Source organism: Manis pentadactyla, chromosome X, assembly GCF_030020395.1.
Source record: "Manis pentadactyla isolate mManPen7 chromosome X, mManPen7.hap1, whole genome shotgun sequence".
Lineage (NCBI taxonomy): Eukaryota > Metazoa > Chordata > Mammalia > Pholidota > Manidae > Manis > Manis pentadactyla.
The window spans coordinates 34,187,283-34,258,375 of record NC_080038.1 but is presented as its reverse complement, the minus strand read 5'-3'; the positions used below and the strand labels follow the sequence as shown (position 1 = coordinate 34,258,375).

The 71,093-nt window shown below is 50.6% G+C and overlaps 1 long non-coding RNA gene across 1 annotated transcript; it reads left to right on the top strand.

Annotated features, from left to right (window-relative positions):
• Nucleotides 1–27,794: 27,794 nt before the first annotated feature.
• Nucleotides 27,795–35,333, top strand: LOC130681965 (uncharacterized). Its single transcript, XR_008995256.1, has 5 exons — nt 27,795–27,928; nt 28,065–28,109; nt 29,566–29,674; nt 30,031–30,245; nt 34,550–35,333. It is a non-coding gene; the product is annotated as an uncharacterized LOC130681965 (long non-coding RNA).
• The last annotated feature ends 35,760 nt before the right edge of the window (nt 35,334–71,093 follow it).

The following is a 71,093-nucleotide window of genomic DNA, read 5'->3' as shown; positions in this document are numbered from 1 at the left end:
AGGATCAGCCAGACTCCTGTCCCAGGCTGAAAGCTACTTAGGAGTGTTGCTCAAGCTATCAGATGCCCCCTTTGGGCTCCTTAAGCACAGAACTGAACTGAGTCACAGAGCCCATGCTCCACCCTCCCCCTCTGTCTGCTCACAGGGTACAGGAAGGGATGTGGGAGCTGCCAGATTGGCAACCCCTGGAGAAATGAAATGACCAGTCTAACCTGTGCCTGTTGTACAGCAATGAGCAGCCTCCACATCCACTGCCACTACCATTGCCCACATGTGTGTGTGCCAAACTCCTACCACATGCCAAGAACTGAGCTCGGTGCCCCCATTCCACAGGGAAGAAGACTGGGACAGGAGCTTGCAGCCTTGAGGAGGGCCAGCTAAACAAGCCCTTACAATGGAGTCTGACCTTTGCTCAATAATTCTCTCTTTTTCTAAGGAACAAAACTCAATTCATCCTAGCTTAAAAGTAAGGGAGTTTAAGTTCCACCATCATTTATAGGGAAATGGGCATCTCATAGAACTCATGGCAACAAGTGTCTGGTTTCAGGATGCGATGAACCATGGAATCTCTATCTCCTCTCCACTTCTTAGTATCTCCCTTCTTTCCAGTGCAGACTAGTTTTCTTTATGTGCATAAGAATATAATGCCTGATGCTTTGGGGCATTGTATCTCATGACTTTGGCCACCCAGTCAGAGATCACTCAGCTTCCTCCATTCTGGATCCAAAAATTCTGGGAAAGGGTCTCACTGGCTCTGCTTGTTTAGGTGTCCAGCTCCAGACCAGTCAACTTCAGTGGAGGGACAGGATTATGAATTGCTAATATGGTGCTGCCCTTGGAAACCATATGGGTGGGGAGAGGGGCCACGTGTGGAAGAGGGGCAGATAAAATCCAAACTGTTCATTTCAGAGTGGAAGGGTGAATGAGACAGGGCAGCTAGCCTGGTCTAGAGAGAGACAGAGGGGATGGTTTCCAGAGCCGGGGGCATTTAGACAGAGAGCTGAAGGAGAGTGAGCTCAGAGCTGGCTGCAGGGGAGAGAGGACAGCTGTTGGAGGCAGAGAGAAGAGTGTGTGAAGACCTGGAGATGGCAAGTTTGGAGGGGTTGGGGAGGCAGTGGGTGGTGGGAGACAGGCTGATGGATATGAGGGCCAAGGGCAGGAGACACACTGCATGCACGCGTAAGACTGGATTTTCGCTTGAGGACAACAGGGAGCTCTCCAAGGCCTGCTACAGTGGGACCGCTTGTGCTGTCCTCGAGGATGGGCTAGAGGGGTCAAGACAGGAAGGGATGAAGGCTGTTAGGAGCTGTTTCAGTAGTCCATGCAGATCGTGACTGTGTGAAAGAGAGAAGATTCCAGAGCCACTGAGGGGCTAGAGCCAAGGGAATTTGGTGGATTGGATGTGGACATGAGGGAGAACATGGGGTCCAGGTTGCTTCCAAGGTTTTTGACTTGGGCAGCAGGAGCGATGGCTGTGTTGTTCACTGAGAGGGGTTGCCTTGTGTCTTAGTTTGGATACTCCAGAAGCAAAACCCTGAGTCAAAGATGTATGCAAAAGTGATTTGTGAGGACCTGCTTTCAGAGAAAACAAACAGGGGAGTGGGGAACTGGGAGCTGGAGGGGGAGGGGAAGGGGGCCAAGCCAGGTGCTTTTACCACTCACTGCCTTTTTACCAGCTCCTCACCTAGCAGGCTGGTGTTGCCTGATCAGAGCCCATGACCCTGGCACTGGTGACTCAGGCTGTTGCCAGAGATTTCTGCCATGGAGGGGCAGGAAAGGATAGTCCCAAAGCCTTGGTGGATGCAAGAGCCAATTTTCAAAAGTTTCCCTCTTACCCATTCTTTCATTTCTGCTCTGGCCACCCACCATCCCTATATATGCCACCACTTCAAGGCTACCTCTAGTGTCCCCTGGAGTTTCTCATGGGTTTCGGTTGTCTTCTGGAACATATGCAACCCTCTCATTGGGCATTTCCAGGCTTGGCAGAGGGAGTCGGTAATACAGATAAGTCTGCTTCTTCCCCGGCTGGCCTTGACCTCTCTCGTGCCCTAGAACCTGGTCTCTTGTGGGCGTGCAGCTTAGGTGTGGCTCCAGCTAAATCCAGCCCAGCCCCATCCTGGCTTTTAGTGGCTTCACGGACTGGGCTTTGGCCTCCTGTCTCAAATTTGTGCATCTGGTCCCCTCCTATTCCTGGTAAGTGACTTCACTCCCCTCTTAGAGTGGGCAGCTTACAGTACCCATCCCTTGTCTGTGGTCAGGACAGGACCCACACATCTCCTGAGGCTGCTGTCACTGGACACTCATGCCTGAGGTGGGGGACAGAATGCTGGCCCTACTGTTCTTCAGCTTGGGGAAGAGTCGGCCGAAAGTGCCATGGCTGGGTGAAATTCAAATGTGGGCACCGGCCGTTCAAAACTATCCTTGAGATGTGGGCTACTGGAGGCCCTGTATGCTCTGGGGGTCCCAGGGGAGTCACCAGAGTGGTCAGGGTGGCAGGTGGGGGTGCTCAGGGGCACTGGGGCAGTGGCTATTTACTACTCGGTACAGAATTATTTGGGTATTTTAACAACCAGTACGGCTGTTGGAGAGGTGCATTTCGGCTGAATGTCAGCCCAGGTTGTAGGTGGCAGTGAGCAGCTGCACTGTCACGCTGACGTTAAGAGCAGATGGAGTGGTTATAAACTGCGACAGGAGAAATTTAGGCTAGTCATTGGAAAACCTGTATCACTACCTTTTACTAAGGAGGGCTGGTGCAAGTTCTCTCGGAAACTTTGGAGGTTACAAGAGGCAGGTTTTTGAAATGGACTAGATGCAGCTTTGTGAGGCTGGCCTGGAATTAGGGGATGGGCACAAATGATTTCTTTTGATCTCCTCCTTTGTTTGCAAGCAAAGATCCCAAAATTATATGCAGTAATGATTAATCAGAAATCTTTTTTGAGCATTTGCTGTGTGCCAGGTGTGATGCTACATAATGAGGTTACAAAGTGAGGAAGTCAGGGTCCTTGCTCTTCTGGAGTTCATAATGGGGCCATGGGAGGAATGGGGGGAGAAAGGACACCTACCCAAAAGATGACCACAGAACAAGGCAGCCGGTGGGATGTGCCAGATGAATCATAAGGGGAAATGATGCAGAAGCTTGTATGGGGCGTAGGGCTGGTGTGGCTGAGGACAGCACTTCATTTCAAACCAAGGATGGAACCAGACTCTAAAAGCTTTTCCTTTGCCTCTAGAAATAGTGAGGTGGTGCTTCTGGGTTCTGATTTTCACCTCCTGATAGCAGGATACATTTTGTCCTTGAAAGCACTCAAATCGGCTTGCCACGCCAATGTGAAGTCATTGCTTATTAGCTATGCACAACTGAGATCAGAATCTGTCCTGCTGCCAGCCAGCCAGCCAGCTCTGAGACCGAATGTCTCACAAGCTGCTCTGAAGGGCCACTCGGGCACCTTCCTTCTAAGATTTCTCTAGCCTGAGGAGGAGGCGGAGGGCAACGTGAACCTCCCTCCCCCTTCTTACAGAATGGTGCCTAGAAGGACTGGGGCCAGCCCTCCATGAGACTGCTGCTTGCAGACAGAGAGGGCTGGTCGGTGTGGGTGAATCTCAGAGACCACTCTGGTGGGTGGTCCAAGCCAGTTGTCCCTTCCTTGCAGAATGTGTCTGGGTAGATGGGCTTGGGCTGTAGTCCAGAGCTGGAATGACTGCTCTGCTCCATGAAATCCTCAAGGATCTTGGATCTTCCAAGTTCAATGCTCTGCCCTTTGAAGAATGGGGCCTTTAGCCCCATGGTCCATGATGGCAGCCATGACACCTGTGTTTAAGACAACAGAATAGAGCAAGTGACTAAAAGGAAAAGGCCGAGAAGGCATTGACCAGCTGTCTTTCAAGGAAGATTCATGGAAGCTGACACGTCATGCTTCCGTTTATGTCCCATTGGCTAGAACTTAGGCACGTGACCACACCTGCCTGGGAAATGGAGTCTTTCTCCTGGGTGGCTGGGAGAGAGGAGATATTGGGGGACATCTTGCAAGGACTCTATGAAAAATGGATCATCCAAATATTGGGGCTCCTCAATGTGAATGTTCTGTAAAGATCTGTTAGGAAAAGAAGAAGCTATAAGTGAAATAGAGCCACATTTTAAATTCTAGCTATTGTTTTTTTTTGTCCTCTATGGCTGATCCTTTCAATTCTGTGACTGCAAAGCATTTTTGCAAATATTTTTCCTTTCTTCTTCTCCATGGACTTCTTTTCTTACATTTTTGATTTAAAAAATCCTGTTACTTGTAGCCAAACACATTTCTGATGGATACAGTTCCCTTTATCCTCCCTCCCACTGCCAAACTACTTTTAAGGGAGGGATGCATCAGCTGGGACCACTCTTAGATGCCTAGTCCCTCTTAATCCCTTGTTACCAACTTGCCCCTTTACCAGATCATAGTCATTTGTAAACTCTAATGGCCATTGTTCATATCTTCCATGTCCACTTTGAGCTTATGCCTTCTTACTAAAACTGTTTTTCCCTTATTGCTCCTAGGATCATGGATTTCATAGCTCACTTTCTATCTTCTGACTATGACTTCTACATTTTATATAGTGGGAGCCTCTTCTTTGTCTTTCCCCCTAATTATAAATATTCTATTCTCCAAAACTTTAATCTAAGTCCTTTTATGATTCACCAGCTCCATTCCCACTTCCACTGTCTCCACCACCATCACCAACACCATCTCCACTACCACCACAACTACCACCATCAAAACTATCACCACCACCACCATCTCCATCATCATTACCACTTCCACCTTCAATTTACAAACATAATCACTAGTCTTCTAATCCTCACCATAGCTGTATAAAGTAAATAATATTATCTCATTTTGCAGATAATAACACTGAGGTTCTGAGAGGTTATCTCTTTTGCTCAAGACCAAAAAACTAGTAGGTGTCAGAGGTGGGATTTGAGTTTTGCTCTGTCTGATGTCAAAGCCTGGGCTCCCAAGTATCTATAATTTCTCTTTCCTTAAGATGTCACAGTATTCACTCTGCATTTCTCTTCCTCTGACAACAGTGGGTCCCAAACTGTCATCACCACAGGCCTAGATTAATACAACAGCTTCTCAACAAACCTCCTTGAATACAGGCATACAGTCCTCAGCCCACCTCCACCAGCCCCCTGCATACCTATCTGTCCAGCATTAGACTGCTGGTCCAGTGATACTGAAGTCAACCTTTCTCATGTCCCTGCCCTGCCCATAGACTTACAGTGGCTCCCTGATACCTCATGTATCATGTTCTGGCTCTCAAAAGCCTTCCTCATCTTGGCCCATGCTCTCCAACTGCCCTCTACTTGCCAGTATTCCAGAGCCAGGTGTGGTGGGCATTATTAATGCTCACCAATAGTCAGCTCTTCTCTCCTTCCTGGGCATGGGGGAGATCACACATCCTAGTCCCTTTGCAGTTAGGCAGAGCTGGTGAACAATCCTGGCCAATGAAATATAGCTGGATGTGTGATACTTTTACGGTGAGGCTGTGGGACGGCCCTATAGGATCCTCTGCCTTCTTTTAACTGGGCGAGCAGTCACAATGTTCCAGATGGTTGAGCCTTCATTAGCCTGAGTCCCTGAGTGACTATATGGATCAGAACACATTTCCCTTTCATCCATTGCCTTGCAGTAAACCCTGCAAGGACATGAAATTCATTTGTTGACATGCTGAGATCTGGGGGTTATTTGTTATGGCAGCATAAACCTGGTATGTTGGTCAGGATAGGCTAGATTATATGTAGTGATAACTCCAAAATTTCAGGGGCTTGTAACCCAGCAACACAGGTTTATTTCTTGCTCATGCTACATGTTTTGTGTAGGTCAGCAGGGGGAGAGGCTCTTCTTGTCATAGTCACTCAGATATGCAGGTAGATGGAAAGTTCATCTTAATTTGTGCCCAGTGATCACCTCTAAGGGGGAACAGAACATGGTGAATCATGTCTTGGCTCTTAAGGCTTCCACTCAGAAGGGACACAAGTAATTTCTGCTAACATTATCATTTGCCAAATCAAGTTAATGGTCACATCTAACTTCAAATGAGAGCAAGATGATATAATTCTACCATATGCTAGGAAAGCAGAGAGCTGGAAATATGTGAACAGCACTACTGACATCTTAACTAATATGCCAGATGAACTGGCTCTTCCATGCCCTACTCTGTCCTCCCCCACAGGATTATTTCATGCTGCTTCCTCACCTTTCAACCACAGCTCCATCTTTTCCATAAAGCCATCTGTAGTATTTCCAGCACATGCTTTTCCTGCTTCTAAACTCCTAGGGCCTTAAGGGTGGTCAAAATGTAATTGGTTAATTGGTTTTTCATTGGTTCATGTATAAATAATGAGACTACTTTTGCTTCTAACAGACATACATACCAAAACACATTTGCTTTTACATATATTTATATATACATGTATCTACCTTATCTCCTTAAAACTCTCACCTGGATGACTGTTTATTCCCATGATGGGTTCACTGGTCAAAGATGTCTGGAGGATTGCCTTGGAGTTTGTGTCACATCCATTTCCTTATCTGTCAAAAGGATATAACGGTGCCTACAGGTGTGTGGGAACTTAAAGGGTTAGTGCATATAAAATGCTTAGAACAGCAGCTGGCACCCAATAAGCACTCAATAAACTCCAGCTATTATTATTATTCCCCTAAAGATCTCTGTGGATAACAGTCTTTACCTTTGGAAGGTGGATTTGATTTCTTGCTTAGGGTTCAAAAGTCATCCCAATCTGTAGCAGCTGCTGTCATTGCCCATGTGCCCTCTGCTCTCGGCAGAGGCCCCTGCTGACAGTTCTTGTACCTGCAGATGGCTTCCTGCATGTCTCTGCCAGAAGGGGTTGTCTGGCCTTGGAAGGTATGAAGGCCCTTCTGAGTGGCTTGCAGGTGGGATAAAGGCATTGCGAGTGCCAGGGAATGAGCACCCTTGGAGCGACTCTCAAACACCGAGGCGGGGGAGCTACTGAATCAATGTCTCTGTTTATCACTACTCTGTGGGACAATTCTGAGGTGTGTTCTGCACATTCTCCCATAGGGTCCCAAATGGATCAGTTGCCCAAGGTGGAAATCTTAACATACTCTCTGTCTTTTCCCTTTTTCTTATCTCACTCAGTTGTATTTCCTGGGGTCACCTCCCAAATAGATGACCTGTACTCTGAGACTAGTAGCTGAGGGTGTGGGACTAAGCTTAATGCAATGAAACAAAGTTTTTCATGGGGTCTGTCAACCTCTGGCAGTGGTTCTAAAAGTGGAGTGTCTCAAGGTTTTGAGTGATGACTGTATCATTGAAATAAGTTTGGGGCCTTGTAAGTCGTCAGCAGTAAGGGAGACACGTGCTCTGGGCTAATAGTCAGGGAACAGATCAGTCTCCTAGCTGTCACCCTGCCCCATTAGTGACTTCTCCTGGGAAGGCTCTGCTCTGCTCAGTGAGGGCAGCACACTGCTGCCTGCTTGGGGGTGGGTTTTGTGAACTCTGGGAAGCCCAGTGCAGAGGTGGCCCATAAAAGCCTCTTTTAATTGCCGTTTTGCCCCCTGTGGTGGGCAGGAGACATCTGGCTGCTCTGGGTCTGGGACAACCTCCGTCCCACTTTCTGAAAACCTGCAGGAGAAGAGCATCAGGAAATATTCAGGACAGTTAGGCTGCAGACAGTGTTTTCCAACCAAGAAGAAAGATACTAGCCAAGTCATGCATGTGGGCAGTGGTGTCAGAAAGAAACTTCCAATCAGGGGCAGAATAGACAAAAACAGGAAGAGAGAGTGCTCGAGAGAGTGCTTCCCTGAACAGAGAGAAGGTTGCGGGCTGACGGCTGCGAAGAGCCCTTCGAGGGGTACTCCTTGCCCAAGCTCACCTGCATCTTAGGCAGAGGACGCCCTTTCTTCTCATCCACACCTTCCCACCAATTACAGCATCCGGAAAGATGGATCTCTTCCTGCACTGTTTCCTAAAGGTCATATCTTTCAAGGTTTATTTAGGATTGCCTGTGTTTAAGAAACACATAGGCTCAGAGAAGGGAACATTTGCAATTGCAGAAAAAAATGACTTCACAGAAGGGTTTTCCAGATTTCTGAAATGAAAATGGTGACCGTAATATCTGCATTCCTATTGTGGGGATTAAGTGAGATAATGCGTGCGCGAACACCTGGCACTGCTCCCACTCAGAGCAGCACGCCGAACTTGAGAGTTATGATTTCCATAAGTGTAGTTCAATGTAATATGTTGGTTAACCTTCTCCGATGCCTTCCTAAATAGGAGTTTTATTTTAACCTTGGATATCCCGGGAGGCACCTTGCATTAAGCACAGTCCAGTGAACTGGCACACAGTGGAGAGGGCTATTCTTTGCTCTCTCTCTCTGTTCTTATAGAGGTTTGTGGCTTTGCTGGCAACCCCTCCACATATGCCTGGTATGAAGCAACAAGCCGCGAGGGGAACCATCATACCCAGTGCACCCCATGGGACCCCGAGGCGTGCGGACTGCAAAAAGGAATTAACAGAACCCAAATGAGGCCATTCCTGTTGTTGGGGAGGAAACGGGCTGAGAATGGGAACACTTCATAGACACAGCAGCGGGGCTTCGAGATGGCCAGTCAATGTGAAAAGATGGCTGGACTTAGAACCAAATTGTGGAATGGTTTTATTTTGAGGGCAGGAAATCCATCCAAACCCTTTTTCCCTCGCTGCATGTAAACTTCAGGGAGCAAAAATTATGCTTCTGTAGGAGCCAGCAGAAAAGCCAAACCCTGCAAACTGCCGAGGCAGCTGCCTCAAACGTCCCTGTTATTAGGCTGATTGAAATAATCAGAAAGCAGCTCCAGAATGCTGGCTTGGAGAAAGGCAGGCGATTTGTGCTTGGCGGAGAGTGATGTCAACCTCCTCAGGGGGGAAATCGAATGTTGTCTTTCTCTCTCTCTTTCTTCTTTCCCCTTCTGAAAACTTGCCTGCATCATGTGATTTCTCATCAGTTTGGTGAGAAGGCTATTGGTATGTGTCACCTGCTGTGCTGCGTGGCCCTCCCGCATCCTGAGTCGGCCAGGTGACAGGAGAGGTGCATAATGGCCCCCAGAAACATGTTGGCTTTGGGTTGTAGGAAACTGCTTTGAACCCGGAGCCTGTGTTTTTCTCCATCTCTCCCTCTTGGCCTCTCCCTTACTCAAGTTGTCATTAAGTGACTAAGAAAAGGCCAAAAAGCCTGCAAATCTGACCTCATGAGGCAGAACCAACTGTCCCCATCAGAGACAGACATGGCAGAAGCAGAGGGCTGGAGAAAAGTCATTCCCGTCTCCCTGTGATGAAATCAAGTTAGCGCTGGCTGCATTAGAGCCCGCTTAGAGTAGAGGTTGGGGTGGGGTGGGGTGGACGCAGCTGGGAGGATGAGGCCACAACAGCCACCAGTGCCACACTCCCCAACAGCTGCAGCCTCATAGCCCTTAGCAATTCCTTAGTCTCCTCTCAGACTTGGCCCAGTGGTCCCACTTGGATGCACTGTCTGGTCTGGATTTGCAGGCCTGGAAGCAGGTATGTGGGCCAGCTGAGTGCTAGCTTTTCATTCAGTCCTTCCTCAGTAGGCAGCCTCCTCCCTGGGACTCCCTGTGTGCTGCCCCCTGCCCCCTGTGAGTGACTCAACTCTGGAGATACCTGGGAGGGGGGCAGGGGGCGATGGGCAAGGGCTGGGGAGAGAGACATGCGGCAGGGTGCGGTTGTGGGGGGCATTTTTGGACACGCTGCCCAGCGGGTCTGGCTCTGGAAATTTCAGCTGCAGGCATTAGCTGTTGAACAGCCCTGGGAGAGGCAGGAGTGGAGGGGGAGGGGAAAGGGACCTTTCTGTGTGGTATTTGCACGTTGGTGGGGAGCGTGCTGCTTCCAGATTTCCAGCAATAACAAGGCACATTTGCTACTGCAGGTTCATTAATGAGGCCTGCGGGAATGAAGATTGGCTTGTCCACTGTGTTAACTGGGCTGTAGGAAAAAAGAAAAGTCAGGAAAGGGAGAGCAATGTTCAGGTTTCTGTTCAACTTTCACTACTCTGACTTGAAAGGCCCCCTGCTGCCTTGGCCATGGAGGGGAGGGAGTGGGGAGGAGAGGGCATGAAGGGGTTGGGGGATAGTATTCTGTGGATCCCCCTGCCCTCTTTTCTTCCCCTTTTTAATTAATACTTGGCACAGGTTTTGATGCCCTTGGGTTACAATTGGACATTTTCCCCGAGGTATTGGCCACAAGACATGCTCTTTCAGCAGAATAGGCAGCTTTCTCAGGGTTCTGCTGGCCTAAGCCTGAGATCTGAGGTGTATACCCTGCCTGCCCACTCCGGAGGACAGACAGAACACTTACGAATCTTTGACTATGGAAAAGTCTGGAAATGGGGAGCCCCCGGACTTGCCATCTTGCTTCCATTCCTGTTCTGGCTCCAGGCTCTAACCTGCCTTAGTTCTGTCCTCCACTCTGGGTGGCCGTCCTGCCTCAGGTGTGGACAAAGATGCCCCTGGCTCCTGTGGACATGTGTGGGGCCACAGCAGCCCTTGCTTGGACAGTGGTGGTCCTGGAGGCCCTTGCCGGGGCACCTGCTGTCCTCCCTTACTGTCCTCCAAGGTGGCTTGGATTCGCAGCCAGCGCTCCTGTTTGTTGGGTGAGCAGACAGTGAAAACAGTCCAGCACCAGGAGGCTTGGAGACTGACAGTCACCTCCCAGGCATGATCGGGCTCATTCAGAGCCCAGCAGCTCCTCCAGCACCGTCGGGAGGTAGCCAGGGCAAGGGGAGAGAGAGAATGGGATTGGGGATCATTCTATCCTGCAACTTGGGAGATCAGAAGTCCTGGCAAGACGTTGCTTGGGGAAACAGGATGATGTTATCGACCAAAATGGGGTTTGGGGATTATCTATGGATTTCATTTATCTGTGTTTTCCCTGGTCTCTCTTGTTGTAGGTAATTAAGAGCTGATTGCTGGTAATTAAGAGTTGTTGAGAGAGGCAGCAGGATCCAGAAAGGAGACTCACACATTTTGTCTTCTTTCCGACGGGCTCCTGACATCCTGCCCCTCCTCCTCTGCCTGCCCCCTCCTGCAGGGACATAGACCCTGGAGAGCAAGTCACAGCTTGTCAGCTGGATTATTTATGGGTAAACCACGCTCCGACTTCTCATTCCCTCCTGTTATTCCCAAGCCTTGAGTAAAGTCTGGTGTACTGGGTTGACATTCTAGTCTCCTGACACTCAGGTGTGCTAAGATGTAGCTTTTCTTTATTTCTCCTAAACTGCAGTCTTAACTGGGCTTGTGAGCCCCCCTTTCTGCTGATGGTGGACAACTTGAGCTTGCAGAGCTGAGGTAACAGTCACTTCAGATTTGAATCATGGTTACTTTGAGGCCAATGCTGTCTCTTCAGGATTCTCTCTTGCTCTTTCTGCCCTGGTGTGAGCTGTGGCCCTGGGTTGGGGAGGGCAAGAGGGAGTTCTATGCCATTCTGGACCTGAGCAAGGAACATGTGTTCCCATGCTGCCCGTTTCCTGGCTCCACTCACCGGGTTTGCCGGCCTTGGGTGGATTTTGCTGGTCCCCCCTGCACTGAATCAGAGACCCTGATGTCCTGGGTGGTCACAGCCCTGGGGTCAGAGGTCCTGTGTGCTGCTCCTCTACACACCCCCAGTGGGCCCCTTTGGTCAGCCCTTCTGGGTGCTCTGGGGGCATGGGTGCCCTTGGCTGCTCTCTCCACTGTGCATGACCTGGGCCACCCTTGGGACCACTGCTGAGGCCCCTCATTTAGCCATGCCAGTTTACCTCTGCAGCTCCATGCCAAATGTGGACCTGCTTCCCAGGGCATGCAGGGTTTCCCTGCCAGCTGCTTTGCAGAAACACCCCAGCCCCTCTCTTCTCCTCTCCTTTCCATGTCAGTAAACCTCTCTGGGGTTTCTGTGTCTTTCCTGTCCTGTGTACCCTAAGAGCTTCGGGCCTATCTCGGGTCTGCATTGGCATGGAAACATTTCTACTGGTCAGTGAAACTCTCAGACTGGTGCAGCCTTTATTCCCTTTCCCTGCCACAGGAACACTGCTCTCATTCCTGCCCATTCTATATGTTATGGTGTAGAGTCAATGTTCTAAGCTAAGGCATCTACAAAGCCAGGTCTTCAGAGTTCTGGAATGCCCTTTTAGTCTCAGGCACCTGGTGCTTGCATTTGGATGTCATGGCTCTCAAGAGCAGTCAATGTGCTATAGATTTACCAAGTCTTTGTGGGACCATGGGAGCTTTTATGTTCCTAGTAGACTAACATTTATGGAGTACTTCCAGCATGTCCCTCACTTTGCATAATTTACTACATTTAATCCTTACAACTTCCCTGTTATGATTTCTATTTTTCATATGAGGGGTTAAAGGACTTGCTGGATCATTTGCCTCTGGTGTCCTGGCTCAGTGCCCTGTGGCCTGACCTCCACTTCTAGCTGTGGCTGTGGTGGACAGTTCCATGAGGGCTTTGACTCAACTCACACTGAGGACCTCTTACCCAGAGTGCAAACCGTGTATCTGTGCCTTTAGTTTTATGCCCAGGGCTTCTCTGCTGCTGCAGACACCAGGGAGCCTGCTTGCCAGGCAGGCATGCACATCCTGGAAGGAGGCTCGCTTGCTCATGCGCCTGGCAGTTGATGCTGGCTGTCAGCTGAGCCCTTAGCTAGGGCTGTTGACCGAACACCTATATGCAACCTCTCCATGTGGTTTGGGCTTCCTCACAGCATGGTGCCTCGGAGAGAGAGCACGCCAAGTGGAAGTTGTTTGCATTTTATGACCTTAGCATTGAAAGTCGCATAGCATCACGTTGGCCATATTCTATAGGTCAGAACAGTCACTAACTCATTCAGGTTCAAGGGGAGAGGAAATGATGGGAGTGGCAAGACTCTGGAAGAACAGGCAAGACCAGAAACATTGCTGTGGCCATATTTGAAAAGTACAGTTCTTCATAATAGAAGTGTCCAGGGAAAGGGTAGAAAAAACTTTGCTCAAGTGTGCTAAAAACTCAGATTCCAGAGAACCAGCCCAAGGAACACAGAGGGCTCCTTTAGACCCAGACACAGAAATACAGGGGTTGCCCATGTGCCTTGATCTGAGAGAGGTAGGAAGGCACTCCCTCCAAATATCATAACACTGGAGACACCCTCTTCTGGGTTCATCTTTGATATAATCCAGGGACGCAGAAGCCATTAGACTGCTATTGCCGATGTTCTGAAAGGCACACTCTGAGGCTCTGTAGTGATAGCACACCATCCCTGCAACCAAGGCAGACCATTCCAACCCAGTGGGTTGAGTGTTCCAACAAGGGGCAGCACAGGCTTCTGGGAACACATGAGAAGGGCACCTTCCCCACTGGGGTCTGAGGTGTAGGCTTTGATTGGGGTCTTGGTTTGAGAGCTTGCTCTATGCCAGGAACAGGACATGGCAGTTCAGTTTCCTAGAGGAGGTGATGTCTAAACTGAGAGGTGAGTGACAAGTAGGATGGGACCAGAACAGTAAGGGAAGACAGGCATTTCTGTAGAGGGGACAGCATGTGCAAAGGCTGGAAGGGGCACATGTGGTGCAGTGACTGGAGTGGGGTGGGAGTGGTGAGGGAGACAAGGGCAGAGGGAGCACTGGCATTACAGCTACCTGGCCTGCCGAGGAGTTGGGATGGGTGGATGGATGGATTTTCCCTTTCCTCTGCCCAGGGCATCAGAAAATTCCTGGGTTCCTTGGGGAAGGTGCTAAGAAATATGCACTAAGTAGGTGTGGGAAGAGGAAGAAGAAGGAGGAGGGGGAGGAAACAGAAAAGGGAGAGGAGAGGGATGGGGAGGGGGAGGGGGACAGGAGGAGGAGGAGAAGGAAAAGAAAACAAGGAGGAAGAGGGGAGGAAAACAGAAGGGTCCTGCGACAAAGGACTTTGTCATGACACAGCCTAGAGCCGGCCTGGGCCCCTTGGCCACATCTGAGAGCCTGTCCTTTGGGGACCTGTTCTTGTCTGTTTATGCCCTGTACTTTATTCATTGATTCCATTGATAGGCACTTACAATTTACATTCTATTTCCTTGTACTTATGTTTCCTTTGCATGTTTTCTCATTTAACAAATAGATATTGGGACACAGCCTAACAAATATAAGTGAACTTATGGGACAATGGAGTAACGTATTTAAGATCTGAACTCCAGCTCTTTCTTGCCACACACCCCCTCCCTCCCTCCCTCAGCACCATCCATTCGTAGACAGTCTTGGCTTGAGAGCTTACTCTGTGCCAGGAACAGGACATGGCAGTTCAGGCTCTCTGCCTTCATTAGGATTATTTTGGGCCAAGAGTAACTGAAGAACCTCAGTGACAGTGGTGTGGCCACAGTAGAATTCGATCTCTCTGTCATGTTTCGGAAGTCCAGATTTAGGTGGTCCTGGGCAGCCCTAACACTGCATAGGACTGGAGACCCAGGTTCCTTGACCTTGCTTTGCCAAATGTGGCTTCTATGGTGGTTTAAAATCATATCTGTACTTTCTCTGATGGTCCTTCCAACCAGGTGGAGTCTAAGTTCCTCTCCTTGAATATGGGTCAGACTCTTTTCTAATGATTTGCATGAGACAGGTGATGCTACATGACTTTTAATGCTAGGTAACAAAAGATGACATGGCTTCCACCTGGTTCTCTGTCTTTCTCGTTATCTCTCTCCCTTTGACACAGGTCTTCGGAGTCTTGAACTGCCATGTAAGGAGTCTGGCTACTCTGAAGATGTTGGAGACATGCCTGATGTATCCCAGGTGTTCTGTATGCCACTCCCACCCCCTCCCACCACTGCCCAGATGTTTGAGTCTTCTCAGCTCAGGCACCAGGCATGCAAGTAAGGCATCCAAGTAAGCCCCAGCCACCATCTGACGACAAACACACAAAAGTGCAAGAACCACTGAGCTGAGACCAGTCATCCTTCAGGACCAAGAGAAAAAGAAAAACCTCAAATGATATATATTTTTTTATATACAGTCATATGAGTTTCAGATATACAACACAGTGGTCCAACAGTTACCCATATTATTAAATCCTCAAATGACATTGTTTTAAACTACATTGTTTTAAACAGTTTTGGGGTGATTTGTTACATGGCAGTAGACAACTGATTCAGCTCCTGTTCCCAAAGTTCCTTCATGGCCCAATGTAGCTCCTGAAAGTTGAAGTTCATTTGCCTCTCTGGGGACAGCAGCACAGAGCACTGAAATGTCAACTGGTCTGGAAAATCCAAGGCATCTGATGGCTATGCTGATGGCGGTAAGTACTTGTCTATGACCAGTGTCTGGCTATTTTGTTCCATGGCTCACATATTTCCGCCTCTAGAGTAGCCTGCCAAGCCCATCATTTCATTTTGGGACAGCCTTCCTGAGGGCGGTGTTACTTTGAAGCATGTGATTGGGCCCTCTGAGGTCCTGGGAACAGCGACATGCCTATGCCTGGGTTGGCAGCTGCTCCTCTTCTCTGCACTAGCTTCTTGCTTACAGCCTCCAGGTGACTTGGCATGTGTGGTTGACACAGAGCCACTCAATTTCCTGTCTTGCCTCCCCTCTGGCCTCCTGGCTTGCAACCGAGTTTTCCTTTTTGGGGGGCTGAGGGTGCTGTGGCTTCACACCGGATTTCTCTGGCCCCTCCTTCTCACCCAGGGGCAAGGCTTGGGGAACAGGGCAGGGGGAACAGTGGCCTTCATCCCTTCTGGTGCAGTGGGAATGCACTTGGCAAATCCTTTTACCTCTGGCCCCAGTTTTCTCATCCACAAAGCCTTCATAGGTCCTGGCTGTGTTTCCATAGTATTTATTGTGTATCCTTGTTATCACAGAGCTTAGTTGTTAGGATTTTAGCAATGTTAGCAAAAGGGGAATTTATTGGTTTATGTTGCCGAATGGTCCAGGGGTAACTGCTTCAGGTATGGCTTGATCTAGGACCTAAATATGACATCAGCAGCCATTATGTGCTTTGTTGTCTCTGGATGGGCTTCGGAGGTTGCACACAGTAGTCGTTCCCTGCCCATCCACATCTAAATCCCTGGAACTTCTAGCCTTTTGCCTCCCACCTGGCACCTTAGTTGCAGCGATTGTACTTTAAGCCTTGCATTCTTCCACAAACAACCCAGCCCAGAAGAGAGACTGTGTCCCAGCATTCCCAGAAAAAGGTCCTACTGTTCACTCTGATTGGACCAATTTGGTTATGTGTGTCCTCTGGTTAAGCCAATCAGGCTGATTCCTGCAGCTGGGGGTGTGGCCAACCCCAACTCCCCAAACTACCTGGCCCAGAAAGGGAGGAAACAGATACTGGCTGTGTGTGTGTGTGGGGGGGGGAGGTCGGGAGGGGGTTTCCTATCCTCAAAGATTTTACTCAGAAAGCAAATTTATACTCAGGACACAGTGGAGTCTGGCAAATGAAAAGTTCATATGAGTTCAGAAATCAGGAAGGGCTTCTTGGAGGGGTGGGACTTGGATGCTGAGCATTTGCACAGGGAGATGCCTGGAGAGAGGGCAGACAAGGACCCTCTTATGTATGGTCCACAGCCCATGTTATGTATGGTCCAAAAGCCATGTTTTTCTCACTGTCCATGGACAAGGTTGTCTGAAGACACTGGTGTAAGCAGGTCTTCTCCCAGCCTGGAAACTCCAGTCCATGAAGTTATAATTGCAGAAGCAAAAGAGGAACCCTGTACTGGTGTCATGGGTAAATTGTGTCTTCCCCCAAATCCATATGTTGAAGCCCTACACCCCCAGTACCTCAGAATGTGACTGTATTTGGAAATAGGGTCTTTAAAAAGGTAATTAAATTAAAATGAGGTGATGTAGGTGGGCCCTAATCCAAACTGACTGGTGTCCTTGTAAGAAGGGGAGGTTAAAACACAGAGCCACACAGGGAGGACAATGTGAAGACATAGAAGGGAGATGGACATTTATAAGCCACGGAGAGAGGCCTCAGATGAAAGAAACCCTACCAATGCCTTGATCTTGGACTTCCAGCCTCCAGAACTGTGGAACAATAAAACTCTGTTGTTTAAGCCACCCAGTCAGTGGTTCTTTGTTGCTTCAGCCCTAGCAAACTTAATACAGCTGGTTTCCAAAGCTACCAGGAACACCCCCTCTCCTTGGCCCTTCATGGTTAGTCGGGAGCTGGCTTCCCTGCTCAGAGTTTGGCTGTGCTGTCAGCATAATGTCATCTGGGGGCCTCCCTCCTACCGCCCTTTGCCCATAGCTGGTACCCTAACTGCAGGGGGTTCACCAAAAAAGCCTTCCTAGACTCTGCCAAGTCATCTTCTTCTGGAGATTCCTTTTGGTTACTTGCTCTGAACTGTCTCGAATTGTGAAGCCCTTGCCTTCTGAACCCAACAGTGTGTACTTTTGCAGAAGATGAAGCCAGATTTAGTTGGTTTTGAAATAAGAGATGGAATTTTCCCCAATGTAAAAATAATGGTGCCCAATTCTTGTGGGAGGTGGATGGAGCTGCTGCTGGCACTGCTGGCCTTTCTTTCCCTCAGAAATAGCCCCACAATGGCCTCATTTGCTAAAACTTGCAACTCAGCGAGTACTCAGCCTTTAGCAAGAAGAATCCACTTTGCTAAAGTTGAAGAGAGAGAAATTCATTTGTCAATGTAGGCAGCCTCTCAAGAAGTGGGAATTGAGGAGTTCCCCCAACACTCATCCACAGGCCTTGAGGTGACAGCATAGAGCCTCCAACAGGCTCATGGTCAAAGACAGAAATGGTTTTGTGTTTAGGGTTTAGCTTTCCCACTCCTGATGAGCACATTGAGGAACAAAGGGGTATGGGGCTGGGGAGGGGTGACCGTATAAGCAAATGGTGGGCTTGGAGTCTGTGTCCTTGTCAGAGGGGCAGGGGAAAAGCCCTGAGAGGCCAGGGACAGCTGGAGGGGACCTGGGACATGCAGGGGAGGGCATGATGGGAAGGGAAGTGTTTTTCTCACTGGCCATGTACAAGGTTGTCTGAAGACACTGGTGTAAGCAGGTCTTAATAGATTTGACTCTCACCTACTAGCTCTGGCCCCCTCCCCTCCAAAGATCTGTCTCTGAAAACCAACAGAGGAGGCCTAGGATGCCTTTGTCCCCATCCTGGAGGGAGTTGGAAGGACCCCTGAGTACACACTTTTTAATGGAGTGATAAAAGCCATACGAATCAGCCTGTTTGGGGCAGGGCAGGGTGTGGGGATGGGGAGGAAAAGGGCGGTGAGGGTTTATGGTGGGGGTGGGTGGGCGAGATGGTTAGTTGCTGTCTGTGCAATGGGAACTGGAAAGATTATCTTTCTGCAGCATTTAGGGCTCCAGTTAGAATCTTCCTTCTCTGACAAGGGTTTTCCTTCCTTTGTTGTGTGGTCTTCCCCCTTCCCCCACAGCCCTGATTCCTCAGAGGGGGCAGTATTGGTGGGGAATATGTAATAAGGGTCCAGGAATCCAAGGGGCTACACTGGGGGTAGTGCCCTGGGGGTGGTTCCCTGGGCTTGCCAGCCACCATGGGGGCGGGGGAGGCTGTCTGGCCTCTGAGGGGCATCTGTGCAGTTTGGGGTCTGCTACCCTCCCTGGTGGGTGCAGAGCCCATGACTGAGGCCAGGAAGGAGACATGGGCTTGCCCACTCTCCCTGCCCTGGGCTATCATACCTCTCTGCCCCTCCTCCCCTCCCACCAGCGCCCCTGCCCAGAGCTGGCTCGCGGGGTCCTGCCACTTCCCGGTTTACTCAGCAGGCTGAGGGAAGAGTGGCTGCCTGCTGCAGAAATAAGTCTCCTGGCAAATTAGCTGCAGGATTTGAAATCCATTTTTATTCTGCTCATTATTAATTACTGTTATTTCTGCTGTTCATTACCAGCTCATTTCCGTGATCAACTCCTGGAACAAAGGCTCAGCAAAGCATTTCCGTCCGCATGGAGGAGCCCGCAGGGCCACCACCACCAGGCCCCACCAGGGCCTGGAGATGAGGAACCCTTCAGGGCCTGAGCAAGGTCTTTTCCCTGCTGGCTGCAGAGATGGAGAAGCTCTGGGGAGACTCTGCCACCCATCCCTCCTCAGGTCACCCTATCCAGAGCAGCTGAACGAGGAAACCCATTTTTACTTCTTATTTTGTACTTTGAAAACAATTAGGATTTAGCATACATACAATGAAGTCCACCACTCTATATGACTTTTTACAAGAGTATAGATCCATGATCACCTAGATCGAGATACAGTACCTTGCCAGCACCCTCCCAGAAATTCCTGATTCCCCTCCCAGTTGACATTCCCCCAGAGGTAACCATTATTCTGGCTTCTAACAGTTTAAACTTGTCTGTGTCTGAACCTCCGATAAATGGAATCATATAATATGCGTTCTTGTGTGTCTGGCTCCTTTCACCCAGCATTGCCTGGGACATCCATCCATGTTGTTGCATGGACCAATCATTTCTTTTTTTTTTTCCAGGGCTGTGTATTGTCCCTTTGTATGAATACATCATGGTCAGTTTATTTGTTCTCCTCTTGGCAGGCCTTTGGATTATTTCCAGTTTTTGGCTATTATGAATAAAACTGCTATGTGCATTTGTGTGCATGGCTGTTGGTGAACATAAGCACTCATTTCTCTTGGCTCTATACCTTGAAATGAAATTGCTGGGTCATAGAATATGCAATAAAGCCTTGCTTGATTTTCAAAAGAGTTAGCCAAAAGAGGGCAGTGCCTAGGCCAAAGGCCTAAAAGGCAAATGATGGCATTTCAGGCATCATGTGGGTAGGGAGAGATTTTGCTCATGTGTGTGGTGGATTATTGCAAATACGGCCCCCAAAGGATCACATCTCCCAGTATCCACCTCCATGGGCAATCCCCTCTCAGGCTGACTTTGGATTTAGTCTCTGACTTGCTTTGGCCAATGGGACATCAGCAAGCATGAAGGGAGCATGATGTGACAAGGCATGGATGCCTGCCTGGTTCACCTGCTGCCCACACTATGTGAAGCAGCCTGGTCTAGCCTCCTTGAGATGAAAAGACCACATGGAAAGAATGATCCGGATTTGGAAGACTGTGGAGTGAGATTTGGGGGATTGTTTATTACCTCAGGATAACCTAGCTTATATAGAAATTGGTACCAGAAGTGGGATCCAGCCATAACAAAAACCCTAAGACATATGGTCCTGGCTTAGGGTTGGGTGGCAGATAGCAAGGAGGATGAAAAGATAGTGACCCACATTAGGCAGTGGCTAAACATTTGATAAAGCTGGGAGTGAGTCGTGCTGGTGTGAGTGCTGGTCTGGGGGGCACCTGGCACTGCCACAGTGACCTTCCCATCCACATACCTTCCCCTACCTGCTGTCTTCTGCTCATAGATTCCATCATTTTCTTACTGGCATCAGTATGAGTTTTTGCTTTTATACAGATTTGCTTTGTCCTTTCTTCCTTGCTCCCCAACCTTTTTTTTTTTTTTTTTTTTGCTGTTTTTACTCCAACAGCCTCTTAACTTCAGTATGAAAAAGGGAAGAGATGGGGAAAATATTTGGGGGTAGAGGTGCAAGTTTAAATCCCAGGCTCCCAAGCACCAATTCCAGCAAAGAACCTTTACAGTGATTCCCCTTCCTGACCCACCTGGACTGCCGGAGGACTGGGGAGCAGAACTTTGGGGGGTGGGCTCACAGTCCTAGATCGTGGTTATTACACTTACAGTTAATTGATGACCCTATGATGGTATAATACTCCCCTCTAATTCCTGCGAGTGTTGGATTTGGGGGTCACCTGATCCTCAAGCTCTTCTAGCCCTACTACTCCCAACCAGCATGTCCTTTCAGAGATCACTTCAGCTCTTCACATGACCTCCTTTCAGTCGCAACCTCTAAATGGGGACAATAACAGCAGCTCTGCCTTTCTCATGCAGAAAGGCATTATGTGAGGGTAGGGCAATGCAGTGTTATTAGCTACAGGAACTGCCATCTGCAAGAATTGTTTTTCACTTTTTGGGCAGTGGGTTTTGAGTTTTTCAAGGTCATTTGTTTTATGGCTTCTCTCCTTAGCAGTCCACATAAATTTGGTGTGTTCAGGAGCAACAATGGGCTCTGGCAGCTTACTCTCATTGTCTCTGGCTGTATTTGCAAACCAGGGGAGCTCTCTACAGTGGCCACCGTCTTTATGAGGCTCTTGGCTCACTTAGGAGGACCTGCTGGAGAGCTGGCCTCCTTACCAGCTGGTACTGAATCATATCTGTATGTGCCACGACAGCCTCTTTTACATCAGATTTCCTCTTGGGGTAAATCTGGGCTGGGTTCTCAATCCACAGCCTGCAGATGGGCTTTAGGAGGTTTCAGGACTGTGTGCAAAGTTCTGGGTGAGTGGGTGCACACGTGTTGGTGCACCCCCCATCTACACGTGCATGGCTTGTTCGGGGAATGGAGGCCACAGGCTTCATCAGCCCCACCAAAGTGGACCCCCAGAAGAGCAAAAGCCCCTAAACTTTTAGGCCCAGGCCCTCGTTGTGAGGTTGGGATTCTAAGATATCAGCAAAAAGCTACTGGTGTCAAGAAGTGCTGTTCCAAGAAGAGAAACTGCCCAAGGTACCTGGGCCTACTTCAGCTCGACCCACGGACAAGCCACACAGTTGGCAAATGTCAAACTGAGGTCCATGCCAGGACGGATGTCTCCTCTCCTGGCTGATCTGGGGGTGGGTACTCCATGCCAGGCTGGCTGTGGGTTTTGGTAAAAAGGTAGCTCAGAGAAGGTGCTAGCACTCCTGTTATTTTGAAAAGTGGACACAGCCAGTAGACACGGCAGTGGGAGGACCATTTTATTCCATTTTCTCTTTCTTTAGGAGACTATATTTTTTCTCCCTTTTAAAGGTATGTTGTACCTTTTAAAGGCATGACACCGACCTCACAGTAGAGGCAGAAGAGCTGAGCATTCAGGGTTAAACTGGGAATTTCGACTTAATAGACCTCGAGGAAGAAACAGCTCCAATGGCGCTCTTCCAACCATGGTTGAGTTTTTATTTGGGTTGTTTTTGAGGGATGCCAGTGGTGGAAGGGGAGGTGTGGGGCTATCCAAATGATTTCTCAGTGAACACTTAGTTGCAAGTGATCTATTGGGGTGACCCATACTTAAGCCTTCATGAAGGCAATAGAGTTAAGGTCCGGTTTCTCCATCTGGTGTGGAGCCCCCACTCTCAGTGTGTGCCTGTGAGTGTGGAAACGGGGCCAGGGAGGGGCTGGTTCGTGGCAATAGACCCGGAGTAAGTAATGTGAGGGGGATTTCTCCCATCAAGTGTGCATACGTGATCCTGCAGAGGATGCTGCTTGGTGACTGTCACGGGGTAGAAAGAATTTTATCCGAAGACAAACAGTGCTGCCCTCTTCAGGCACCATTTCCCCTTTCTTTGTGGGGGGGGATTTGGAACTAGGGGTGCATTTTAGTTGTCACAGTGACTGCAGGGTGCTGCTGGCATTTAGTGGACAAGGGGCCAAGGGCACTTAACATTCTGCCATGGGGGGAAGGGCTGTTTCCTGCAATGCAGATCTGTCCAGGCCCAGATACTAACAGTGACCCACTGACCAAGCTCGTAGTGGCAAAAGCAGTTGCAGGTGTCCTTTCTGATGAGCCCATTGGTTCACTAGAGGCCAAAGATAATTTTTCAAGGAGACCCAAGGGGTTGGGGCAGGGACTATTCTGAGTGAGAGGGCTGCCTGCACACCCTGCAGCCCGGGAGATGCCTGCAGAGCCACTGGGGTCCAGCCTTGGCCACTTGGGGGGGAGGAGTGTGGGTGTGGGTGCTGCCTAGGGAAGCTGGTTACTGCCAGTGGAGAGAGAGAAAGAAGATCCAGGGGCAGTTCACTGTGAGATGGGAACAGAGTGGGAGAGCTGGGAAGTCAAGAAGCATGGGGGCCTAGACAGGGGACTTAGCTTGGGGCAGAATCAAGGAGCTGCTCAGAGGAGAAAGTCGAGGGGGTCCTTCTGGAGGCCAGGCAGGCCCTTAGCTGGACAGAAAGGGTCACTGTTGCTGACTTTATTCTACTCTGTCCCCTGCTGCTTCAATTCTTAAGGGGAGGGAGCTGGCATCTGCTGGCACCCCAAGGGGGCCAGGGCAGTGAGAAGAACTTGCTATGGCTGGAACCACCCTGGCATGCCCTGGTTTGCTGCAGGCTGCAGGAGCCACCTCTGGGAGGTGAGTCCCTGGCTCCAGCCATGTGCAGGAGGACCAGGAGCTCCGGGGCTGCAGCGTTCAGCCACCCCACCAAAGGAAAGGCAAGAGGGTCTTACAAGCCCAGCCCCCTGGCGTCTTCTACTGCTGCCTATGCTGTGCCCTACAGTCCTGTGGCTGGGCCAGGCTAGGGAACTTCAAAAACAGGTATTGACGTCCGATCTTAGCCAGTGTTTTGTCTTCTACTAATCAATGGTTTGCACCACAAAGGAGCGAGATGACAGTGGCAAGGAACAGAACTCAAATACCACAGGGGAGAGGAGCTTACTTCCCACAAGGGCTGGCGGAAGGCACTGGGCCCCAGCTGCTGACATTTTTACAAAACAAATAAGTGTGGGGCGGAGCTGGTGACCTCAGTGTGATGGAAAAAGACGGTCAGCAGAGTGTCTGCCAGAAATGGCATGTTTCTCAGCCCACCTGTTAGGAAGCGGAAAGGGAGATGTTGACTAATCTCATCAGAGCAAGCAGTTATTGAGCGATTACTGCATGCCTGGCGCGGTTCTGAGCACTTGATGTGGGTTATCGCATTTCATCCTCAAAACCATCCCTTATGGAGGGCTCAAGTATGTTTCCTGGGTCAGAGATGAGGCAACTGTGGCCAGGGTGCTAATTTACTCATCCAAGGTTGTACAGCTAAGAAGTGGCTGAACAGGGATTTAAAACCTGGTAGCCTGGCCCCAGAGCCTATGTAGTGGCCACCCAGGCCTGCTGCCAGGAGCCTCTGAACAGGCCCTCCGAAGTGTGACTTGTGTGTGTGTGTGTGTGTATGTGTGTGTGTGTGTTTTGGCCTGTGGTCTGGTTATCTACTACAGCATAATGAATCACTGCAAAACTTCGTGACTTAAAAAACCAACTATCATTTTACTATCTTGTGCTGTTCTGGAGGTTGACTGCCCTCAGCTAGGCGGTTCTCTCTGCCTCTGTCTCTCTCTGCCTTGTGCCATTGCCATCAGAGAATGCTGTGGCTGAAGTCGTATAGAAGGCTCCCTTCCTTCCTCACCTGTCTGCTGCTGATGCTGGCTGTTTGCTGGGATCTCAGCTGAGGCCGTCACTGGGAGCATCTCTAGATCTCTCCCTGTAGTCTGGGCTTCCCCTCAGAATGGTGGCTAGTATCTAAGAGTACGTATCCTGAGAGAGAAAACCCTGGAAGCCACATAGTGACACCTCTACCATTGTCACAAATCCACCCAGATTCAAGGGGAGGGGCCATAGCCTGGAGCCCTTGATGGGAAGAGTGACATCAGATTGCAGGAAGGGCGTGTGGCATGGGAGATCTTGTGGCCAGCATGGACAATGCAACCTGCCAATGCTTTTTCTTTTCTTTTCCTTCCTTCCTTCCTTCCTTCCCCTCTCTTTCTTCCTTTCACCTTGAGAGGGCCTCTGTGATTTAAGCCCAAATTCATTCAGGAGTCACTTTCATTGGTGACAAGATGTTAAGTGAGTAGGGACCCAGAGCCTTGCCTAAGAGCCTCTGTTCTGCTCCCATCATAGTTCCCTGCTAGGAGCCAGACACTCAGCTGGAGTTTGGGATACAAAATCCTTGGCCCTGGGAAGATGGTCACTATCAGTTATGAGGAGAAGGTTCCCCCAGACCTCTCTCCCAAAGAATTGTGGCCTCCAGTTTTTATAAATACATGTGGAGGGGGCTGTAGGCACAGGCAGGGAGACGGAAGGGTTTATCAGGCACTGGTCGCCCCCTCTACCCTGAGCTGTCCCCATTCCCTGACCCTGCCTTGTGTATAGTTGGCCTTATCTTTCTCTGTTGTTTGTTCTTATGGACTGAATTGTGTCCCTCCTGCAAAAGTCATATGTTGAAATCCCAACCCCTGGTACCATAGAATGTGGCTGCATTTAGATACAGGGCCTTTAAAGAGGTGAGTAAGCTAAAATAAGGCCCTAATCCAATTTGACTGTTGTCCTTATAAGAGAGGAAATTTGAGAGGAGACCCCAGGGATTCTTGCCCACAGAGGAAGCCCACATGAGGACACAGTGAGAAGCAGCCGTCTGCAAGCCAAGGAGAGAGGCCTCAGGAGGCACCAACCCTGCCAGCTCCTTAATCTTGAACTTCCAGCCTCCAGAACTGTGAGAAACTTCTCTTGTTTCAGCCACCAGTCTTAAATATCCTGTGGTGTTTTGTCATGGCAGCCTGAGCAGACAACCACATTCATCCTGCTTCCCCTTTAGGCAAACCCTCTTCCAGTGAGGTAACCGAGGTGGGCACAGGCTCCCAGCAGGCTGCTTTCTAGATGTAATTACCTGGAGGGGTGGGAGCCCTAGGGGGAGGGCAGCTCCTTGTCCCCCAGCCTATTAAACTGCTTTGATTGGAATTAACTGGTGGCCATCTAAGGATGCTAGACTTGCCAGTGAGGAGCCATCTCAGGGTAGGTGGGAGGCTGGAACAAAGTGTCAGCCCATCTGGGGGGGTGACAGGAGGTGGCAAGCAGCAGGGCAGCCTGTGGCCTGGACTGAGACTGGCTGTGTTCTGCAGGTGCCCACCAGGCCTGCCTGACTGGAGAACCTGGTTCCTCATGGAGCTCTCTACATCTCCAGGCCTGGCCCTGGGGTGGGGGGTCGCACTACAGCGCTGGCTCTGTCAACACTGGAGGAACCCAACCAGCAGGAAAACACTCCCCACAGAAAGCCACCTGCAGCCCAGCCCACTCCTGGGCACCAGGCAGGCGGTCCTTCCTCCCAGGGCTGTTTCCACTGCATAAGAATCCAGGCTCCACCCGGTCCCGATGCATTTTTTATTTTGCTATATTCTTTCCACTGTCCTGACATGAATAATTTAAACTGACACAGAGAAGGCAGCCCTGGCCACAAGAGGGAGGCTGTCAACTCCCTCCCCCCACCAGCTCCCCACCCCCACGCACGCGCGTGCGCTCACACATACACACCTGGCACCCAGGCTTCTGTACGGTTTTGCCTCCTGCTCTTCTCTTGTCCTTGTTCTGTTTCTGTCTGCCTGCCTTGTTTTTGAATGTTTCTCTAGTTCTCTTGGAACAACATGCATATGTGAGGAGCACATGCAAGCCGCAGCATACACACACCTCTCTGCCCCTCCCCCCCGTCTCAGTGGGCAAAGCGTATGACATCTGTGTCTGTCTGTGAGATAGTTTCTTCCTTTAGGTGTGAATTGTCTCGTGACAATTCTCATCTGCATTTCTCTTTCTGTTTCTCATTTCCCTTCTTTCCTTTGATTGACTCTGCTGTTTGCATATGGGAGGGAAAGGGCTGTTTTGGCCAGAGAGGATTCATCATTCTTCCTCAGGAAGGCTGTGAATTTTCAGAAGACACGAGGGGCAAGTTTGAGGCTCCCAGGCACTCATGGAATTTTGGTGTCACCAGGGCCTTCTGTGACCAGTATGTGGAGCTGTGCCTGGCCACTGGCATTGTCTGGAGAGCAGCCTTGGCTTCTCTCCGCCTTGAACCAGGAAGCAGGCTTTATTTGTCAGGAGAGGGCATAGCCAGGATTTCCTGAAGGTTCTGGCCTCTAGCCTGTAACCCAGTGCTGTCCAATAGAAATATAACGCGAGCCGCAAATGTGAGCCACATATGTCATTTGGAATGTTCTAGTAGCCACATTAAAAAGGTAAAAAGAAACAGGTAAAATTAATTTTAACAATACATCTTATTTAACCCAATTAATCCAAAATATTATTTCAACACATTTGAGAAAAAATTATTAATGATGTATTTTGCATTCTTTTTTTAAAAACTAAGTCTCCAAAATCCAGTGTGTATTTTATGCTTACAGCCCATCACAGTGTGGACTGGCCACATTTCAAATGCTCAATAGCCATACATATTGAACAATGCAGACCTAGCCTAACTAAGCCTGGGGTCTGCAACCTCAATTTGGGCAGCCTAAATGGCAGTGACATTTATCAGTCCTTTGTATGGATGTAAGATGGGAAGAACACGAGGTGATGTGCGGGAAGTACTCTGAGCCATTATTCTCCCATTACCATCATTAGCAGTAATCTTCCTCAGTGTGCTGGCATAGTCCATCCCCATTGCTGCCTCCTTCCAGTCCAAGCAGCCTTCTGGACTGGCTGCTCTCTGACCAGACTCCCCTATTTGGGGGAGCTAAGGGCGCGGTTTCCAGGTGCTCTAGGCCCGACCCCCAGCTGGGGCTTACCTCCTAGGTTCATGTCACCACCACCCTGCATGAGGTCCCAGGCACCCCTCCGGCCTTCCCTGTCTATATATAGCTCTCTGTGGTGACAGCTGGTCATCTGATGACTCATCAGTCACTGTGGGTGTCTCCGGACAGAACCCTGAACATTTATTCACGGGGTGTTTTTTAGCTTCTGAGCTCATCCTAGTCAGTGCTGGCTTTTGGAGGGTGTCTTAAAAAAACCACACAGAGATTGGGGAGTTTAGTTGACCCATGGGCCCCTAGCTGAAGGCCTCTGGGTGCTTGGCAAACCCAGTGGGGCTTTGGGAAACTGGCTCCCGGTGATCTGGTGAACTCAGAGGCTTTGGTTGCTAAACTGAGGGTGTGAATGTAGCTTTTGCTCACTCCTTAGTCACCCCAGATCACCTGTGGCCACAGGGCCTGGAGATGTTAGCCCTTCTCAGCAGTGGCAGGGCTCCCCACAGGAAAGCCTGCAGACCGATCTCATTCTAGTGGGATGTCAAGGACTATATTCTGACTTTGGAGCTAGCAACAGCTGTGTTTCATCTAGGCTGCTCTGCTCACCAGCTATGCCACCCTGGGTAAGTCCCTTCTGAGCGCTGAGCTTCCGCCTCCTCCTCCGAGCAATGTGCTCATTGCCAGCAGGGCTGTCTTGTTCCTAGGCCTAGATGAGGGGCCATCTGTATGTGTCTACCCACAATAACTGTTGTTGCTCAGCCCACAGGCCCTGTGGCTGCCATTTCCGCAGAAGCAGACCCCGAGGTGAGGATTTGTGTGGAAGTGATTTCTTACAGGAGTGCTTTCTGGAGATACCCATGTGGGTATGGGGGAAGCAGGGCTGGGAAGGGGAGGCAGCCAGGTTCAGACAGAGGCCCTCGGCAGAGGGCAGTTTCAGCCTGACCCCAGTGGGCGGTGGGGGGTGGTTTCTGGAGGGGAAGTCATACCTCAGGGTCTGTCCTGACTCCAGACCAGGGAGCTGAGCTGCCACTCCTTCACCCCCTCAGGGCTACCCTGGGAGTAGGACTAGGAACTTACAGGCTCTTCTGGCTCTCTGAGGGTGAGCTGCTCCAGTAGTTTGAGGGCGGCCTCCAAAGAGTCCAAGGTACAGGCTGTCAGAAGTTGGGGGAGGGGCGCTTATAATCAGTGAAACGGACCCCTGAGGTCTGTCCCTCTCCTAATAACAGTGCCAGTACCCCTGCCCAGACGGGACAGTCAGGAGGAGAGTTGCTGCCCAGGCCTCACAGGAAGCAGAAGTATTGGTTGTGTGAAGAAGGTGCCAAGCCCAATCCCTAGGGCACCCGGACTCTGGGCATGGGGGAGTGGGGCTCAGACCCAGATTCTGGCACCTCTGAGTCTTTTGTCCACCACACAGGCAAGGCTTTTGATCAATGCTGCTGGAAATGCCTCCAAACCTACACCCTGGAGGGTATTTTTATTCCCTGCCGCCTTCTTCCATCCACCTCCTCATCCTAGATGGCGGGATCTCTTCTTGAGGTCAGCCACCCTCTGCCTCGGACTCCTGGGGTTCTGTCTCTAGTTCTGTGCCCTCCCTGCCCCAGCCACTTTGCTCTTTTTCCCATCCTCTGACTTCCAACTTCTTTACTGCATCCTTCTGGCTTCTTTTCTTGGTCTCTCTGGACTTTTAGCAACTTGACCTGAAGGCTTCCAGGGCTTTGCAGTAGTGCAGGTGCCCAGACCCCTTTCTATCCCACCAAGGCTTCTGTGACTTCTACCATGGATGGGGGTTGTGAGGTCCAGAGTCCAGGACATCACCTTCCCGAAGTTTCCATTCACCAGAATGATAAGTTTATTTTCCACTGTCAGCAATTCTGAATTTGAATGATTTTACCACTGCTCTGCTCTTGGTGCAGCTGGGATTCTATTTATCACTGGCTTAGGAATTTGACTTCCTGGCTTTTCCATCCCAGTAGAATTCTCTCCTTCCCTCCTGCCGCCCCCCTTTTATCCCCACTCCTCTCCCCCTCTCCTTTCCTTTCCCTTCTCCTCCCTTCCCTCTTGTCTTCTTCCCTCTGCCATTTTCTTTCCCCTCCCCATTCTCCGCTTCCTCCTCTCTTTCCCCCTTCTCTTCCCCTCCCCCCTCCCCTCCCTTTTTCTTTCTCCCCTCCCCCATTTCCCACCATCTCATCCCCTCCCTTCCACTTTCCCTCTCCTCCTCCCTTCCCTCCTCTGCCTCTTTGTCTCTCTCTTTCTCTCACAGACACACCACACAGCTGGGCTGTCCTCAGGGTGATGGGGACCCAGCAGGACTGGGGGATGGGCCACCGCCGGGGAGAGCACTCCAGAGCCCACAGGCTAACTGCCCTCAGGTAAGCAGCCCGCGAAGGAGGAGGGCACAGCGGGAAAACGTGTTGACAAGTGGCCAAGGGCTTCATTCCTGACTTCAGTTACCCAACCAACCAAGCAGCTTCATTACTCTGGCAGTCATTATTGTTATTTTTTCAACCTAAAAAAAAACCCACTTAACCCAGGGCATAGCATGTACTTGATATTCAGGAACAGTGGAATTGAAAAGGATGCTTTACAAGGGTCATTATGTCAAATGCTGTTTGAAAATTTTGCAGAAATTCTATTTGGTTATTTGAAAATAAGAGAGTATTATATTGTCTTAGTAAAAATACTTTCTCTCTCCGCTCCTTGCTTGTTTTCCCTCCCGTTGCTCTAGCTTATTAAATGGTGGTTTTGTAACGTCACCCCTGGTTCACGGCAGCCCTGCGATTTGCTGGAGCCTAGGGTGGTAAAGCTTTGAGGAGGAGCTGTGTGTTCTCTTGGAATCTCACTAAGGGGTCCAGAGGTGGAGAACCATTGGCCAGCCTTGACCATGAACCTTGCACTCATCAAGAATATGGTCTCCTGCTAATGTGACCACCCCTCACCAAGGTACCACTTAGCATTTTTCCCTACAGGTGCTCCCCTCCTGGGGAACTGACTGGGCATGAACGGGCCCCTCAGGAACTGTGTTGTGGTAAGTTAAGGTGGGTCAGCCTCTCTGCACCTAAGCTCAGCTGAGGTCAGAGCCTTGGGGTGTGGCACCCTCAACTCCTGGCAGTTAACCTCAGACAAAGGGAAAACGCTCTCATGGGCACAAACAGCCCCACCTTACCTGCTCATGGGCAATTTTGTCAACGTTTTCCATTAGTCACAAAGGGGAGGGATGGGTGCGGGCAGGGTGGTCAGTGCAGACAGTCGTTTCAAACCCACAGGCATTGGGAAGAAAATCCAGATTGTGTTGCTATCTAGGGCACCCTGGCTGAGTGAGTTTGGTTGACCAGTGGGCCCTAGATGAAGGCCTCTGGGTGCTTGGCAAATCCAGCAGGGCTTTGGGAAACTCCACACACAACACAGACAAATATATGGACCACCTACAAATCCTATGTTCTTGAAGACCTTCTTTGAAATGATCCTTTGCTTAAGGAGGGCCATTTTGACCCCTGGGCCAGGCACCTTCAGGGCCAAAGGAAGGCCCCTTCCGCCAGCACTTGGAGCCCTTCGCCTGAGGTCCTTCCTGGCTGCCTGAGGGCGCTGGGCTCACAGGGAGGGCAGCTCTCACTAATGACCCCAACTATGACAGTTGGGATTTGGGGGCTAGGCGCCCCAGCTTCCTCATCCTTCGGGAGGCCAATCAGAGGGGTGTTCCACACTGCCCACCAGAAGTATCCCACGGCACTGAGAGCCATTTACCCCTGGTGGTGGTAGCCTACTTATTAATACATCCTCCAGCTTCCTTCCTGCTCTTTCAGGTCCTCATTGCCCTACTGGTGCTTCTAGGAACCACCTCCAAAGACACTGCTTACAGTCAAAACCTTGCATCAGATTTTGCTCCTACAGGAGCAAGATACTTCCCATCTAAATTAAGTGCCTTTGATCTTTCTCAGGGCACTTTCCCCACTTAATGGCTCTTATCATGATCTGCAAGTATGCATTTGTTTTCATGTTTATTGTTGAATGTCTGTCTTCTCTAGTAGAATGCAGGCCACAGGAGGGCACAGACAATGTTTTGTTCATCTGCTAAATCTCTGCACATGACCCAACCTATGGCTTGAACCTTGATAGATGCAAAAGATAAATTCAGTTGAAGGAATGAGTGCAAAAAACCTAAGGGAGACAGGGCTTTTGCCCTTAGGGGTGGTTCTAAAATATGAGGCCAAAGTTTTCTGACACTCCTCCTAAGGAGAGGTGGGGTTTATTTCTCCTCTCCTTGAATGTGCTGATGACAGCTTCAACCAAGAGTGATGGCTGGGTTGTAAAAGGCCAGGCAGCTTCCACCTTGAGCCCTGAATGGCTGTGGTGTAAGAACTCTGAGTCAGCCATGTTGTAAGGAAGCCCAATCTGCATAAAGAGACCATATGTGGGTGCTCAGATGGACAGTCCCAGCTGAGCCCAGACTTCAAGTTATTTCAGCCCAAGTGCCAGACATATGAGTGAAGCAGCCTGTAGATGATTCCAGCCCCCAAACCTTCATGTCTTCTCAACTGAGGCCCCAGACACTGTGGTGCAGAGAGACAAGGCATCGTGACTGTGCCCTGTCTGAGTTCCCAACCCGTGGAAATTTCAAGCATAAAATGGGTTGTTAAGCTGCCACATCTTGCAACAATTTGTCATGCAGAAATAACTGGAACACCCTTATTGTAAGTTGATTAATTCTTCATCCATTCTACTGTCATCTATCAAGATCCTACTGTGCACCAGGTGATTGTTTTACAGTAGGGCACAAACTAAACATCCCTACCTTCCAGGAACTTATAGTTGAGGGCTGCTGTTGCAACTGTATCTTGCAAACGCCTATGTGTTGCTTTTTAACAATAATGAGTAGATTTTTCAAAAACCACTTCCAGATGGTGTGGGGGGAGGGGCGCTTCCTGAGTGAGCTGCCTGGGGAAGCTCCAGAGGTTGGTGGATTAGATAACAGAGACCCAGAGCGCTCTATTATTTGTCGGCTGTCAACCACGGCTGTCCCGCAAATCATCCACAGGCTAGCTGCACCCTCACACCATGGAGGCAGAGACCCAGGGGAGCTGGGAGTTACCATCTCTGAGGCAGAAGGACAGGGAAATAAGTCCCCACAGACCCTGGGGCAGAGGTGGCATTTGCCTCTTGGAGGAAGATGGCCTTGGCTTGCTGCAGGCTTGAGCAGGGAGACTTAGGCAAAGCTGGGGCCAGCTGGCATTCCAGCTCCCTTATCTGACTCCAGAGCATAGGTTTGGAACAAAGGGTGCTCGTCTGTGTCCAGGCATGCCTACCTCCTGGAGTGTGGACTTGGGAAACAGGTGTGATTTTATGCTGCTTACGTTTCTGTTCCTCCTTCAAAAATAAAGCTAATTTAAAAATGCCTATCTCAACTCTGCTGGAGTGAAACAAGGAAAAAGACCATCTTCCTGAGACCAGTCATAAAGGGTGTTTTTCCTGGGAGTAGCCTGCAGATTCTAAGTGCAAACCACAGGAGGAAGGGGCATTCCAGAAGGGCAGTTTGGGAGTCCAGCCTTACCTGTCTGCCTGGAGCTTTTCCTCTCTGGAAACTTGCGCATGTTCACACCTTGAAGGCTCAGGGGCCTGTATAAGGAGGCAGGCCACATAAGGTCACTGGTGAATGAAGTAAGTCCCACTACCCTCAGAGTCTGGCAATGGCAGTCCAACCAGCACTGAGGGGCTGAGAACATGGCTGGAACTGGGAACTTCAGAGAGGTTACCTTCCCCCTGCACTCCTCAATCAGGTCACCCCAAGACTGTCCTTCTGGTCTTACGGGTGCTTCATGGTTCTCTGTGATACCCCGAGTGAGCTTTCTATGCTCTCAAATACTCTGCCTTCCCAGGTGGTTGAGTAACTCAGCTAAATCAAGGACTGAGCATTCCATTAGGGTTTTGCTCTGCAGCTGTTCAACAAGTAGTTAGTAAGCAATGTGCCAGCTACATCTCTAGCTGCGCATGTAGCTGTGAACAAGAAAGATGATGCCCCTGCCCTCATAGAGCTCACATTTTAATAAATATTTTGGAAGCAGGCAAAGAGAAAATACAGAGAAACATGAACCTGGAGCATTTGGCATATAATCTTCAGCTTGATGTCTTCCCCACTCTGATTTCCTGGCTGGCTAACATCTCTTCTCCCCAAGCCGATGTCAACTTTGAGCTCTACCACTGGTGGGTGTCCTTAAGAATGTTCCAGCCCCAAGATGTCTAGGCCCAAGAGAACTGGATCGAAGTCCTTGGCCCAGGTTAACTGAGGTCCACCTTCCAAATGCCTGAAGAGCCATTTCCCAGTCTCAGCCTTTTCTTTCCTCAGCCATGATGGAATGGGTGATGCCAGTTCAGGGGACTCCTGATTCCTTTCTGTCCCCTCTGACCTCTACAGGATAATGTTGTCACATGTTTCCTGGGTGGCCCACAGGAGACCCACAATGACTGTAGTAGCAGGCATAGGTTGCTTCATTACCAGGAGTTTCCTTGTGATTCTAAAACTAGATGAATGCTTTTTTTTGTGGGAGGAATAACATTTCCCCAAGATAAAGATTTAGGGGAGCATTGCAGTTAACAAGGCCCTGACACAGCACCGAACAAGCGTATGTTGACCCATTCTTACTGGGATGGCAGGGTGCTTCCTCTGTCTCGTGGTTGTGGTTAATTCCAGGCTCGCCTCTCCTTTAGATTGCTGACTTCCTTTGGTAAGCCCCTCTGGATTAACCTGTCACACTCTGTCAGTCCCGATACAGGCAGCTCTCTGTGTCCAGGTCCTGGTGGCATTATATTACCTCCAACTTCTGAGCTGCCCTGTTTATTTTCCATCGAAAATCAGGCCAGAAGCTGCACCGAAGTGGGGATTGGGATTTATTTCTTTGAAGTATTTCCCATCTTCTAGTATCTAATTCACAATTTTCGCAGGGCATGCCCTCCAAGCATTGGCAAGTCCTTAGCCAAACCATTTTGAACTCCAACCCAACCCATTTTGAATACCCCACATAGCAGCTACACAATCCTTCTTGTCTTCTTGTCTCCCCATCGTCAACATCACCTCTCCCTGTGCAAAAAATAATTGCTGTCTTCTGTCTCTAGTGGAGATATGTGTGTGTGTGTGTCTGCGTGTGTGTGTTTTGGGAATGGAATGGGGGTGAGTGAGGGGGAGGGGTCGAGGGTTTCCTATTGAATGCATTTTACCTGCTATTCTCATTTGTGATGCAAACTCTGTTTTCCAGGAATCATCTTCCCACCTGTGTTTTCTCTCTGTCATGGCACCTCCTGAGGCCTCGCTCCTCCTACAAGCTGTGAAACAGAAAGAGCATGGCTGGGAAGCAACCTGTCACACACCACCGTGGGGACTCCAAGGCCCACTCAGCTGTGTGAACTCACCTCACTAAGGCCAGGGTCTCCCAAATCTTATGCTTTTGTTCATAACTGAACTTTTCATCTGACTGCTCTGGATGGCTCTGCGGCCTTCCCACTCAGCAGAGTGCTAAAATTAAAGACAGATGATGCCACAGGGTGAGGGTGTGGAGGAGCTGGAACTCTCTTACGTTGCTGGTGGGAGCTTAGACTGGCACAGCAGAGAAGGGAAAAGCATTTCTGATGAAGTTAACCACGCATCTACCTGTGGTTCAGCAATTCCACTGTTGGGCCTTTGCCCAAGAGAAATGGCAGCGTGTGCCCACACAAAGTTCTATGCATGAATGTTTATTGCCGCTTTTGTGCATAACAGCCATCAATGGGAAACAACCCAGATTATTAATAGAAAAATGGATAAACAAACAGTGGCACATCCACCAGTGGAATACTTCTCAGCAGTGCAAAGGAATGTGCTACTTACACTCACAGAATCTGGCTAAATCTCCCAGACATTGTGCTGAACCAAGGAAGCTGCACAGAGCCTTCCACTAAATGAGGATACAGTGAGAGAAGTTTGTGACCTGGAAGGCGGCTCTCACCCCACCATGCTGGCACCCAGATCTTGGCCTTCTGGTCTCCATATGTGTGGGCACTAAATTTCTGCTCTTTATAAAAGAAAAAAACAGCAAGAATCTGCACACAGTATTATTGTATGGAATCATTTATTTGGTGTTTATGAACAGGCAAAGCTAATTTAGGGCAGTGGTTCTCAACCAGGGGTGCATCTTCACCCCCCCCCCCAATTGGGGGACATTTGGCTATTTCTGGAGACATTTTTGGTTGTCACAACTGGGGGCGGGTACTACTGGCATCTGGGGCTCTAGGCCAGGGAACTTCTAAACCTACAGTACACAGCCTGCCCCCCCAATTACCTGGCCCCCAAAGTCAATTGAGTCAAGGCGGAGAATCCCTGGTCTCCCGTGATAGAAATTGAAAAAGAGGTTACCTCTTGGGAAGTGCTGACTGGAAGGGGCACAAAGAAACTTTCTGGGATGACGGAAGTGTTCTGTATCTGTGCTAACTAATATAGGAGGCACTAGCCACATGTGGCTATTTAAGGTAAAATGAAATACAATTAAAAATTCAGTTCCTTAGTCACATAAGCCATATTCCAAGTGCTCTGTAGCCACATGTGACAGATACAGAACATTTTCAGCTTTACGGTAACTTGTATTGGACAGCGACACTCTAGGCCTTAGCTGGGTGGTGTAAAAGGAGTACGACATCTGCAGCGTGTGCATCTTAATGCATGTGAATTATACCTCAGGACGTAAAACCTAGTGGGATGAAAAAAGTCTTTCCTGCAGATGAGGAGTGGGGATGCAGGTGGAGTCACAGCCCCTCTTCTGTCCTCCAGGCCACTCCTGCCTGGGGCCAGGCAGGCCCATGCAGCCAGAAACTGGGCTGGACTGTGAAAGGGGGAGGGCCTGCTGAGATTCTCAAGAGGGGCTTCCCCAGGGGCAGAAGGCGTCAAGGCCATTTACTTTCCAGGCAATTCAAGGGCTGCCCTGGCTCCCAGTGGATTTACAAATGGGTCAATTGGACCCAAGCAAAGAAAAGCCTCTGCTTCCCCCACGTTCACTAGGTAGCCTTCCCCACCAGGTGTGCAGTCTCTCCCGGCAGAAATTGCTCTATTCGCCATCACTGCTGCCTCTCTCGCTCTTCTGCTGTGAGGGTTTTACAATAACAGCATTGTAACCACTTTGAGAAAACCAATAAAAAGGCAGTGACAAAAGAATAGCGAGCAGGCTGGAAATTGCACGCAGCAGCGAAAGCCTGGGCCTTTTGCCGCTGTGTGTTTAATAGTGCTCCCGGGCCGCGGGCTGCAAAGACACACGTGTTTATTTGGGGGATGTGCTGTCGCTTAAATAATGAATCTCGCATACGCATTTGGATGAATGCAGGAAGCCCTGACTCCCACTGCCATGCAAGCCTTCTCACCCAGCCGAGGCCAGTAAAGGGAAGTGCAAGGCCCTGGCCAGACCCGTAGAGCCTGCTGCCTTGTGGTGTGTGATGTGGAGGTGGCAGCATATTCATTCATGCAGTCAGTCAGTCAGTCAGTCAGTTTTCATTTATTCAGCAACGAAGCCAGATTGACCACCTACTAAGTGGTCAGCCCCATGCTGGGCACTCAGCCATAAACAACACTTTCCCAGCTTGCTTCAGTGTATATGGTGCAAAAAATTCCACAGCAGCTTTTGGATGAGGGTAGCACCAGTGCTGGGCACAGTCTCATTTCCTCTCTGCTGGTCATAATTAGTGTGTCCTCTGACCCCTGAGAGCCCTCACACTCACCAAGTCTGACTCCAGCCCACTCCCCAGCTATTTCTTTCCTTGCTGCTCCAACGAGAAACTCAGAGCCCTTCATATACTTATTATCCTCAGCTTAAAAAAATTTCAGACTCATAAGAAAGTTGCAGAATAGCACAAAGACTTCTGATACACCCTTCACCCCGATTCTCTGAAGGTTAGCACCTTGCCAATTCCTTTGTTTTCCCTCTATATGTAGACAGATATAGATAGCTAAATAGATAGGGAGACAGACTGCTATAGATACAGAAATTTCTGAAGTTCCTGAGAATAAGTTGTGGGCATGATAACCCTTTACCTATGATATTTTAGTATAGATTTCTTTAAGAAACAAGGACAGTCTGCCATACAACAATGATACAACTATCAATATCAGGAAATGAACATTGCTATAATACTGCTATCGATCTGTAGACATTCACCTTTCTTTGATTGTCCTACTACTGTCCTTTCACAAAAGAAAAAAAAAACTTTCTTTCTGTTCCAAGATACAATTCAGAATCACATATTGCATTTCATTGTCATGTCTCTTTAGTCTCTAATCTAGGATTGTTCCTCATTCTTTAGTCGAGCTCCTTGCCTTTGACATTTTGAAAAGACACAGGCTAGGTATTCTGCAAAATGTCCTTCACCTTGGGTGTGTCTGATGTTTCCTTGGGATTTGATTCAGGTCCTGCGTGTTAGGCAGGAACACCGTAGAAGTGCTGCTGTGCCTTCCTCAGTGCTTCGCATTGGGAGGCAGGAGATGTCGGGCTGTCGTTTGGTTAAGGGGATGTTGGCCAGGTTTCTCCAGTACAAAGAGATGATTCTTCTCTATGTACTTAATGCATATCTTGCGGACAAAACCCTTCACTATTTTAAGCATTTTGGTCCCCAGAAGGAATGGCTGGCACAGTGCAGGCAGAATGGCCCCTCCTTGCCTGCCTTTTCAATTCCCTCTGGATGATATTGACCAGAAGCTTTCCCAGAACTTCACAGTTTTAGTGAGGACAGGGCTTCTGGAGCCTCTTACCAGGACTCCTTCTCCACTCTCCCACCCCCAGCAGCCTCTTCTCCTAACCCAGAAGCCAGAACATGGATCTGCAAAACAGCAGTGGTCCTAGGTCCTCCAGGGATGCCCTTCCCAGGGAATTGCACTGTGAGTTTCCCATCCTGAAACAGTCTTTAGGCATTTCCTTTACATTCTCTTCTCTCCTTTAAATTCTCCTGGCCCTCCAGCGGGCTGGTGGATCAGGGGCAGATATCACCATGTTACAAAGAGCCTGAGACCCGGAGAGCTTAAACCATAGGAGACAGACCTCATTGGAGTTTTCTGAAATTTGTCTGTGATCCTCAGCCTACTACAGAACTAGTATTTGTCTTTCTTAGAAGAAACAGAATGGTGTGCTGCAGCCCTGTAAAAAACCATCATTTAGCTTCCAAAATGGCTGGCATTATAACCTGAGTGTATCTCATTGCTGATGATGTGGGAAGGAGCACCTTGACATTTCTGGCTGTGATTTCAAGTATCCTCATGTAATGGTTGCAGCTTTCATCCCCCAGAGCACCCAGATGCTCAGAAAAGAGGATGGGAAATACAAAGCAAGAGGCCAACATGAAGACAGCCAATTCAGAAAACAGCAGAGCCCAACTTTGGATGAGAGCCAGCTAATGACTTATTATTTTTTTTTAGTCAAATTATATCTTGGGTTGCTAAATAAAAGATGCTAGTATCATACTATCTGTTGTAAGCCCCCAGACAGTTTAAAATGAGTGTTTTGGTAGCCATACTCTCTGTGTGGTCACATGCACATATATGTGACAGGGGCCATTTGGCTGTGTGTTTATGTGTGTGTATGTGCCTGTGTGTGCATATATGCCACTGTGTGTTAAGATGTGGAGAGATGTTTACACACTCTGTGCTACACAAAAATATAAGAATCATATGGGAATCTATTTAAAATATGGGTATGCTCGGTTAAATCAACACCGCACAAAAATGTCCTTGCACACTCAAGCTCTATTTTTGATCCAGAGAGAGGAAACAGATTTCTTCTCCAGCTGAATTGCTACCTGGACTACCAGAGTCAGCAACTCACTACAATAAGCTAGAACACCCAGAAACTACACTAGAACTAATGCCTAAAACCTGACGGAGGCATACTTCATAGTTAATCTGGTTACTCGGGCTTTATTTCACAGTCAGAAGTTCTTATGCTGGAAGGAGCTCCTGCTGGCTTCTCCCAGACACATGACTGAATTAATGAATGAATGAATTCAACTTACCAGAGCAAATTTAAACTGCTTACCGTAACAAAATCTGGTCGTTTTTCTTCCTTCCATTTTCTTTTAAAAGATAAATATGAGCCTCATATGGATGCTGTAAGAGTCATTAATTGTTGATAACCGACTGTTTTATCTTTTGATTAAAAAAAGGCAGGTTGACTAACAGCGAGCTTACAATGGCAGGCTCATTAACAAGCCGGGTTCAGATGTGGCCTGGCACATAAACGCCCTGTATTCCATTAACCAGGCAGCACCCAGGAGCTAAGCCTTGGAGCTCTGGGCTTAAAATACAAGGGACAGGTAAACTGGCTTTGTCTTGCTGAACCAGCAGAAAACGCTCAAGTTTTTTCAAATTGAGCGCTTTCTGCGCTATGACCTGGTTGTCAAATTTTAATGGGTGCTTGTTAACCGGGACTCTGAAATACTGTGATGTATTTGACCATCAGCAGCTTTCTTGGCTGCTGTTGGGGCCGAGCGCTATGTATTTTAATAGGCGCCTTTACATCCTCCCACCAGGGGCGCTTTTGGTTGGGGGGAGGTCCTTGGAGGTCTCTAACACTTGAGGACCCTGGGCATAAGGGCGCAGCTCGGGGAGCTGCGGAGCCCCTCGACCCAGGAGCAGGGATTGAGGACTGCTGGGCTCCTGGCCACTGTGGAAGTGAGGGTCCCACAGGCTGTGGCCGCGTTTCTGTAATACACCTGGTTAAACCCCAGAGAGCTTAGGCTTTAGCTCTGCCTGTCCTCTGAGCTGCCTCCCAGAAAAGCACCTCTTTGAAAGATGGTGGGGGGTGGGTAGCAAGGGGTCATGGCTGTTCCCCTCCCTCCCCACCTCTTCTTCCTCTTCCTCCTCCCGTTCCTTTCCTCCTCTCCTTTTTCTCTTCTTCCTCCCCTCTGGTCTTCCTCCCTCCCTTCCCTCCATTCCCTTCCCCCTTCCTCTTCTCCTCTCCCTCCCTTCCCCTTCTTCTCCTCCTTTCCTATTTCTCTTTCCCCTCCCTTTCTCCTTTCCCCCTTTCCTCCCCTCCTCTCATTCTCCTTTCCCCTTTCTTTCTCTTCCTCCTCACCCTTTGTTCCCAAATGCTCAGCCCAAGGTCTAAGAGTAAGTATCCCAGTGTCTTCTGTTGTGTGTTGCTAGTAAAATGTCACTTCTCAGTCAGACTCCAGCTTGTCTGCCTGCTTCTCTCGCAGCTTTCCCGACCCCCCACCTGCTACCCAAACACACGTTAAGCTAAGCTAACTTGCCTGGTTGTCAAGGAGGAATGGGAGATGGTTTCTCCGCACCTGAATTTGTGCCTGGGTCACAAAACTGGGACCTGTAGGGCTTCAGGGAAGGAGGGTCTAACACGAGGGAGAAGGCAGCCCAGCTGCTGAGGGTGCGGCCAGCCCCTGGGCCCCAGCTCAGACTGCTGTACCAGATGCTGGGCCACTGAGAGCTAGGATCTTCATCTGGTTAGTGGGAATCACTGTTTTCAAAGAGGCCTCAAAAGCAAGTTCTCAGAGGGAGGCCGAGTTCAGCTGGACCCGGCAGTGTGTGTGTGTGTGTGTGTATGTGGTGTATGTGTGTGCACATGGTGGTGGGGTGTGTGTGTGTGGATGCGCGTGTGTCACACTCACACATCCACACACACTTTTGTGTCCCTGGAGAGAAGGAATGAATGCTTTCGTGGGGGAGGATGGCAATACTGCCTGGAGCCGCCCGGAGCCGCCAGGCACCATTGCACGTTCAGAAGAGGCGAGAGTGCTTTGCCAGTGGAAAGCTTATTTTGCCCAGCAGGACCAAAAATCCAATTAAAGAAAGAATGAGGGAAATGCGAAGTCTGGACTGAGCACTGGCACCTCCCCGGCCGACTTCCTTGGCAGGGATCTCTGCGGAGGGGAAGGCCCAATGACGGCTATGGGGATGGCCAACCGGAGAGGCTCCCACGCGCCCCAGTCAAACACAGGGGCGGCTGCCAGCGGCTGGCCGTGCCTGTCCCTGCAGCCCAGTGCTGCGGCCTCCTGCGAGGAGTTGCTGGTGGTCCTTGGTGGTGTGGAGAGCTGGGCTGCCTGGCAGCAGTGGGAGCACCATCCAAGCCCTGCTTTCGGGCCATTTGAACCACCCACCCACCCGTGCCTATTGACATCGGTGAGAATCGCACAGGCAGATTAAAGGCAGCATATGGCCCCCCAACTGGAAGCCAGCGGAGCTGAACCAACACTGGCAAATTGTGTTCAAACCGCATTGAGAATCCTGGCAGCTGCACCTGGCATGGGGAGCAGCCGGCGACCTGCATACAAAGGGAGTTTTATACACAGGGGGTGGCGGCGGCAGTGGTAGCAGCGTGGCCACCCTCTCCCTCCCGCAGCCCGCTTTCTCCTCCGCCTCCATCCGGATCTGGGCATTGGCCCTGGGAGGGGGGAGCTGTTTGTCCAGGTTTCTGAACCTGGAGAAAGGAGGAACGAGGGTAGCTCCTATTTAAAGCTTTAAAGCCAGGATGGATTTATCAGGGTCATCTACTGTCCCCTCTTCCGTGCCTATGAGCGCTCTACCCAATTAACCATGGCCATATTCCCCTAGCTATAAGGAGGCAAGGACCACGCAGGGGACAGCTGGAGGCCCACAGCCTTCCCAGACTGACCCAGAAGGAAAAAGGTGGAGGTCACCCTTTCCAGGCTGGAAGGGAGACCCCAAGTGCGTCAGGGTGACTTGCAGACTCCCAGGGCCCTCGCTTGTCTCCCTCCCTCCAGCCATGTCTAAGTAAAAATTAGGAGGCAGAGATATTTTTGTTAGCTCATGAAAGAGGAAAACATTATATAACGGACATAGAAAGAAACAATGGAGTGTGATGGAGTTGGTGGGGGCAAGGAGACCAATGAACTTGCAATAAACCAACTGAACCAGGTGGGGGCAGTGTTTGCCAAGTCAACCGGCCAAATGAGGCTGGGGTCTGGCACCGGGTAATCTGAGGCGCTGTTGGTCAACCTGGGAAGCCCCAGGGGATGTGGTAAAAAGGGGTGTGAGGTTGGGGAGGGGTCTACCTCATGGAATAGGGATGAAAGAACATCATCTCCTGGCCTCATGTTATTTCTCTCATCCATGAGATTCCTAATTATTTTTTCTCAAAACATGCTCTATGTTGGAGGACTGCTGCTACCACATGAAGTCATTAAAAATACTCTCTTGTCCTTACTTCTCCCTGCTTGGCATTTGGGTGGGAAGGTCCAGGGAAGAGAAAAATAAAAATTCTTTCAATAGCACAGCACCTGCATTCCAGAGATGCGGTGTACAGTGGCCATGGTTTGGCCTGCCCGGAACCTGCAGGGACACAGCCTGAGAGCAACTTGCGGCCACTCCCTAGGCACACCCGGAGATGATACCTCGTTCCTGTCAGGCTACCTCTCCAACCCCACCACAGTGAGTGAGAAATGTGGCTTTGAGGGATGGTTGGGACATCCTTAGACAATGTTAGGTGGGAGCCTTGAGGATAACTCCTGGGCAGAGGAGAGGGAGGCTAACCGGAATCAGGCCTAGAGGGCTGGGAGCACTACTGCCCTAATGGCCCTTTGGTGGAAGGGAGGGCTGTTGGATGCGCTCCCCATACGTGGGTTTAAAAGTAACCTTGGTGCCCTGTTATCCTGGCCTAGACCCCAGAAGCTATCTTCTCTTGTGGCTTGGGAGACACAGCCATTTTGAAAGACAAGCCATGGTTGTTAAGCATCTTCTCTGTGTTCTGGACTGTCGAATGCAAGGGTTAGGGCCTAGGACCCTCAGACAGGCCCTGCAGGAGGTCTTAAAGTAGTTGTCATTTTACTTACGTGAGGCTAAGTGACTTGCCTTAGGTCACTCTGTGGGGCTGGTGGGCTGACCCAGGCTGTCCCCCTCCCTGGGCAGGCTTGTGCTGTGGGGGTGGCCACTGTCCTTGCCATGCCGTGAGCCCTGGCTGCGGGCCTCTGCAGGCAGCAGGGGCGGAGCAGCTCCTCTACCTGCCTCCTGGGAGAGGTGGGTCACCTGGGAAAGGAAACAGCTGTTCTCTGGCTGCTCTTTCCTGGGGCAGGGCAGAAAGGAAACTGGTGGAAGGAGCCATTTTCTGCCTACTTCTCAACACCCACCTCTCCTCCTTCAGACCCCAGTTTTCAGCATATCAGTGTTGAAGGGGGCTGGCCTGGTGGATCCTGGTCGGCCTCTAAGGGGGGATGGGACGGAGCAGCTGGTACTTCCGCCCTGCTTGCTGCCCCGGAACTTGCAGGATTCCTGGAGAGCTGAGGACGTGGGCTCTGATCTGGATCTCCACAGGAAGATTTCACGGTAGAATATTCTCTCTCTTTCTGGTCTTCATTTTGAGAAACTGCTCTCCCACCTGGGGGCATCTTGTGCCTTCAGTGGCTAAAGTAGCTGCTGGTTTGGACAAGCAGATTTCTTTTCTGTTTTGAAAATGAACACACCTCATAAGGTCACACATGGATGTAGTAGTTGCAACAAATAATTCATGGACAAGCTGTGTGGCCGTAGCGGCCCTCAATTTGCTCACATCTCCTTGTGCTCACCCCCCTTAAGTCCCCTCCCACACTGACTCTGGGCTTGGTGGTGTGACTTGCTTCGGCCAACGGGACGGGACCAGACATGATTAGTAGAGGTTTGAAAAGTGCCTGTGCGTTGGGGCTTGCCCTTTCCTGGTGTTCCTGAGACCCACTACACCTGTGAATACACCTGGGTTACAACAACACGTGCCTGGATTAGGCAGCTGGAGGTACGTGCCCCCCATAGCTGACAACCAGCAGACACTAGACCAGTCAGTGTGGGGTGACCCGCTCGCTGACTGCAGCTGCATGTGTGGGCCCAGGGGAGCCCAGCAGAACCGCCCAGCCTCGCCCAGCCCAAGCTGTGGACTCATAGTCTCATGAGCTGATACATGGTTGCTGTTTCAAGCCATTAAGTTTTGGGGTGGTTTTTTTTACTCTGGTAAAATATATATTACATAAAATTTGCCATCTGAACTATTTTTTAAATGAACAGTGGAGGGGCATTAAGTACATTCACGTTGTTGTGCTACCATCACCACCATCCAAATCCAGAACTTTCCTGTCATTTGTGATGGTTCTTTACATCGCAAAGCTCACTGATTTCCAGGCTGTGGGGGATGCCCCCACCTGCCTTGCTGTCTTGAAGTCATGAGCCTGCCTCTGAGGGGAGCCAGATGGGAGGCTCGGGCTGGGCCGTGAAGCTCTGGAGCGTGACCCAGGCTGAGCTGAGAGAGAACACCCTCCTGGTGCCTCAGCTGTGGCTGCTGCCCACCCTCCCCGCAACACACACCAGCTCTCGGCTTCTGACAGCTCCACCGCGGAGCCTGCCTGCTTCCCAGGAGTCAAGACGGCTGCTCTTGGCTGAGGTGGCGGGTGATTAAACACAACACTGGCCTCCTGCCCTCAGGCACACTCACTAGTGATCCAGCGGGAGCAGGAAGGAGTCGGCTGGGAGGACAGACACTGCGTCTCCATAGCAGACGGTGCAGACCCTTGGAGTTCAGGGGAGGGATGCTCTTGGACTTGGTGTTTACAGAGCCACTGCCCTGGGGCCTGGCACCTGACCTCATGCTGGGGGATGAGCTGTGACAGCTGCTCCAACAGCCCTGCTGTCCTCACCACTTCCTAGCTGTGTGACTTTGAGGGAGTCTCTTAAACTTTCTGAGCCTCAGGTTTTTTCATCTCTTAAATGAAGATGATGGTTGTATTACATCTTAGAGCAAGGCTTACACGAGCCAGTGTTGGATACACTAACAGATGCTTAATTAATATATGTCACAGGCCAGATCCTTCCTCTCCTTCCAAACTACCATCTTTCCTTATCCTCTGTGGGAAGGGTTTTTAGAAGGAAGAGAGACAGGAACTTTGTTAGCATCAGAAATTATGCCTTGAGAGGCGCCTTCAGTACTAGCTAGAGAAGCACTCATTTGTCTTTTAGATGTTCACTCTGAAGATCTATAGTTTTCTTCAGCCCTGATGTTCAGCTTAGGACTGTGGGGTGGGCTGAGCATATAAATAACTGGGGGGTGGGGGTGTAAGGGAGGAAAGAGGGAGAAAAGAAACTTGTGGAATATTCATTTTCTTCATCTTCTTAGGTAATAGAACTCCTGATTTTTAGTTTGGCACATAGTCATTTAGAATACAGATGATGTCCCCTACCCTCTCTTACCGCTAGGTATGATCACATGACTGAACACTAGCCAATATGACATCATGTCCCAAAACATCTTTCAGGAACTTCCTTAACAGACAACTGGGTCATGCCCTTTGTTTTTCCTCTTTGTCCCTCCCAACATCCTACTGTCTGGAATGCAGATGTGATGGTTGGAGCTCTAGACACCACTTTGAACAGTGAGGATAAGGATGCCCCCTAGGTGTGGCAGAGCAATGAGTTGGATGGAACCTGAGTCCCTGTTTCATTACTTTTGGTGTGTGACAAACCACCCAGACGTGGTGGCTTAAAATAGCATTTTATTGCTCTCAGATTATGTGGGTCAGGAATTTGGCAGGGCGTGGCCAGGCAATTCTTTCACTCTTGGTGGTGTTGACTGAGGTCACTCAGTGATAGTCATCTGACTGAAGGGTTGGTCTGGAAGATTCAAGATAGCTTCACTTGCATGTCTGGGGCTAGAATGGATGACTAAAGATTAGGATTGCTAACCAGAGCACCTATGCATGGCTTCTCCATGTGGCTTGGCGTCTTTACAACGTGGTGGCCTCAGGGTAGCTGGATGTCTTCCATGAGCCCCAAGCAGGAATAGTTCAGTGAACAAGAGGTGCACAAACTTTTATGATCCACTCTCAAAAGGCTCTCAGCCTTGCCGGCCCAGTCACATGCCTGCTCAGAGTCAAGGGAAGGGGAATTAGACCCCCTTCCCTGATGGAAGGGGCATCAAGGTCATATTGCACAAGAGCATGAGGAATATGAGATATTGCTGTGGCCAGTTCTGGAAAAATACCACCTGCCACAGTGGTGTTCAGGAAACAGAGCTGCCATACTAACCCCAACCACCTAGTTTTGAATTGGAGGGAGAAGTACACTTTGGCTTGCTTAAGGCACTTGTATTTTTGGTTGTGCTGCTCAGAGCCCAACTCTGTGCCAACTCATGGAGATCTGCTCCATACAGACTTGAAGGACTTGAGCAAGTGAAGGACTGTTTAGCCATCCTCTGGACTCAGTGTAAATTAGTGCGGCTGCAATAAATCTCCTTTTCTAATAGTAACAGACAGTACTTCCGCCCCTCTGCCCTGCCCTTCAAGACCTTAAGGCCAAAATTAAGATGACATCTGTGTACAGATGAGCTGAATGTATGCACATGCATGTGTCAGAAAGCCATAGGGACACTTCAGGGACTATACACTAGAAAGCGACCTCTCCTTCTAGTTTAAACCCAGGACACCATGCTTACAGTTCTCAGGCTGTGGAAGCCTATTCCAAGAGTCCTGTGATGGGCCTGGGGTTTGGCCATAAGGGCCGAGGGCCTGTCCATAATGGCTGTAACCGAGGGAGCCCATGGTCCTGGCAGGAGGCTGAAAAAAGAGCTCCTCTCACTTTGCCTGAGGTTTCTAGTCCCTGTGTGAGAGCAGATGGGGCCCAGCAGGAGGGCAATCCACAGCACCTCCTGGGGTGGTATGGGCCCAGAGGCATGTTCAGTGCCACCAGCTGGGTCTGGTGGCCATGGGATGAAGGTCAGGTGTTCTGAGCCTCTGAAGCAGGTGAGTATAGTGGTGGTGGTGGTGGTGGGCAGGAATGTTCCAGTCTTTATCATCTAGGGCTTAGATGAAATACAACTACCAGGTCACCACAGGTGACGAATGTTCCCTTTGGCTTGGACTCTACCCAGGAACCCAGTATCTACTGGCTGAGGAGGTTCCCAGGGAACACTTCACTGTGGTAGCTCACCGGAAAGGTTCTGGAGCTGAACTGCTGTCTTGGGATCTTCATTTGCTGCCCCCTAGCCATGTGACCTTGATCAGGTGACTTCACTGTGCCCAATTTCCTTGTCTAAAATGGGCCCTACCTCGAAGAGCTGCTGAGGACTGAGTGGAACTGTGGTTGTTCAATTGCTCAGCCTGTTGCCTTAGTCTGGGCAGCTCTAGATCCAGGCAGAGGTGGAGGGAAGTCAGAGTCGGCTCCGTGGTCCCGCCTGGTAGCCGGGTCCGTTCTTCCTGTGATGCTGGCAGAAGCGTCAGAGGGCTAGTCCCACTTTACAAGCACGTTGCAAATGTCTGCTTGTATCACATCTACCAACACTCCATTGCCTAAAACAAGTCACAGGTCCAAGCCAAAATCAGGGGGTGGGGAAGTACATTCCACTTCTAGTGAGAAAAACTGCAAAATCACACGTCAAGGGGTGTGGGTAGACAACTCTAATGCAGGGAGGGGAGGGGAAATGGGGAGCAATGATCCATCTACCGCTCTATCCAACAGCCTGTAAACCATCCATTAAAACCATATGAAATCTACCAGAACCAATCTCCTAAGTCCCTACATCAGCAGTTCAAAATGTGTGTGTGTGTGCATGTGGTGGGGGGAGTGAGCAGGGAAAATGAGGGGCTGACTGTCCCTCCCCATCCCCTGTGAACCCCTTCCCTAACCCAGGTACCTTGTAACTTGCTGCCTTGGGCTCAATAAATATTTGTTGACTGACTGATAAATACAGGCTGACATTCACAGGGACAAAGTGAATCCCACTGGGGCTTGGACTGAATGTCAATGAGTCTGAGGATGACCTCCTTGCTGTGAGTAATGGCAAGACCCCACCTCCAGGTTCTGTTGCCAGAACAGAGCTTCTGGCGCTGTGTCTAGCTTTTTTTCCCCTCAGCAGCCTCAAACCAGCCCATCCAGTGGCTCTCATGTGAGACGTACCGTTTTCTCTCAATTCCCCCACGCGGTAGGCTGTTTGGGTTTTACAAGATGCTCCCCCTCTGCTGTAACCTCCTAAGCTGTCTGCACCACTCAAGTGTTTCTGGGCTTCTCTGCACTGGGCAGCCAGTGGGTAGATGTGTTTTCAGAGGCGGTTATCTATGTCAAGATGCCGGCTGCCCTGGGTGACGGCAGGATGTGTGCAAGGCATGGTCTGAGCTGGGAGGAGCGGGGATAAGACACATGTGTCTGCCAGATGCTGGGGCCGGGAAACCAGAGGGGTGCACGGGCGGGGTGAGGCGGTGGGAGGGATGCGGGTGGCTCTGTGTGAGGAAGCAGCTGCCTCTCTGCAGTCATGTAGAACCTGCAAGGTCTGGTCAGATACTGATGAAGAGTTGCCAAGAACAGAGCCCGGGGCCAGCGGTTGGGGGCGGGGGCTTGTCTCTCTGCTTCCTAAGTTGGAGAGCCAAGAGGGGGAACCAGCAGGAGCCGGGATGGCCATCGAGCATCAGGAAGGCTGCAAGCCTTAAGTCCGCTGGGTAGAGTTTGGCCAGCCAGCTGTCCCATTTGTTCTTATTTTATTTTAAAATACTTACTTCTTCCCAGGGATCAAAGTAAATCATGCCCTGTTGTGGAAAACTTGGAACCTACAGAAAATCATAACAAAAACAAAAACTATTTGTAATCCCTAGCTAGACATCACTGCTGTTAACATTGTAACGCATCTCCTTCCAGCAAGCTGGAAATGTATACACAGCGGAGTGGTTGAGAGTGCGGGAGAGGAAGCTTGCTCTCTGGGTTCAAATCTATGCCCTGTAACATTAGCTGTGTCATTTTGGATAAGCTATTCAACTTCTATGTGCCTCAGTTTTCTCATCTTTAAAATGGGGATATGAATAGTACTTACCTTATAGAGATGTTGCAAGGATGGAATGAGATGGTAAGTGCTGGCACATAGCAAGTGCTTAATAAGTGAGTAATATCTTATCAGCATATTTCCACATATCAAACCCTTTAAAATTTTTGAATGTTGCTTGTTTTCTCACCTAATGTTTTACTGTGAGCATTTTTCTGTATGATTAAAGACTCTTAGAGAACATCACTTTAAATGGCTTCAGAATTTGGCATCTGTGGAATTCATCATAGTTTGAATTTGTAATAAGTTATTTAGAAATTTTCTCATTGCTGGACACTGATGTTCTCAAGCTTTTGTTAATATAAATAATACTGCAATGAACATCTTTGTCAGGGGCTCCTTGAATTTGTTTATAACACTTTTTTTCTTGTTGTGAAAGTACAGTATACTTCTTATAGAATGGAAAAATATGGAAAAATACAAAGAAGAGAATAAAAATGATTCGAGAGAGAGAGAGAGAGAGAGAGAGAGAGAGTTTGAGAGGAGAGACTCTCCCACCAGGAAGAAGGTGTTCTGGGCCAGTCTGCAGTCTGTATTAGAGGCTCCGCCCAGTGCCTGGCAGCGTAAACACAGCCAGAGTTAAATAACAACTCAAACAATATGCAGGACGTCACGAGCTTTAAGTGATTAATTGCCAGCTAAGCAGCACGAGTTTCCTAACCAGCAGTGTTTGCTCCAAGTGACCAGCTGGGACATCGAAAGTCTTTAGAGTTTTTAAAGAACACTTTGTTCTGCTCTGTGACAGGTTTTCCAGCGTCTTTACCAGCCAGGAAGCTTTCTTTCCTAAAGGCCTTTCAGACAGGGTGGCTCTAAATACCCTCAATCAGGAGGCCCCTCTCCCACACTGGCCCTAGTCAATGTGGGGGCTGCCTTAGAGGTTAGACCTGCTCCAGCCTCAACCCATCTCCTGAAAGCTGTCAATATTCCATGCTGCTCAGACGACCCCCTACCCCACTGAAGGAGGTTCTAGGGCAAGCCTAAAAGGGGTGTCCCCAGTCTAGAGTGGGTTCGGAGGGGTAGGGGCAACTTTGAAAAAAGAACTCTGGGCCTGTCAGGAGCTTCTGAAGGGATGTGAACTACACAGACCAGAGGAACTGTGATATATTGGGGCTGTGATGGCTTCAGATGGACCTCCAACACTGATTCCTCCATCTCTGTGTGTACATACTGCTCCTCCCATCAAAGGAGAAGAGTGAGTCTATTTCTCCTCCCACTGAATCTGGGCTGGGCTTGTGACTTGCTTGGGTCAATAGAATGCTGTAGAAGCATTGACATTTGATTGCTGAGCTGGGGCCTTAAGAGGTCTGGTAGCATCTATTTTTGCTCCCTTGAATAGAACTGCCAGGCTGGAAGTCCAGGCTATCTTGCTGGGGAAGGAGGTCAGTAGAGGACAGCAGAGGTAGTACCTCAGCCAACAGCCAGCACCAACTGCCATGACATGAGTGAGGCCATCTGGGATGTCCCAGACCCAGCCAAACTCCCAGATGAGTGCAGTTGCATGAGTGACTCCAGCTGATGTCATGGGGAACAGAAGAACCACCTGCTGAGCCAAGCTGACCCATGAATCCTGAAAAAAGTCCATTGTTGTTTTAAGCCATTACATTTTGGGGTGTTTCTGAAGCACCAGTAGATGGCCAACCCATGCTGTTTGGAGTATTTGAAGGGCTGCTGGAGGAAGAGGAGTGAGGTTTGCCCTTGCAGGCCCCAGGGAGACGAGCGCGGGAGCAATGCCTTTTGACTCAGCATATGTGTAGCCTCAGACATTCAATGCCATCTAGTTAGGGGTCCACGTGTGACCTTGGTGCACTCCCTGCAGGGCATGAGGGAAAAGCTGAGGCTGCTTTTTGGCATCTGGAAGGGGCCACGGGGGACCAGCTGGCTGCTGGCGCACTCTCCTGCCTTGAGCTTCTTTGCTTCTTCGCTCCCGTCCACATCCATCCCATGGACTTTCCCCAAAAGGAACTCTGATGTGCCACCACAAGCCCCTGCTGGAAGACAGCTGGCTTTCCTGCCTGTTTCATCTCCATGGGCTTTTGTGGGCCTAGGCATTTTTCAAGTTCACATGCCACCTCTTTCAGAAAGCTTTCCATGTGACCTTGGCTTCTTTGGAACAGATGATCCTTACCATCTTCTGCAGTGCTTTGATTGCAAGCTCTCTAAAGGGAGGGATGCTGTTTTACTAATTTCTCTATCCACCCAATGCCTAGCACAGGGATGATGGCCCAGGTATGATCCAGGGCTTTGCACTGAGTCAGGCATAACTCATGCCCAGAGGCTGGATCTTTTCCCCCTTGCAGAGCCAGGGTAAGAGCTGCCCCTAAGAAGGGGACCGGCTTGGGATAGGAGGTTAGGGCAGGGCAACCCCAGGAGCGACCTCCTGAGCTCAGCAGCCAGTGGTTGGTTTGCCACATTGTTTTCCACGTCCATGGGCCCCACAAGGACTCAGGAGGGCCTCTGTTAAGCTGTGGAGCTGGGCGAATCTTCCTCAGAGAAGCAGGATGTGTACAGACACACACACACACACACACACACACACACACACACTCAGCACTCAAGCACGGAGACTGCCTCAGGGGAGACACTGTCTGCAGGAACCAGACTCCACAGTCTCCCTGGGGACTCGTCAACGCGTCTCTCGTCAAAGTGTCACTTGTCAGACGCCGTTCTAGCTCAGCGGAACTCACCCCCTCACTTACACTGAAGGAAGGGCGCTGAGGGGAGTGGGCTCTGCCGAGATTCCAGGCAGACGCCGCCTGTCTTGTCCTTGGCAATTTCTTGGCCTGGCCCCAGAAACCCTAATGAGCTGCCAGCATGAAGAGAAGCCACCACGGTGATTATCAGAGATGCCCACATCAGGAAGCAGGCCTATCCTCTGCCGCATGTGTGGTGCCCTTCAGTCTAATTCTCAGCAGTGGTTGGAGAGAAGCCGGTTTGAGCAGCGCTTGCCCTCCCCTTTTTGTACAAAGAAAAGGATGAAAAAAGAGAAAAGGATTTCGGGTGAGTGGCAGGGTTGGGGGATAGAGTGGGGAAGGTGGTCTGAGGGTAAGCGGCAGGGGCATGGCCTTTAGTTTCCCAGGCCTTGGACCTGCTCCGAGGGGTCGGTCTGTAGAGGTGGAGGCCTGGCAACCCTTTTGGTTCAGGAGCCTCTCATCCAACTCAATGGAAGTCTTGTCTTCCCTGAGCAATCCTCACCCACTCTGTGTCTGACCCTGCAGCCTGCACACAGCCCAGGGCCAATGACCCGCAGCCACTCTCCTTGGCCACCTCCAGGAGAAGGGCCCAGGTCTAAGCTTGCTCATCCTTCTCAATTAGAAATGTAATGAGCATCTGCCCATGAGAAGCCTGAGTTCTTGAGAGTCATGAGAAAGAGTCAGCAAACACATGAACAAATGCTGCCAGACGATCCAGTGACACCTGGGCTGGGATCTGGCACCCAGCGCCACCTCCCCTACCAGGACCTCAGCCCAGCTAATGGGCCCCTAACCCTGTCCCTTCCTGTTCATTCCTCTGCTTCCCAGCCTGGCCTTTTGTACTTAGGAGTCCCTGGCCATAAATGAGGAGCTGTTGCTCTTTCAGCCATGGGGCTAAACTCACTGGTGTGTTGGCACCAGCTCCCGCTCACAAGAGCCGAGTCAACTATGCATATCTCTTCCCAACTCCACTTTCAGTGACAAGTCAATAGCTTGGAATTGGCTTTGGCAGGAAGATTTACTCTGTGGAAATTGGCAAATGCTAGAAATGAAGACTCCCTTGCCCCAGACCTGGTTGTTAAACGTTCACCAGCACACTACTGGTTAGACCCCCATGGCAGGAGCTGCCAGGGGCACTAAGCCAGGGCTGCACCCTCTCCTCAGGGAGGCCTTCACTGTACACATGGGCAGGCCAGGCACAGGCTCAAGCAGGCCTTCGGTGGGCTTCTCTCTCCCCCTCCTCCTCTCGCCACCCAGAAGCCTTCTCCAGAGGCAGCCTGACCTGGCTGTTTACTGAAGTGGTTCTCAGGTCTTCCGACCTCCTGGCTGCAAACATCAGCTCTTGAGCCGAGTGCACAGATCACCTTGAAAGCCGGAGGAAAACACCACCTTTTCCCAGGGGCATCTTGGACAGGTGGCCCTGGCACAGGAAATCAGGCTATGGTAGAGAGAGGTATCAAACATCAGGGGCACCAGAAGCTTCCTTATTTTGACCACTCACGCCAGTACTTTTCTTTCTGCTTCTTGCTATTTCGTGTCTGAGTTTTTGATTATGCCACTCATCTCCCCGGAATAGTGTTGTGCTCTACCCACCTGGTAGATGCATTCTGTCCTTTCAGGTCCGCTGGAGATATCACCTTGTTGGCCAGACTTTGCCAAAACCCCAGTGTCCCTGACCCAGGGCTCCCACCCAGCCACTGGGTCCTCCACTGAAGCAGCTGTCACTTGCTTATTGAATTATGACCTTCCCCTATAGTTTATGGCTTTTTGCCCTCCTCTTCCTAGGGCATTTCTTCAACAAATATTTGCTGAGCACCCATTAAGTGCCTTGTACAAGCACTTGTGTGTGATGGTGAGTGAGGGAGCTTGGCCTCTGCCCTCATGGCGTAACCAGTCCACAGGGAAGCCTGGAAATTCCACAGGCAATTGCAACAAATTGTGACATGCACAGTCACAGGGAACTGGGTACCATGACAGCACAGAGCAGGGACATCTACTCTATCTGGGGATGAGGGTATCAGGTAAGACTTTTCAGTTGAGGCTTCCAAGTGTGTCAGAGTTCCCTAGGTGATGAGGAGGTGGGAGGGTGGTGGGGACAACAGCAGGTGCAGACCTGAGGCACGGGGTGGGAGGGTGGAGGGGCAGGTGTGGGAGCTGGTCAGAAGTGGGGGAAGAGGCCCTGGAGACAGATCCATTAAGAAATTAGGTTGCAAAGGACCACGAGTGGGGGTGTAGTTGGAGGGCATAAGATTGGAGGGACATGTTAATTGCTAATGGGGAGGGTGAGGCTGGGGACATGGGAGAAGGAGGGACTAATCTCTAGAGTTTCCTTGTGCAATACAGGAGCCACTAGCTACATTCAATGATTCCAATTAAAATAAAATAAAATAATTCAGTTCTTTGGTAATGTTAACCACATTTTAAGTGCTCCACAGCCACATGTGGCTAGTGGCTACGAAAGTGCAGATATAGAATAGTCCTATCATTGCAAAAAAAAAAGTCTATTGCTCCATGCTGCCCTAGAGTTTGAGCAGCGAGGATGCTCTTCTCTTGAATCTGGAGGGCGGGTGGACAGGGTGGTGTAGACAGACTGTGGTAGCAAGATGCTAAGATAGTGGGGGAGTCTAGACTGTGACTCCCATGGTCTCTGTGAAGTAGGAGAGGAGGGGAAGGTGTGGGGCTGCTGTTGGCACGGAGCGGAGAATGTAGAGAGTAGTAGGAAGTCACACAGGGCGGGAGAGACCTGACCAGGGAGATGTAACAGGATAAGCTGGTAGGACTGTGGCAGTGCTGATCAGCAAGGCAGAGGGGTTTCCTTCTGCTGAGTTGGGCCTCTCAGGAGCAGGCCCAGAGAAAGACCAGCTTGGATTCCTAGTGCACTGATGTTTACCTAGGCAACTGTGGCAATGGAATAGGGATGCTGAGGACCCTTAAAAAAGTGGCTAGCTGAAGGGGTGGAGCCCAGAGCTGAGGGCCTCAAAAGAGAGGGGGCCGTGTGTGCAGTGACAAGGAGGCCCATGATGTACTTGGGAAGTAGGGGGCTGCAGAGAAGTCACTGGAGTAGGAGAGCCAGCTATCTACTGCTGGGTTGCAATGTATCTCAAAATTTAGTGACTTACAACATCATGATCGAATTTGCTTATGAATTTGCTACTTGGCAGGGACAGCTTGTCTCTGTTCCACTTAGTGTCAGCTGGGTGGCTTGAAGGGTGACGCCATTTGACATTGACCAGGGTGGCTCAGTGGAATCATTTGAAGGCTCACTCGTTCACCTATCTGGTGGCTGGTGCTGGCTGTCAGCTAGGACATTAGCTGGGGCTTTTGGCTGGAATACCTACCTTGGCCTCTATGTAGCCTGGGCTTCCTTACAGCATGGTGGCTGGGTTCCAAGGGTGGCCGTCCCAAGAGAGAAAGGGAGTCAGATGGATGCCATATCACCTTTTATGACTGAGACTAGGAAGTCGGCAGCATCACTGACCATATCGTATTCATGGAGGCAGTCCCGAAGGGTGGGCCAGGTGCAGGTGGAAAGGAAACAGACTTCTCTTCAAAGGGGCTAGTGGCAAGGTTTGGGAAGAGCATGTGGGACCAAAAATATTGCTGTGGTCATTTTTGGAAAATACTATGTGTCACACAACCCAAGGAGTAAGAAGCCAAGGTCTTATTTGCTCCCAGGAGAGTAGATGAAGTTGGGCCAAGTTTGAATTCCTTCAATTCGTTCATATAACTAATACTTACTGAGCACCTACTATGTTCCAGGCTCTGTTTTAGGTGTTGGGGATAAAACACGGACAAAAATCCCAGTCGTTATGGAGACTACGTGGTAGTTGGGGAAGGCTGACACAAATAAATCAGTGTTTATTATGCCATGTGATGTTCAATGCTGTGCACGATGCTGTCAGCAACAGAAAGTGTGCAGAATGGTGGAAGGGTAGAAGATGGAGCAGCTGGGGTCTCCCAGGAGCCCAGGGTTCCAAATTTTTCTCACTAGGGTGCAGCGGGGAGGGTCTACAAAGTGCAAGGAGGAGTGGGAGGGTTCAGCCTTTCCTTCGAATGCTGTATCATAGTAGCCCAGCTTGTAGGGCACGATAAACTTCTTCAGGATAGAAGGGAAAGGGCCTCTAGGTGCTGAGTCTTTGTCCAAGGTCATCAGCTAGTTAGTAGCAGTGCAGGAACCTAGCCCGCAAAACAGGGGGCACGTTTGACCCCTTATTCCCAAGGATTCCTCCCTGCCCATTTTCTGAGCTAAACAGACCAGGGGGTTCTGGGAGAACAGTACCCCAGCCTGTGCGTCTGTGCCCCATGGTTCTATTTCTACAGAAAACTGAAGGGGCCGAGGAGGAGCGGCTCTGAGCTGAGAGAGGGACCAGGGAGGAAGGAACGGGGAATTTTAATTGGACTCAGCGAACCCTTCCCGGACCAGCCAGCTCAAACACTCGGAGGCGGCTGCCCGTGCCTGGCTCTCCTCCAGGCCTGGGGCGATCTGGGGGCGATCGGCGGAAGCGTGGTCGCCGACGGAGGGTGAGGGGGAGCAATTCAGAGTCTGTCCTCCCCCTATACCCCTGCGCCGCCCTGACAACCTGCCCTGGCTGAAAAGCCACCGGGACCGGGCTGCTGGGCGTGGTGTGAGGACAGAGGGGATGGAGGGTCCGGGAAGGGCGGGAGGGGTTCCGGGGAAGCGGAGGTCGCTCCGGGGGGCCGAGGCAGCGTGGGGGACGCGGTGGAGAGGGAGATTGGCGGCCCCCACAGCATCTCTGACCACAAAGGGCGGAGGAGCTCGGCCCGGCGGTCGTAGCAAGCAGTATTGATCGAGGGGCGTGCGCAGCGAGCGCGCCGAGAGCGGCTCCATCCATTAGGGCCGCTGTTCGCCTCCAATTAGAAAAAAAATCATTACTCAGCAGCCAGCAGCGGCCTGCGCGCCGCCCGGGACCGCCAGCTAGCTAGCGAGCGAGGGATCGGCGCCACCCCCCCGCGCTCCTCCCCAAGCCCCCGGCGCCCCGCCTCCCTCGGCCCTAATGACAACTATTAGAACTGCCTCCCCGCACCCACCGCCCGGCGAGCACAAAAGCGCGAGATTCATTTGGTAATCGGGGTAATTACAGTGGGGCGCGGGGGCGCACGCGGTGATGGCGGGCGCGCCGGCGGAATGCTAAGGGGCTGGGCGCGCCGCCCGTTCCCACCCCACCGTCCTCCCCGCCCGGGCCCTCGCCCGAGCGGCGCCCGGGGCCACGTCTCTCCCCGCCCTACCATGCCCTCCACCTCCAGCCACGGGAAGGGGTCTGCCTAGGGGCTTCTGGGCGCGGGATGCAAAGCACACCCTACCCCGCCACCCCCAGCCCCGGCCGAGTCGCAGTGGCCTCGGCAGCGCGGCCTGCGGCGCTCCGGACAAGATTTGCCACGGCCGGGAGCTGGAGAAGCCCTCCGAGGTCCGGACGCATAATAAATACCGTGTGTAATGTATTTACTCTGCTGCCCCCAGTTAATTTACAAACCCGCGCCGCGCCGTGCACCCTCCCCCTCGCGCGCCCCGGCCTGTCGTTCCTATTTACAGGCGCGAGGCGCCGTCCCTCGAGAAGGCCTTTTTTTTTTTTTTTAGAGCTTTAGGATGGATGCAACGTGTCATTAAACCTGAAAGGGGTTGTTACTTATCAGTAATGGTGTTTTCCACAGCCCTTTCTCCTCACCTGCGAGGGCACAGGTACCACCTGGGTGGTGGGTGGTGGGCGGGGGTCCCCGAAGCCCCCAATGGTGGGTGGCGGTGATGAGCTGTACGTTGGCCCAGCAGGAGGAGGCTGAGGTGTCACTGGAGCACTCAACCCCCACAACTCAACAACACTGACGCCGAGGTCCCTCCCCACCACCTGGAGACAGCAGCCCCACTTTTGCCTGCACCGTACTGCATTCCGGGGTGAGGATTCTTCCTCCAGAGTGGCCTAGAACAACAACGTGTTAGGAGACGCCAAGGAAAGGATTCCGCTTCCTTATCCGGCAAGAAATGCAGCCTCTCTGCTCTGCCATTCTTGCAGCAGAAAGGCCCGAGGTTACTCGGACACTGGGAGCAACAGCCCTTATCTGGGGCGATTTCCCAGCCTCTCTGGGAAGCAGGACTGTCTTCCTGCACAGGACTTATCTTGTTGGGAAGCAGAGCTGGGCGATGGAGACAGGCCCAGCAAAAGGAATGCTTGCTAGGCCTTGTGTGCTCTTAATGACCCATAACAGTCTTCAGAGGTGAAAAACAAACCCTACACCCCCATAACCCTTCCATGCCCATCCTGGCCTGGGAGATTTCTTAATCCTGCTGTGATGTCACAGAATCCTCTCTTGGTGATTTCATCCAGAGGCTGCCTGTTGTAACTCAGTCCCACCAGGCCAAAACTTTAGTCCGGTCTCCCACCACTGAGGGGAGGGGGGATTAACCCCCCTTCCACCCTCACCTGCCCAGCCCTGCAAGGGCTTGGAGTAGGGACCTGCAAAGTGTCTGCAGAATTTTGAGTAGGTATGTATTTTTTGGAAGGGAGGGTGTTTAAAGGGATCTGAGATAGCCCCAAAGGTTAAGAGCCACCGACCAGCCATTTGACCCTGCTCGTTTTTTTCTCTGAGCCCAACTTCATTATCAGGAAGAATGAGGCTACCCCAAAGCAGTTCTTGTGATTATAATAATGAGATAATGCTTTAATGCTTTAATATTGGTAGACTGTACAGGGTTCTATAAAGATAAATTATTAATGATGCCAAAGATGGCTACATGTATGTACGTACATGCATGCATGCCATACTTGTGAGTTGGTGGTGCAGGGGAGTGTATTTGTAAGTCCTTGGGATTATATTCTCCATTCTTAGGGAACTTCCATTCTGAACCCCCTCATCTCTCTACCTCAGGGCCAAGTGGGATTGATCTGGAATGTTACCCCTCTCCTTTGAGAATGGGAAACCTGCTTGGGTGGGGGTGGGGGAGGGGAGCATGGGCAGCGGGCTTTTCTTGCTCAAGCCCCTTGGGTCCTCAGGAAATTCATGGCCTCTCTTGGGCATGCAGTAGTCATCCATATAGAGCAGGTGCTCAATACATCTCTCTGAAATAATCAAATCAATAACTGGGTAGCTGAGTGGTCTTGGGTCAGCCCCACCTCCCTTCTGTACTTGCAAATAGACGAGGACCCTGGACCCTTCCCACCTTGAATGTCTTTATCTTTAGTGGTGGATGCCTCTCAGTCCCCAGATCCTTTCTGATTCTCTATCCACCTTTGAGGAGCTCAAAGATTAAAATAACCAGAATCTAGGGTGTTCAGTATCCTCATAAAGATGGGGGTAGATAAGATGATGGTTAATTACCTTCCTCCACACACTAAGAAACTAAGAGGGGGAAAAGTTTGTCTGAGGTCATGGGACCAGGTTCACACCCCTCCCTGATACATTCTTTTGCCTTGGCACAAAAGGACTGTGGCAGCCGTGGGAGGGCACCCCCGGGCTTCCCCTTAGTGGAGAGTGTCCTGGGAGGATTGCCATTAGCTGACAGCCCCCAGCTGTGGCACCTTCCCTTCCGGATCTGCTGTAGCATCCTGCTCCTGCCAAGGCCACACTGTCCCCAGGCTGTCCCCATCAATAGCCGAGCATGTGGGGCAGCAGAGCTGGGCCATTCTGCTTGATGGGGAACTTCTCTGCTGGGCAGTGTTTGTCTGGAGCTCTCCATCGGCCTGGCCAGACTTTCTCAGAGCTTCTCTGTGTTGGAGTCTCTTCCCACCCCCTCCACCTTCCCTCCCTCTCTCGGGCCAGACTTGCACCCTGGTCTGAAGGCTCTCCCTGCCTGGTCCCTCCTCACTTGATCCTTCACAGGCTGAACTTCTGATTCCATGTGGTGTCTGCTACCTGGAGAACCCAGACTGCCACAGGGACCATCATTCACATTCCCATGATCTCCCTCATTTAGGTGGGACACGCTTGTGTGCGGGGCCATGTAGAGTGAAGGGTGGAGCTAAGGAGCTCTCAGCTGCTCCTTTGCCCTGCTCCAGAAGGTTCTAGGCACCAGACACTCTTCTGTGTCTGGGGTTAGGTGGCCAGCTGCCACACTCTGATGGTCATGTTGTTCATCATTTGCATTTATTCCTCCAGTTGCTCCTGGGTATAGCCAGGACCATCTCTGCCCAGTGCTCCTGCTGCCAAAAAGCCTGGCTCTACCCACCAGCTTGCCTGGCTCCTCTTAGAAAACCAATCCCAAGGCCAGACTGCATGAAGAAACCCAGGACTCTTTCTGAATGGTCACTCTGAGCATGATCTGAGAGCTGTATGCCAACCCCACAAATCTGTACATTGAATCAGACTCCCCAGACTGGCTTCTTCCTGGGGCCAGGGTAAGACAGGAGGCTGGGAAGCCCCGCTCTGTTAGAGACACCAAACAAAATCAGATTGAAAGGAGGGGTATCAAGGAGAAAAATCATCATTGGAAAACAGAAGAACTGCTGGAGTCTCTGCCTGATCAAGGAAAGTGGAGGGCTGCTTTTTAAGGTGAGGGCAGAGGTCATTAGCTTGGAGAATGTGTCATATTTGACATAAGCAGGGTGCTAATTTGAGGCTGGAAAGCCAAGCCACGTCCACACTCTGGCCTGGGAGATGCCATCCGCAGATCCAGTTTGCTGGGAAGAAAGGATGGGCCTTCAACAAGGAGGGTGGTGGGTGTCGTGGAGGTCTGATGTCCTGCCCAGGGTTCGAACATCACATCTGCCCATCCACCAAGGTTTCTAAAGAGGATAAATGTGTGAATGCTCACTTCTCCCCCACACCAGCAGCTCTGAGGGTTCATGGGACTGCAGCCAGCACCCAGTGGCCTGGACTCTAGAGCTTAGGAGACAGCCAGGGCCACCCCTGCAGGCCACTTGTTTCTTTCCAGAGCCAAACTTTCCTTGGTGGCAGCAGGCTGCAGCTCCATGGCCAGTGGTTTTGAGGACAATGTCTTTGGTCATAGTGGATCAGGGGATCTCCAAACCCTCCTTGTCCCTGGGAAACCAATCTGAGGGGAGCATCCCCTCTGAGGGGCCAGAAGGGTTATCTGCTGCCCTGGAGGGGAGGGGCACTGGGCACTGTGGGTCACCCCAGTTCTCAGGTAAGGAGAACCAGAGGCTGTGGGCGAGAGACTCCCTGAGCATGTGCTCATCCCACAGTCCGGGTCCACTCCTGCTCATCCCCCAAACATCAGTGACAGTCGGAAGGATGCAAGGGGTCAGCAGGCAAGCTGGGAGAGCTGCCTAGGATCGGAGTCCACCAGCTCTGAGGTCATGGTAGCCTGTTGCCCTCAGGGTCCAAGGCTTGCTGGAGCCGCTGTCTCCTCTGGGCCAGCCTGCCCTGCCCTGCCAGTTCAGCCTCTTCCCTCCAGCTGCAGTCAACTTCTCCCACTTCTCCAGGCCTGTCAGGGTGGGCCTTCGCTCAGGCCATGCCCTCAGCCTCACTCCTACCTGATTCCTACCCACCCTTTTGCTTTCAGCTTAAGCTCCAGGAAGGATGGGCAACCCCTGGGCAAACAAAGCCAAATGTTTTTCTTTATCTGGAGCTTTTACTATGCTAATATGCACGGTGACTCTTCAGGTGGTGGGCACCCATCTCTTCCAGAGTGGCTACCAAAGGCCTGGCCTAGCCCCATAACTATTAACCCTCACCAGACCTGGGTGAGGAGGAGTTTGGGAGATGTTCCTGAGAGAGAAGGGGAGAGGGACAGGGGTGCTGGTTTCTCTCCTAGGTCCTGCTTTTTAGGTAGTGGCCCACAAACACCTCTTTTCCCACAGGATGGTAGTGGGGACAATAGAGTCCTCATCCTGTGGCCTGACATCTACTCTCCTGGACCCCACAAATGGACTCACCCCTGGAAGGAGAAACCAGGGTAACCAGCCTAGTCCCTTTCTTGTCCCAGCAGCAGGGGCAGATCCAAGTTTTGGGGCCTAAAGGGTATATAATAGTTGGGGGTGGGCAGACTTCTTTAAACAAAAACGTGGTGAGGAACAAACTGTAACTGCTAGGGTCCTGCCAGGGTCATGGAAGGGGTCTGTGCAAGGGAAGGGCCCTGAGTGTTGAGCTTTATTAGCATCGAGGTAAAATTCACACCAGTGCAGAGACTTAATTATAGGCATATGTGTAGCTACAACACATCCATACATTAAGCTGGGGTCAAATGGATGGTCTTTGGCTTGGCTAGGCCACGGCCTGCCTGCCACCAGGCTCACAGCCAGTCTGTGGTTCGTTCCGTTGTGCTAGACCTCATGCAGGTGAGTGGGCCTTGACTTGTCCTTTGGGGCCTGCAGACCAATGAGGGCAGCACCATACTGGTTGGGCAGATCTGTTCACCCCCCGGATCTGAGATGCTCCAATGGGTAATCTGGCTAGCAGAAATCAGGAGGTGGGGGTATTTATTTCCCTGGTTGGGCTGCAGTTTGGCGGGGGCTGCATTCCTGAGCTTCCAGCAGCCCTCACCTAGAGCTCATTCCTGTTCTGCTAACAGCCCCCCACCTCTTCAGCCCAGGTCCTGGGAACAGCTTTGCACTGTTGCTCGTCCAAGGGCACTTCCCTACCCCTATTCTTTGTGGTTTCTGTAATCTGCCCACACTCTGTAAATAGTCCCTTGGCTAACCTCTTTCCAAATAACCCTCTTGTTGAGTGTGCCACATGCCTATAGCATGAGGGGTACAGGTGGGCAGAACTGAGGTCATCTCACCAAACACAGACAAGATACCTTAAGTTCCCATTGGTCAGTTTGAATATGCAAATGTCAGGTGTCAGTTACTTGGGGTAAGCTTTCCACAGCAGTCCAGAGCCTGGCTGTGGGTCCCCTGACTCACACCTGTTGTGGCATTTAGCACTGAACTGGCTTGTCTATATGGGCTCCTCATTCCTGAGGGTCCAGATGAGGTTATGGGAGGAACGTGATCCCCCTTTCCCAACTTTCTGTGTTTTTTTGAGGGGAGGACATTGTAATTTGGGGGAATGTGGTAAAACTGCCCAAAGTACATGAAAGTTGGCCAGATAAATTATGAAACTTAAATGCTGGTCCCAGCAGTGTGCTGGTTAAATGTTTAACAACTGGCTGCCTTACTCCTTCCGCTGCTTTCCAAAGCCTTGATTTGTAGCATCTGTTGATTTCCATGATGTAAACTTCTACCATGGCCAGTCTCAAGCTACCATGCAGTGGCTCTGACTGTGGAGTTGGGAAAGATGTGCAATAGCACACCATTAAATAGCATTTTCACGAGGATAAAACAGTTTAATCTGAGATAATAGTAAACTGTAGTGAAGTCATTAAGAAGGCATGATTTTGAGTATTTATTACCTTTGTTTTTAATATGGTTTATTCAATGTTAAGTTTTTAATTATTGTAATTTTAATTATTTTAATTTAATTTGTATTAATGGCTGTGTTTAACAATTGGCTCACAAAACTGCTGAAAATTTAATGATTGGCTCTCACAAACCAGTACTGTCTGGTTCTAGCACACCATGGAAAGGTTCTATTTGCTCTGTGGCAATGGAAAGAAAAATTAGTTTTCATCAAGATAGAAAACAAAAACAAAGAAAAGCTACGAGTATTTCAATTGCGCCACCTTGTGGCACGACCTAACACTACCACACCCCCATTATCTGAACTCCCCCATTTTGGTCCTGTTGTATCTATATCTGGGGTGACCAAGTGTCTTCGTTTGACTGGAACAAGTCCTGGTTTATACCAACTACCCTGGTTTAAGTATTAATCACATCCCCTTTATGTTCTCAAAAGTGTCCTGGCTTGAACAATAAATGATTTAGTCACCCTACCTACACCCTGCGAGACTGTAACTTCCTTGAGGGTAGGAACGATCTTGTTTGCCACTGCATCCTTCTGGCTAAGTAGGCACTCAGCTGTTATCTGTTGAATGAGCAGTGAAAGTCAGGGCTAGAGAAAAAGTTTCCCTGTTTCATTGGTTCCACCGATAATGACTGGGATTTGGAAATGTTTTCGTTGTGCAGAGATTTTAACTGTAATGTGGTTGTCCGTGTAATCTCTGACCCCGCTGTCCTCCGCGCATAAAAAGCCAGGCAAATAGACGTCAGAGCCTCGTCTCCTGGGGGTGTGCGGCAGCCAGAGGGTGTTGGTCTGGCCATCTGGTGCAGGAACAGTCGAGCCGTGTGGGAGCCCAGCTGGCACGGGAATCCTTGGCTGTCCCCGGCAAACAGCATGGGGAGGAGAGCTGTGGGATCGATAGTAATTTCCTTCAGAAGAATGGCGATGTAGCGCTGTTGGCAGTGGCACTGGGCTTTCCCTGGCACGGAGCTCTTTAAATGCACTTGGCCCTCTTAACTAGGAAATGGCCTTGCAGCAGAACGCTGGACGGGGAAGGGAACAAGGACAGGGCTTTCTTGGCCCGAGCCCAAGAGAGGTTGCCAGGTTGGCTGTAGAAGCAGGCTTTCTCTGTGTCTGCCTGTCATCGGCATAAGCCACGTGGACACTTTGAGGCACGGACAGAGTGGAAATTGTGGAAGCTGGAAAGTTCCCATGGGCCTGCGGGCACCTCCCATGCAGCATCCATCTACTTAGCGCTTAGGGAGAGACCTCCGTGTGCTGGGAGCCGGGCCCCGGGCCCCGGGCTCAGGTAGGAAGGCGATTCCTGCTTCTCACTGTCTACAGATGGAGGGCAAGGAGTTATCTTACATTTCTGAAGAGGGATGACCAATACAGCAATGGGGGAGAGTCCGAGATGATCAGGTAGTGACTAGGAGTCTGGCAAGGATGGGTCAGGCTTGAGCTGCCAACTGCAAGATGGGTTTTGTGGAATAGAGTAGTGGGTGCCATAGTGCACCCCCAGAGCTCCCCTTCAGGTGTGGGGGCATGGCTGCTCACTCAGAATGCCCTTAGCTGATGGGTGCTGAGCTGCTTTACCCAAGGTAACACCCCTCTCCCGGGGCCAACTTGTATTCAATGACTGGTTTACGGGAAGGGGTATACAAGGGCTCACCCCCTTGCGTCAGTTCGGGACATCTCTGAAGGGCCATCCCAGCTCCAGAACTTTCCATGGGGTCAGCTGAGGCCTCTGTTGCAACTGCATGGTAGTTCAACTTCCCCATCCTGCTGCCTCCCACTCCCTCAGAGGTGCTGTTCCCAAGAGCACCCTCCCTTCATCGTCCTGTAAACAGGTCTCCACCTCACGGCCCATGTCTCAGGCAACCCAGCATAAGCCAGGGAGGGAGGGACAGTTCTCAGGGTGAGGAACAGCAATGCAGTTGGCCATGGAGGGTGCGTGAGCAGGTGTTAGCTGTGGCGATGCTGAAGAGTCCAGATTTCCTCCTGGGTGTGGGGACTGGGTCTGTGATATGGACCTAGTGATGGGCTGGTGGCAGAGAGGGGACAATGAGTAACAGGGAGTAGTTAGAACAGGTATAAGGAAATCTGAAGGGGCCTGCAGGCAGAGAGGGCATCAGGAAAATCTGCTCTCCAGATAGTCTGAAGCGAAAACAGGTGATCCTGGGGGGTACATTCTTAATCCCTAATTTTTGGTGGTCAGTGAGGTTTCATGGCATAAAGGTCTTGCATTGCTATGGTACTGACCCAGGCATGCCCTGTAAGCATCACTTCTAGCTGCCTAGTCAGACTTCTGGCATTTTTTAAGGTAATTTATATGCTCCTACAATGGGCCCCATGTCTCCCCAGCCTCTTACTTTCTTAGGTTGCTGCTGGGCCCAGTTTGAGCTGGGAAAGTGAGGAAGAGGAAGGTTCTGAAGCCAGGTAGGTGTGGGCTCTGATCTCTCACACTACCTGGTAGCTGAGAACTGGGGGGAAAGCTCTTTAACCCTTCAGAGCTTGTTTTTTTGTCTGTAAAAAGGACATAATGAGATGATGCACATGTACACTTAGCTCGGGGCCTGGCACATAGCAAGTGCTCAGTTAGATCCCTTTGCTTTCAGTGCTGCCATCTTTGCTCGAATTTGCACTCCTTTACTAGAAATGCTTGGGGAGTATCCAGTTGGTGTGTGGGCAGGATGAGGTGGCGGGTGGGAAGTGGTGGTGGTGCTGGGGCAGAATGGCTACTGAAATCTAGTCCTTTAGAGATTCAGTCCTGACCCAGAGCTATCCCACTTGTGAGATCACCTGAGAAAGCAAGCTTGCCTTTATTGCCTCCATTTTCCAGGGGAGGAAATTGAGGTCCTGGGTGGTGGTGGTGGTGGGGATTGACTTCTCTAGGTTACTGGGAGCACAGGAGGCCCTTAGTCCTGCCTGGCCCTCCAGCGCCCCAGCTCTTTGCCCACCAGGCCCCATGACATGATGTACAGGGTTATGTAATTCCCAGAGGCTTACCCTTTTGGCTTCTGCAACCAGCTCTCCTGGTCTCCCCAAAAGGTGTGAAGGAAGGCTGCAGCTTTGGGGTGTAGGCAGGGCTGCCTCCTGGAGCCCCAAGTGGCCAGGAATCGCTCCTGTTTGTTCCTAAGCTCGCCAGAAGGGCATCTCCCTCCTCCCCACTGATGTCAGTCGATGACGTCTGGGCCGCATTCAGGCCATGCTGTCGTTTGTCCCATGCTCATTCAGCTGATTAAAAGTCATCAATTGTTTTTTAAGCCACCAGCAGGCAAGCCACCAGGCGCCATTTGTTATTGCTCGGCCATGCTGTGAGATGCTGTTTAAACTCACTGAGCAAAGCTTTTGGAAACCAGAGGCCAAAAGCGTTTTTTTAGAGGAAAGAAAATAGGAGAGAAATGAGTGGGCCCACATCTCTGCCAGCAGGAACAATCAGGCCAGGCAGCTGAGGGGCTGGTCCCCCTTTTAGCAACTCCCACGTGGTTCTTTTCAGGGGCCTTTCTCTGGGGGCCAGAGCCACAGGGAGCCCCCTTCATCTCTCTCCCTGGTGAAATAATCACTGCTGCGGCTAACAGATAGTTCTTTGGGGGACTTTTCCCCTCGTTGCCCCACCTCTGAGTTATCCCCTCGCATTTTGACCGGGTTAATGTCCCCAAAACCTAACTCAGTGCCGTCCCTGCTTGGACATCTTCAGTGGCTCCTCACTGCTTATGTGATGAGGAATAAAGCTATTGCCTGGCATGAAGGCCCACGTCCCCCCTCTGCTCTTCCCAGTCACTGTGTTTCAGTGAAGCCACACCTTTTTGGCCTCCCCCAGATGTGACCCTTGCTTAGCCGTCTTTGCTCATGCTGCTTCTATGTGAAATGATGTGCCACTTCCCCTCCCACCTTGCTTGGCATATTGAATCCCGAGGATCTTTTGAGGACTGTTTGGGAACCCATCTCTGTCCTAGGGTCTTTACTGAGACCACAAGTCCATGGTCTCTCCCCCCAACCCTCTTCTACCACAGGGACAGCAGATGGTATTGATGCCTCACCTGTATCTCCTAGTGTTCGTGTTTTCTGGGCACACAGCTGCCAGCACCTGTGTCCTAGGGGGTTGTCTTTGGCCACCTGGCAGACAGAAAGTGCCAGGTGATTAATGCTCCCTGGGAGCAGCCCTTAACCAGTGACTCCTGCACGCTGGTGGATATACACCCAGCTCCCTTGCCTGGGGGTGGAACATTCTGGAGTGGTTGTTCTGTGCACTCTCAGAGGTCCCCAAATGGACTGAGCCTCAGGTGCCCATAGTGGTAACCTGCTTATTGGCTGCCTTGCCCTTCCTGCCTCCTCCCAGGTAAACTACTTGCACTCAGATCCTTGTCTCAGTGTCAGCCTGGGGGACCCAAATGCAGACATGTCACTTTGTTCTGGTCCTTTGTCCTTGTTTGGTCTATCCTGGTCCTGATGAACCCACCTCAGATCTCCTGCAGGCTCCAACATTGTACCTGGCCCATGGTAGGTACCTTGTAGTTCGTGACTGGTAATGCTGAGTGGCTCAAATCTCTTAAAAATGAAGTAAACCCTCTTTTTCTGTAGATTGTGCTCTCGGCTCACACAGGTAGGGGCATTCCTATCTCTGTGCTTTGGCTCTGCCGCCCCCTGCCTGGCCCTCCCCTTCTATGGAAATCTACTTCCGTCAAGAACCCCCAAACCTTCACCCACCCCTTCTTAAGTTGGCCTCCCCTAAAAGCTCCCATCTCTGAATTGCTATTGGATTTTAACTGTGCCACTCAGCTTTGTCCCTGTCTCTTATTTTGTCACGTGTTAATTTTCACTCTGCTGGGCTCTTCCATTCTCAAGAGTAAAGGCCCCCAATCCCAAGGGCTTCCTGTTACTCACTTTTTTTTCATGCGGGAGTAATCAGAAGGTCTGACTCCATATGAATGAGGGAAGTTCAGTGCCATCCGCAGAAACATATTTTTCCAGCACTAGCTCAGAGTTTTCCTGAGAAAGAAACTTACAAGTAAACTCAAGGTCAAGGCTGAGTTTGGTGTTGATGTGGATGGGGCGATGGGGTGCACAGAGACAGGGGAGGGGCAGAGGGTGGAGCAACCCAGTGGCCATGACCTGCTTTGGCCCCATGAGCTTTATAGTCCGATTCTTGGACTTCAACAAGATGTCCTGAGTCCCACAGTGGGGGTCTTCCACCCGGCTGTTCATGGCTCCCCTTCAGGGATCCTGCCAGATCTGGGCTGGATTAGGCAACGTCAAAAGCCAACAAACACAGGGTGGAAAGGCTTACATGGACAGTGATTCCACAAACTCCCTTTTCATTTCCAAGCTTCCATATCAGATGGGGGAAATGTGTCATGTTCAGACAAGAAGGACACTGGAGTTTCATCTTGGGGGCAAGGTCAAAGGGGCACAGTCATGCTCTCCAGGTCTGGAGTTGCTCAAGCACCTGGAAAGAGCTGTCTCTTCCATAGAGACAGTTTTCATCTCCCTCTTACTCCAAACAAAGGCCAGGCGGCTGGCCTCCAGCTACACGGTGGAAAAACAAAGTCTGCGCAGGAGTTCCTCTTACATCTATTCCGACTTTTCCAGACCACAAATGCGGATGTGCTGATGGACACATATGGGTAGATTTATGACAAGACAACAGGATGAGATATTTGAAGCAGGAGGTATGGCCCCTGAGTGCACCGTGCGTGTCGTCACCATGGGTGCTAGGTCTGTGGGGTAAGGACCACAGGAAGTGTCCCTCAGGCCCCAGGCATGTGTTTCTTTGCAGCAGCCTGAACTCCAAGAGGCGTGCAGGACCGGAATGGCCTTGCTTCCTTTGTGTGGCGCTGCTGTTACCCTGGAAACGGCTCTTCTGGCCTACAGGGCCTAATAACATTCCTCAAAGTTTTCAGGAGTTGTGAGTTGTGGAATGATTACATAAATGTAGCTTTGTGGGACAGACAGAGCTCTGCATGGGTAATACCCTGCCTCTGGGGTTGGGCCTGTGAAGAAAAACAGCAAAAGAAAGAAAATGCAGCCTGTAGTTTAGAAAGACTTTGGGGTTGCAGAATCGTAGCTGCAGGATGGGAAACTTCCATGTACCTTTCTGCATCTTAGATGGTAACATCTTGAAGTGCCCAGTGGAACAAGAACTGGGGGACTGATACCGGTATTTTGGAATGACCTTGGCCACATCCAGGGGCTCCTCATTCAGCAAACATTTCCCCTCTAGGTCGCTGTTACTATGTGGTTGTGTCGGAAAGCCAAAGTTGTCATATTAGAGGAATACTCAGTAATGAACAGACCACATGAAATTTGTCCCTATCCAGCCAGCTGTCCCTGCTTACCAGCTGTGTCCTTCCTTCCCTGGAGTCTCCAGGACCAGGACCACAGCCCAAAATACAGCTCAATGCAGTTGCAAAGTGAACTTAAGAGCTGCTGAATTTCCTGAAGTCAATGAAAACCATGCCGAGAATTGCTACTATCACACAAGGAGTTATTAATCGGGCTCCGGCCCAGTTAGCCAGGTTCCAATGGGAGAGCCGATCCTGAAGCAGCAGGCATGATGGGAGTTTCTACAAGAGGACCCTTTGAAGAACAAAGAATCAAGAGACACCCTTGGGATAACGATGAAGGCCTTGAACCTTTTTGCCAAAATGACCCTCTTTATGATGGCGTGTGAAAATTAAGTGTGAATTGGAGGCTGTTTTGCCACTAGGTGTTTTGGCTGGGGAGGGGAGAAGAGAAAAGCTTTGCACTTCCAACCAAACTTGTTAGCACTTTGTTACTGCTAAGAATGAGTACACAGTTGCACTTTGAAGCTCCATTTTATTAAAGATAAAAAACCCATTTTTATGATTCAAGTGACATTTTCAAGATTAAGTCCCAGTCAAGATGTTTTTCCCACTATTTACTCAGGAACGTTGGTCTCTATTTGAAGTGGTGCACTCTTGGTGGGCCTTCCATGTGCTGGCTGGCCTGAGGTGCCAGGGTCTTCAGTATTTCCAGGAGCTGATGGACCGAGAGGCTTTGTTTTTCTTTGGTAGAGGGCAAGAGGAAGGGCTCCAGAGGGATGATGGAGGGGTGGGGGCCGCCTGTGACCCCACCCAGGACCGGGAGAGGCATTTAGGGTCCAAAGCTCAGAAACAGGTCACAGAAGCCTTATCAACTGCCAGCTCAACTTCCTTGACATCGCCAATGGGATATCAAAAAGGCACTTCAGCCTTACATGACATCCCCTCTCCAGCACCTCCTTTTCCATCAGCAGCCTCACCAATGCCCCAGCCATCTCAGTAAAGAGCTACCCCTTCCTCTCATTTCACAGGCCCCAAAGCATGGAATCCCCTTTGCCTCTCCTTTTTCTTTCCTTCTGCACATCTGCTTGGTTAGCAAACCCTGTGGACTTCGTGGTCATAACACCCCCAGACCGCTTTCATGGGTGGCTGTCAGCAGGCTGGGCCGAGCCCCGATGCTCTCTCTGCCCTGACTCCTTGCTGGCCTCTTCTTCACCCCTGCCCGCTCCAGTTTAGTTTCAATGATGAAGTCAGAGCACTCCTGGCATGTCACTTCTCTGCTCTAAGCCCTCCCAAGTTTCCCAGCTTACTCATGGAGAAAGCAGTGCTGATGGCGACTCTATTGTCCTTTGGTGGCGTCCTGTAAGGACTACGTGACTGGAACTCCATCTGTTTGACCTCATGCTCTATTCCCTTCTCTTTGACCCCTCTGCCCCAGCCACCAGCAGGGCTGCTCTGGCCTCAGGGCCTTTGCACTTCCTCTTCCCTCTGCCTAGAATGTTCCCTCCATCCCCTACTAATTAATGCTGGCTCCTCCTCAGGTCTTTATGCAGAGTCAGCTTCTCTGTGAGGATTTCCTTGGCTCTCTGCTTCCCTCCCATGCACACCCTATCCCCTTCCCTGTCTCTTGTACTCCTTGGCACTCATTACCACCTGACCCATTGTATAGTCTACTCAGCTATTTTGTTTCTGGCTTTTCTTTCTCACCAGAATTGCAGACTCCTTGAGGCCAGGGAT